The sequence below is a fragment of the Balaenoptera physalus genome, assembly GCF_965194825.1.
Source record: "Balaenoptera physalus genome assembly, chromosome: 8".
In the NCBI taxonomy this organism is placed as follows: domain Eukaryota; kingdom Metazoa; phylum Chordata; class Mammalia; order Artiodactyla; family Balaenopteridae; genus Balaenoptera; species Balaenoptera physalus.
In genome coordinates this window covers 118125005-118196456 of record NC_138887.1, presented here as the reverse complement: position 1 = coordinate 118196456, position 71452 = coordinate 118125005, and the positions used below count along the sequence as shown (strand labels likewise).

At 42.5% G+C, this 71452-nt stretch overlaps 3 protein-coding genes and 1 pseudogene across 12 annotated transcripts in view; 3 read left to right on the top strand and 1 right to left on the bottom strand.

Moving 5' to 3' along the window:
• The window catches only part of LOC309666174 (GTPase IMAP family member 4-like), a 20929-nt gene extending 14090 nt beyond the window's left edge, over positions 1-6839 (top strand). For 4 of the 5 annotated variants that reach the window (XM_082473365.1, XM_082473364.1, XM_082473366.1 and 1 more), the window contains 2 exons: positions 2572-2625; positions 5093-6839. In XM_082473365.1, the coding sequence (XP_082329491.1) occupies positions 2586-2625; positions 5093-6018 (966 nt within the window). In that variant the 5' untranslated portion in view covers positions 2572-2585 and the 3' untranslated portion in view covers positions 6019-6839. Of the gene's footprint in view, positions 1-1391; positions 1491-2571; positions 2626-5092 lie in introns of all 5 variants that reach the window. The other variant, XM_082473362.1, reaches the window with a different exon arrangement.
• Positions 6840-17625: 10786 nt separating this feature from the next.
• Positions 17626-24699, bottom strand: LOC309666171 (GTPase IMAP family member 6-like). Its single transcript, XM_082473356.1, has 3 exons — positions 24426-24699; positions 22261-22348; positions 17626-19909 (listed from the first exon to the last, which is right to left on the bottom strand). Exons 1-3 carry the CDS (start codon positions 24585-24587, stop codon positions 19164-19166), a joined length of 996 nt encoding a protein of 331 aa, XP_082329482.1. The 5' UTR covers positions 24588-24699; the 3' UTR covers positions 17626-19163.
• A 7054-nt stretch (positions 24700-31753) lies between these two features.
• Positions 31754-34111, top strand: LOC309665831 (GTPase IMAP family member 7 pseudogene; annotated as a pseudogene). Its single transcript has 2 exons — positions 31754-31763; positions 33272-34111. The product of its transcript is annotated as a GTPase IMAP family member 7 pseudogene (transcript).
• A 15214-nt stretch (positions 34112-49325) lies between these two features.
• Positions 49326-56686, top strand: LOC309666169 (GTPase IMAP family member 2-like). Of its 5 annotated transcripts, none has more exons than XM_082473353.1 (3): positions 49326-49920; positions 50805-50840; positions 51869-56686. In XM_082473353.1, the coding sequence occupies exons 2-3, from the start codon at positions 50813-50815 to the stop codon at positions 52840-52842; spliced, it is 1002 nt and encodes a 333-aa protein (XP_082329479.1). In that variant the 5' UTR covers positions 49326-49920; positions 50805-50812; the 3' UTR covers positions 52843-56686. The 5 variants fall into 5 exon arrangements, 3 of the variants coding, with proteins under 3 accessions (XP_082329479.1, XP_082329477.1, XP_082329478.1); XM_082473351.1 differs by having other exon boundaries at positions 51866-56686; XR_014266942.1 differs by having other exon boundaries at positions 49326-51194; positions 51866-51950.
• Positions 56687-71452: the final 14766 nt, after the last annotated feature.

Sequence of the window (71452 nt, the reverse complement as noted above, 5' to 3'; positions counted from 1 at the left end):
TTAGAATTAGAATTAGAAGACAGAATTAGCTGTGTGGGGAGCTGGTGGTGAAAAGAGCACTAGGAGATGTAAGAGGCGCAGGTCAGCAGCCCCGTGTCACAAAGCCAGCACGCAGTCAGGATCAGAGACTCTGTTACCCAGTTAACGATCTGCTCAGAGCTGCCCCTTTGAACCTGCCTCCTCAGGAACAGTCCCGTCGTGGGCTTCACCCAGAGATGGGGAAGGGGAACTTTTAGGAGATAGGAGGAGGGAGATGCCAACCCATGTTACTGTCTACAGTTCAGGAGAAGCTGGGGATCAATGGATGCTTCTTTCTTAGGCAGTAGGAGGAGAACTCAGCCATCCAGTGTCAGTATGGAGAGAAGTTCAGTCCTCTGGTTTTACATCAGAATTAGGAGAAAGAGAACAGCATTAAAGAATGCTGAAGAGAAAGTCCACAGACTGAATGGAAACACCGTTCTTAAGAATGGTGTTTAAGAAACACCCCAAACCTTTTATTTTCCTGTTTCTGGTATCTTACTCCTTCTCCTAAAATCAATCACCAAAATCATCTTTGTGACCAACGCTGATTTTTAAAACTTCTGTGATTTCTCCTCCCAGTTTACAAGAAGCTGTTTTCTACTCCTTATTCCTAATCCACTTTCAAAAGAAGTGCCTGTCTTTCTAACAGTGTTTGAAATTTGTATTTGTTGGCTTCCTATCAGATACCCTTTCTTTAACAACTAGCATTTCAGCCTGTCCTACTTAAAATCTGATCTGCTAAGAGTTCTTCAAATGGCTTTCTCCATTGCCCAACGTTAGTAGGTAGCAATGAAAGAAAACCTTTAAAACGTATTACCGTGTTTCAAGGATGCTAGGTGTTGTTAATAAGGAAAGGATAGGGGACTTCCCTGGTGGCACAGTGGTTAAGAATCTTCCTGCCAATGCAGGGGACACAGGTTCAATCCCTGGTCCGAGAAGATCCCACAGGCCATGGGGCAACTAAATCCGTGTGCCACCACTACAAAGCCTGAGCTCTAGAGCCCATGAGCCACAACTACTGAGCCCACGTGCCACAACTACTGAAGCACACGTGCCTAGAGCCTGTGCTCTGCAACAAGCGAAGCCCCTGCAATGAGAAGCCCGCACACTGCAGTGAAGAGTAGCCCCCACTCGCCGCAACTAGAGAAAGCCCGCGCACAGCAATGAAGACCCAATGCAGCCAAAAAATAAATTAATTAATTAAAAAAAAAATAAGGAAATGATCATCTTTTTCACAAGACAGATTGGGCTGGACATAAAGCTCAATCAGAGAGGAGGCAAGAATCAGGGAGATTTTTTAAAATCAATTCATTTATTTAATAAATATTTATTGAGATCCATGCTTTGTCCAATATTGTGCTTGTCCCTAGGGAATAACGTGGCACACAAGACACAGACGGTTCACCATCACAAAGCTTACAGTCTACGAGGAGACAGTAAAAAAATCAGACGCACAACTTCCTATTGTGGTACGTATTCTATAGAAACCCTTCGAGTGTGGCTAGCACAAACTCCACACCAGAGCTAACTTGTTGGTTGGTGATGGGGGTGGAGAAGCCCTCTCTGGAGAAATAACAGAATACTGAAGCCTCAGGGCTGAGAAGAAATGAGTTGGGCATTGGAAGGGTGTGGGAGTGCTCCAGGGAGGGGGAAATATTCCCCAAGGGTCTAGGAGCTGGAGGGAGCTTAGAGGATTCAGGGGACATTGAGGAGGCCAGTATGGTTCAAGCCTTTTGAAAGAGAGAGAGAGAGTAATTGAGCATGGAGGGCCTTTTGGACCATTCCAAGGGTTTTCAACTATTTGAACAATAAAAAGCAAAAGGAATCCATTAAAGAATTTAAACAAGGGAAAAAAGTCAAATTTCAGTTTTAAAAAGGCATCTGATTATTGAGTGGAGAAGGGATTGAAGATGCAATATCAGTTGGGAGCCTATTACATTGCAATCAAATGACAGTGGGTTGGATGAACATGGAGATGGGGAGAAATGGAGAATTTTGCATTTTTTGGAAGTAAAATCAACAGGATTTGGTGCCAGACTGATGAGCAAGTGAGGAAAGAAGCGTTGTGGAGGACCCCAAGATTCTGCGTGAGCCATTTGGTGGTGCCCTTTACTGAAATGGGAACCAGGGGGGGATGGAGGTCAAGGGTTCCATTTTGTCTGAGTTCTCTGTGAGATGCCCATAAAATTGCCAACTGGAGAAGTTGAATGGGATTTAAAAGTTTGGACCTCTGAGAAGGGTCTAGGCTGCAGGCTACATATAAATGGCATTCAAAGCAATCATTCACTGAATAGAGTGGGGAAGGGCACCCAGAACCAGTGCCAAGGAAGACCCTGAAGCACTTACATTTGTGTAAAGAAAAATGAACAATCCGAAAATGAGACTGAAAACAGAGAATGGAGAAGTATTGGGAAATAGAGGAAGAGAAACTGAGTAGCAAGCAAGTTTATGAAAAAAAAAGAAACTGTTGGTTACATGAGGATAACATTTCCAGTTTCCAGTTACTCTCCACTTCCCTGAAATGACATAGTTATTTTTCTTTATTTCCAGGAATTCAAAGTACAATGGCGGCCCATTACCCCAGCAACTCCAGGACCAGCCACGGTGAGAGGCTGCTCGGGGCTAGGCAGGCCAGGTTTGGGGGAGGAGGGCCGGGGCTCTCCTGTCCTGTCAGTCAGTCCCCATCTGCGCAAGAGCAAAACATTTTCAACCACATTTCTTATTTTCCCTTCATTTACTCTGCTCTCTCATTTCTCTCGACCCTCTACGGCTTCTCCTTGTGATGTAGCTTAACAGCTAACAGGAAGAGAATTAGAATCTCCTGATTGATATGGGCTTGATGAGGTTTCTTGTGTGCTACTTCCTACAGCGTGGACACACCAGAACAGCGGGTTGTAGCCTCTCTGGTTGTTTCTCTGCCCCTCTCTTCAGCCCAAGAGAGGATTGGGAAGGAGGAACATGGGCATAATTAATTCCTCATTCAGGTCCCTAATTTCCCTGTTGCTGGTGGCCTCACTATAACCAACAAATTCAACAGACTGATCACTCCGTTCCTCACATAACCCTCCCTCTACTCCCTTATCCATAGAAATTGATTCTATCGTTCGAGCTTTTGCTGGTTAAGCAAACCACCACACAATTTAGGAGCCTAAAACAACAACCGTTTAGTTGGCTCTTGGTTTTGTGGGTTAGTTGGGCAGTCTTTGGGTCTGGATCAACTTGGCTAATCTCAGCCAGACTCACTCATGCATGTGTGGTAGGCTGGTGGTTCAGGATGCAACTGGATAATCTCGGCTAGCCTCATAGACATGTCTGGCAGTCAGCAAGCTCTTGGGCAGACCAGGGGGACAGGGATAACCGGCCCTTGTGTCTCTCATCCAGTAGGCTAGTCCAGGGCAGTTGTAAGGTTCCGAAAAGCAGAAAGAGAAGGCAAACTACAATAAGTCAGCACTTCTGGAGTCTCTGCTTGATCATGTTTTCACGACCTTACTGTCCAAAGCAAGTCACATGGCCCAGTCAGATTCAAGGGTTGGAGAAACGGACTCAGCAGCTTGATGAGAGTAGCTGCAAATCCACATTCCCAAGAGGCATGAGTACAGAGAGGGAATAATTCATGGCTGTGTTTGCCATCTATCATAGATTGCCATCCATTTGCTGTCAACATTGGCCAATTCTTGCAGTGTTGGCACTGGCCTTTGGTGCCTTTTTATCTCGCCAGCCATGATTTTCCTACTCCCTGTCTCTAAGGTCAACCAATGCCCTCAGAATATCCTATAGTTGGCATCTTCCTTTGTGATGCTAACTAAATAATAGTCTGAACTCCCATCCACATTTTTCCTTAGGTAATCTTAGCCATCCTGTATCCAGTGTTCTCAGCTTCGGGAAATTTACTTCTTTCACCCCAGGATTCTGGTTATCAAATGTGAGAAACTCTGCCTTAGGGATCCAGAGATGAGCAAAAGCTTCACCATAAAGTGTGTGCGAGATGGGGATGAACTACAGATTTTGTGGAAGCCAGAGTGGGAGGTTCTGCAATTTCCCTCTTCTGTTTGATTGCTATTTTTAAAAGATTATTCCACTTTACAGAATAGACTGAAAGGGCCAAAGCGGAAGTAGAGAGACCAGTTAGGAGACTACTGAAGCATGGATGGGGATATAACTTGGGCTAGTATGATGATCTTCAAAATAGAGAGAAGCGAACAGATTTGGAGCCAAGAGAACCAGCTGATGGGTTGGATATGGAAAGAAGGGGAGAGAGAGGAGTCAAGGGTGACGCCTAGATTTTTAGCCTGAGAAACTAAAACATCAACCGTTTAGTTGGCTCTTGGCTTTGGGGATGATAGCCCTGAAAACTAATTGGGGTTTGTAACAGTGTCTATGAGGTTGTAAGTGGGATAATGTATGCATTGTCTCAAAGCAGAAATAGGTAGTTATAACACAGGATTCCTCATGCAGGAATCAGTCTTACATTCAAGGGCCGGCTGGCAGGGTCTGTCTTCTCGGGACAACAGCCTCTCAAACGTGATTGCCAGTTGTCTTCCCACCGGTCCCGGGTCTATGCCTAACAAATCGGGCAGACTTTGACCTTATAGGCACATTAAAGAGATACGCAGAGACTCGCTGAATACAAACACAGGAAGAGAGCTATTAGATGATTTGGTTTGTAACTTAAGGTTTCAGTTGCTGTGCTCTGCTGCTCTGATATTAACTTTGAACTTTCCTGGGAAGTAAAATATGCAACGTCAATTTTGTGTTACTTCCTATGTTATCTTATGAGGACCAGCTACCAGTAGCAGCTCAGAGTTCTCTTCTTAAGCATTTTGTTTCCTCCTCTGTGGTCTACTTACCTACGCAAGGTCACAGTAAGAAGCGCAAGGGGATGCTGAAAATTACCTGGGTGGTCCTCAAATACTGCAAGAGGAGCACGAGCCCAGAGGGCTCTCTAGAGACATCCCTTGAGTGCAGAGGACCCTAGCAGGCAACAGAGCAAGGCACCGGTGGGCGGGGGACTTGCAGGGGAGACAGTTGACGTTCCTTCTAACGCTACGACTTTTATTTCCTGTTGTGCCAGGGCTTGGAAACCAAGAGCCCAGAGAGTCACAACTGAGACTCGTCTTAGTGGGTAAGACTGGGGCAGGAAAAAGTGCAACAGGAAACAGCATCCTCGGAAAGAAAATGTTTCCTTCTGGCTTTTCCGCAGTATCCATCACCAGGTCCTGTAAGAAAGGAAACAGCACCTGGAAGGGGAGGGAAGTTGTCGTGGTGGATACACCTGGCATCTTTGACACAGAGGTACAGGATGCTGACACTAGCAAGGAGATTGCTCGCTGCATGGCCCTGACCTCGCCAGGGCCTCATGCTCTGCTCCTCGTCATCCCGCTGGGCCGTTACACGCCGGAAGACCACAGAGCCACGGAAAAGATCCTGAAAATGTTTGGAGAGAGAGCTAGGAGACACATGATCCTCTTATTCACCCGGAAAGATGACTTGGAAGGCATCGATTTCCGTGACTACTTAAAGGAAGCTCCAAAAGGCATTCAAGAGCTGATGGGCATGTTCGGAGATCGCTACTGTGTGTTCAACAACAGGGCGGCAGGAGCTGCGCAGGAGGACCAGAGGGAGCAGCTGCTGGTCCTGGTCCAGCGCGTGGTCGCAGAGTGCAAAGGCAGATGCTTCACGAACAACATGTACCAAAAGGCTGAGGAGGAGATTCAGAAACAAATCCGAGTGATGCAAGAAAATTACAGAGCAGAGCTAGAGAGACAGAAAGCGCAGATAAGACAGGAGTATGAAGAGAAAATCAGAATGCTGGAGGATGAACTAGAACAGCAAAAGCAAGTGATGCACATGAGGAGGGAATTGGCAGAAAGGGAGGCTCTCTGTGCTACAAGGCAGCAAAATGCCAGAGACGAAGTTGAGAATCAGAGCGGGATAGTTGAATTCATCTTAGGCTTGTTGAAGATTGTTTCCTTTGTTTTCTCTCTGTTTGAGGATTAGACATTAAGATTAAACTTCAGGAAAATGTGTCTATACTTCCTGCATATGTTCAGCTGGCCCTGCCCCATGTAAGTCAGAGCATTCTCATCTTTCTGTCTCTCAGACTCTCAGGACTCAGGAGAGTAAAGTTCACTGTTGGCAATTGGTATATGTTTGACTGATTTAACAGGGAGGGACAAGTTCTCAATCTGTGAAACTCCAAAGCACAATGTATTGATGCTCCCTAACTGGTGAATTCTTTCTCAGAGACACAGAGAGAAGGAATGCAGGAGACCAAAGAAGATGACCCCGAGCTTTCTCTGTTTATCCCTAGTAAATGTTTCTCCTCTAGATTCTTTCTAGATTGGTAGGTAATCTCCCCCTGTGGCTTCCTCTCACTTATTTTACCCTCAGGACCACAGTGCTCATCTTAACCTTATAGTTTATGAGAAAGATCAATTCTTTGCATTAGTTAAGTTTATAGATGGAGATGTTTATAGAATTCTTTGTAGATGATTGGAAATTTGTTTACTTACAATTTTACGGAAGGACTCAAATTGTTCCTTATCTTCTGCCCTTTGACGAACAAAGAGTTGTCTGGAAGACAGATCTTTCAGAACTCAACTATGTGAAATGCGAGAAAGAGTGAAAGATAGAGATTCAACAGATAAGAGAACAATGTTTGTTTGGTATATTCAGATGTATCTGTAGAAACTCTTTGACCAACACCAACCAATTTGCTGAATAACAAGTTCTCTCCTTTTCTTGTGAAACTAACTGCTATCCCACCCAATTGAATTGTTTGCTTATTGTCATTGTAATAAAACTGTTCTGTTCTCTCATATTTGTACAAAATGGAATCTGTTTTTTTTTGTTTTTGCTTTTGTTTTTTGGAAAATACTACCACTACTTCTTCTAAGAGCACAGGGATGAATTATAGTCTTTTGTAAAAGTTCAAGATGATTTTGGAGGTAGTCTTGGTCTACCCTCTAGACTTCTCCCCTTCTCCTTTTCCCTGGAAGGTTTGAGCCACATTCTCAACACCTCTGACAGTCAAAGACTACATTGCCCTTGGATTCATTCATTATGTGTTGACAGAAATTACACGTGACCTACGTTTCTGAGACCTTTGTGGCTTTCCTGCTGCAACAATTCTTTTTAATACATGGATAAAAATAGCTAAGTCCCTATCCCTTTTATACTATTCTACTGAGTACTCTTCACCTAATAATTTCTAGCCTTCCCCAAAGCACTTTTCCATGTTCTACCAACGTGTTCTGGTGGTCATATGTGACCTATGCCAACTCTCCTTGTTCTGTCACCTTAAAATCGTCTTCTCCATGCCCTAACCCATTTTGCTCAAACTAGGGCATATGTCTCCCCATGATTTCCCCCAAACACAAAGGAGTTTAGACTGTACATTTAATAAAAGTTAACAAAGGCTCAAGGATATGAGAAGCCCCGTGCAAAGAAGCACATGACTCCTTTAGAGGTAATCACTCTGAGTAGAGAGATTTGGTTTCACTCTGCAGAAGGTGGGCGATCTCTGTCTCTACTGTTTTCATCATTGGCGATATGAATTTAACGTGCTATTGTATTACAATCTTCTATTAACAAATATTTAACCAAAGAACCATATACACCTCCCAAGAAAAAGTAAATACGGAATTAATACAAAGAAAATTCTAACGCCAGTGGTTATTTTCTGTGTAAATGCATTCAATTATTCTTACCCTTGCCTCCGGGTTAATGCTGTAGATGAGACAAAGAAAATGGTTTTGCTCTTGAGTAGCAGTTAGGAAATGAGAAGCCCATGTGACATATCCTGAGAGCAGTTTTGCCTCTTTGCCTCCCAGGGCAGAAGGCAGACAGATTAATGATACTATGCATTGTGATTAATACAACAGAAGAATGAAGCATGTTCTCTTCTCTCACAACTTTTGGGAGTTCATACCTATTCATCTATTTATTATCATTCATTGGTTGTTTGTACTTGGTGGCAGGTTTTATAGGAGACACTGAGAATCTAGAGATAAGTAAAACAAAGTCCCTTTTGAGACTGGCTTCATTCACTTAGCATAATGATTTTGAGAATCATTCAAGTTGTGTGTACCCAGAGCTTGTTCTCCTTTATTGCTGACAAGTATTCCATCTTATGGATGTACCACAGTGTATCACTTCTCCTTGACTTATTCTTAGGCCCCTCATTGATTGCTCTTGTCAAATTGCATTTGCTAAAACCTCCACTATAATGTTGATTGGTAGTGGGTGGGTATGCTTGCTTTCTTCCTGGATATGCCTTCAGTGTTTCCCAATTAGGTAAGTGAGATAGCTGCTGAACTACAGGAGTACATGTATTTGTGTGTGTGCGTGTGCGCGCATGTGTGTGTGTAATCATGTTAAGCAAGTATCCCCCAATCACTATTTTCTTGAGGGTTTTTATCGTGAATGGCTGTTGAATTTCATTGAAGGCTTTTAAAAAATCATCCATGAGAATTTTCATGGTGAATGATATGAATAGATTTCCCAATATTGAACCAATTTTTCATTTCTGTTTTCTATCCCTCTTGGCCATAATGTATCACATTCTTAATGTGGTGTTGGCACCTATTTGCTAATATTTTATTTAGTATTTTTGTGTTGAAGTCACAAGAGATATTGCTCTACAGTTTTATCTTTTTGTACCATCATTATCAGACTTAAGTATCTATGTTATGTTTGTTTTCAAAAAGCAATTAGGAAATGTCTCTTCATTTTCGATGCTCTGCAACAATTTAAAGAGCACTGAAACTATCTGGACTTTGAAGGTTTGCAAGAATTTCCATGCAAAACAATCTGTCCCTGGTGCTTACTTTGTGGTGTGGTTCCTTAATAGCTTTCTCTAATTCTTCCATGTACATTGGTCTGTTTATTTTCTCTTTCTAAGGACTTCCCTTGTGGTCCAGTGGTTGAGATTTCACCTTCCGATGCAAAGGGTGCAGGTTTGATCCCTGGTTGAGGAGCAAAGATCCCACATGCCTTGGGGCCAAAAAACCAAAACATAAAGCAAAAGCAATATTGTAACAAATTCAGTAAAGACTTTTAAAATGGTCCACATCAAAAAACCTTTTAAAAATATTTTAAAAAATAAATTTTGTCTCTCTAATGGAGATAAGTTTGGTAATCTCCATTGCCCTAGGAAATTATCCATTTCTTCTAGGTTTTCAAATTTATTTGCAAAAAGGTTTTAAATTTTAAACTTGTCTTCAATTTCAATGGTTGTTCCTCTTGTCAATTTGGAAGTTTTATTTGTGCCCTTTCCTCTTTTTCTCCTGAACAAGTTAATGAGTAGTTTGTTAATTTTAAATTTTTTCAATAAACCAAGATTTTGATTTATTAATTAGGTGTATTTTCTTCTCCACTACATTAATTTTTGTCTTTCATACTTGTACTTTCTTTTGGTTTACCTTATTGTACTTTTTCTAGTTTTTTGGAAGTGAGAATTTAATTCATTTTCTTCTTTTTTTTGTTGAAGAAGGTTTTGGTGCAATGCTTTTAACTCTGATCACTTCTTTCAGTGAAGCCTATAGCTTCTGACATTTAGTATTTTCATTAGTATGATCTGTAAGAAATTCTAAAGCCTCAGTTTGTATTTTTCTTCTCAACAAGAGTTGTTTCATACAAGGTGTTTCCATTTCCCGATGGAAGGACTTTTTTCCAAATGTAATTTCTGGTTTTATCTCATCGTGATCAGAAAGTGTTGTTTTTAATATTTCTACTTCATGGAACTCACTGAGGTTTGCTAACATATATTAATATATGATCAATATTTGTGAATGTTCCATGTGCATTTGAAAAAGGGTGTATTCTCCGTTATTACGCAAAAAGAATGTATTTTCTATAAATCCAAGAGAGCTACTTTCTTCATTATGTTTATTCTTCTGTTTACTTATTTTTTGTCTACTTGATTTGTCTTTTCTGACAAGTTTATATTAAAGTCGTATTATTAGGGCCTGTTAATCCATATCGCCTTGCATTTTCTGTAGTTTTTGCTTCATATACACAATGGCTATGTTATGTAGTGCCTACATTTTCTTAAGCATTATATCTCTGATATAGGATTTGTGAGAAAAGATAATGAGATATGGAAATTATAACTCTATTTTTAATTCCTCTTGAGATAATAGTTGCCTTTGCAGAAAAAATGCTTTGAACAAGCTTGTGGAAATGAGTCCTCTGAGAATATAAGTCAGTCGCTTCTTGTGGAACAATTTGAAATTCACTGGAAACAGTCTACGAGGCAAAATTAAACATATACTACATTTAGGACACAAATAGAAAATGTACATGTTTAATTTGTCTATAATTTTATACTCTTTCCTAGATCCCATCCATTACTTCTAGGGAAAATATATAACTAAATGTTGACTCTTGTCTAAAAAGCAGTCCAATCGGATCTGCTAAAGAGCCACTTTAGACGGTGTTCAGTCTCCATTTAGGTGACTTAGAGACTCCCTGCAACCATCGTATTTCTTTCCTTCAGTGGGGGATGGGTTTATTCCATGACATTGTGATCTGCGGAGAAAGATGGGGTCTCCAAGTCTCAGTCCCTGTCTCCTCTACTTGTTGGGTGACATCCCATGTCTGTCAAGCCTCTGAAGCCCTGCTGGTCCCCAACAAGAAAGTCCACAAGCTGGTGTAAAGTCACCCAGTGAATTAATTTCTCACTCCAGGCAGTGCCCTTTGAGGGTCTCCTGGCTGACTTCACCACAGCCCCTGATGGTCTAAAATCTCTGTGGCTGGTCCGACAGTGACGCTCATTCAGCCCTGGAATATAAGCTGGAGGGTATGTCTGGTTGCATGGAAGAGAACTTCACCAAAGTAGCTTAACAAAGGGTTCAGTTGTGATACAACAAGGAGTTTATGGCTGGTAAGTCCAGAGCCCATGGAACTACCCAAAGAACTTGATTTTTTTCTCCACCATTACTTGCAAGTAACTTTTGTCCTCAAAGTGGTAAGACGGCTGCTTCACCTTCAGCCTCATGTCTGAATTGCAGGTGGAAAGAACACAGACACAAGAAGGAAGACAGAATGGCACTTGTATTACAAAAGCAAAGGCAACCCAGAAATGTCCACAGGGCTTCTGCTACTACCTCTTGGTCATATGGTTACCCCAGCTGCAAGAAACACTGTGCAATTCAGTATCTCACATGGGTACGTCGCAGTTATAAGCAAAATTGTAGTTTTGTTAGTGAACAGGAGGGGCAAAATGCTAGTAAGCAGACGACTAGCAGCACGTGCCAGATGCAGCTGGGGCGAGTTTGCTCTACACCTGGCTCTAGAGCGACCTCACTCCCACCCCCATGGTGAATTCCTTTGCCAATTCCCAACCACACTTTCCTATAATCCTAAACTCTTGTTCATTCTACACACAAACCAAGGAAAGGACAAGAAAGTACAACCTCAGAACTTGAGTCTGGTTCCAAAAGGACAGAGGTTTGTAACATACTAAATATCCTGCAGATAAACTTTGGATAAATTATGAAGAATTAAGTGCTAGAAAGTACTGGGGAGCAGCCAAACCAGATAGAAACGGAAAGTGTTTCCATCCTTGAGACGAGGACCACATAGGGTGACGTCCATGTTTAAAAGGCTTTTCTCAGAGGGTGTTCCCCAGATCCTAGCTCAAGAAGCGACCAGAAGTTAACTAGCCAATATACTTCTTGTTTCCTGAACTTGGAGACACAACAGTGAGGACACGTGTCTGACTGCTTGATTCCTCTGCCTTCCTGCTTCCTTCCCCTGTAAGAAGCGGAGCTGTCCTCATCTCTTACCAGCCGGACTTCTACCGTGTAACGTGCTATCACTTAGTGCCTGAACCTTTTTATGCAAATTGGAGGCATGATAGAATATAGACCATCCATTCTAGAGAAAACACCCAGGTTGACAAGGTGGTCGTCTTTCAACAAAACTGTATTAATATTTTCTAAAATATTAAAATCTGATTATTCAGGTTTTTTCTGTATTTTGTGGAGCATTAGCATGCATCAGAGTTGCCTGGAAGACTTGTTAACGTACAAAGTTTCTGAGTCAGTAGACCTGAGAATCTGCATTCCTAACAAGTTCCCTGGCATTGCCGATCCCGCTGGTCCAGGACCATACTTTGAGAGTGATTACACTGGAGCAAATATCCTGTGCTTGAAAAACAAAGGGAAAGTCACTTCAATGATGTTCAAGGCATTTCCCCTGCTCCAAATGTTACCAGCTAGAACCAGGGAGCCAGAGACCCTTCTCCCCTCCAGGATTCTGCAGGAAAACTATCCACACAAAGAACTGAATCAAAGAAAACTAAGCACCGTGGTGTTGCCAGAATCCTAGGACTCCCTAGTAACGATGAAGTGGAGACCAGAGCAGGGACGAAAAACCAAAGTTAGGAGTCTTCCTTCTTTTCCCTGAAATGGAAGAGAGCTAGTTTCACATAATGGGGCCACCTGACAACCAAAGAGTCATAGTCTGAGAAGGTGAAACCCGAAAAGTAAGACTCCTCTGGACCACCAGAAAGAGGACATTTTTGGTCTGCTTATAGGATGAAACAAGGAACCAAAAGTGTTGGTCATATCTGATCACAGCAGGTCAAAAGGGAGAGAGGGCCATTTGTTTCCTGTTTTTGAAAAGTAAAACTCATAGCAGGAAGTGGTCTAATGGGTCTAATGGCTCTCCTAACATTTTAACATCCCCAAACAGATCAATCCCTCTGCCTTTCGTGAGAGGGAGGTCATTTATGAAGTGTCACTCCGGAGTTTCTCCCTCCTGGGTTCTGGAGGGACTAGCACTTCCTCTTTCCAAGCTAGAGGGAGGGCAGTCGACTTGATGTAATAATGCCCACTGCTGCCTGTGGGACCCTCCCCCTGAGTTTCAAAATCGCTAGGAAAGACGCCAAAGCGCATAAAATGCTTAGTATACGTGGTTATTGTGGAAACCAGCTAAAGAAGTGAATTCTGAGTCTTCATGAAATTGGGTCAAATAGAGAACAGTGGTACACGACTGAGAAAGTACAGGGAAGCATAAAGAAGTGAGCTCAGGAAATTCCCAGAAAGAACAAGAAAGATTTTGGACTCTCCATGCTGTGGAAATGTAGCTTGAGCCAAGTTTCACCAACTCTCCAAGGGGGAGGGTGAAAAAATATTTAGTGAGGGCCTCATGTGTGCCAGCAAGTTGGTGCACAGGAGTGAACAGGAAGAGTCAGCTGCCACCCACTACTGAGGCAGTACGTGTTGAAATGAAAATTCAAGATAATATTTTAATACTTGTCCCAGGCATACCAAGCATCAAATAGGTGTAACTCCTATTTGATGTCGTGGATGAGACAGGAAAGTTTTCCATAAGGTCAGATATAAGGTGACTCCTTCCATCTGAATTATTCAGCTGTGCTGAATGCTGTAAACGTGGCACCATTGATTCTTCCTGGGTTCTCTGCATCTCAGGGAAGGAGCCTGGGCCAACATTCCTTATCACCCCTTTCCCTACAGGTCCGGGTCAGAGTCTGCCAATGAGAAGCACTCCCACAAGATTTGGAACTTGCTGGAGAAGGAGTACCATGGCAACCATTGCAAATAGACTATGGGGAGACAGAGGTGTGTTTCACAGCTCATGGCTGCTGAAAATCACCCAGTTCAGCACACCACCTCGCTCCCCAGGCCTGGGCAAGCCTTTCATTCCTTGGATTCAAAGTTCATCCAACTTTTAGCATTGACACATATACACTACCAAATGTAAAATAGATAGCTAGTGGGAAGCTGCTGCATAGCACAGGGAGATCAGCTCGGTGCTTTGTGACAACCGAGAGGGGTGGAATAGGGAGGGTGGGAAGGAATCTCAAGAGGGTGGGGATATGGGGATATATGTACACATGTAGCTGATTCACCTTGTTGTACAGCAGAAACTAACCCAACATTGTAAAACAGTTATACTCCAATAAAGATGAAAAAAAGAAAAAGAAAAAGAAAGATATGGATGAAAGCCATACACTCACCAATCTAATGTATCTAAAGGCAACTTAAATTTTTTTTTTTTTTTTTTTACCATTTTAGAAGGAAAAACAAAGAGTTCATCCTACTTTTAATACCTAGATTGGCTTCAGTTTTCCTAATCGAATACTCTGCATACGTGGAGAGAGATGAAATGTTACTGGAAACAGTCGAGGCAAAATAAAGGCAGGATCCAGAAGCAGAGAAGAGCATGGTCCAGGAATTCTGGGGCACAGAGCACGAGCGTGAGACTGGAGATTATTGCATGTGCTTCCATCATGAGGAATTTGTGCCAAGTATCTATTAAAATTCTCCTCTGAAAGGTTTGAAAGATTTAAAAATATCTATACCCCTAATTTGATTTTTTTTTTTTTTTTTGCCCTGAGTTTACATCTTTTCCTACATGTGGGACGACTTTAAGACATACTCAAAGTATCATTCGGATCATGTCTTAAGCCACACTTCTCATATGGCTCTAAAAAAAGAGACTTGCAATTTTTCAAACCTTAAATCAATTCATCTTTAATATTATTTTAAAAGTCTTGCCTTCTCTGGGTAATTGTTTGGAGCCTTGATGGAAGGTCTTTCGTGTTTTGCATACTTTAGAATTTTTAGTCTTTTCTTTAAAAATTTGCAATAACACTTTCCATAACCAAAGTAATAAGTTTTTTTCACCATCTCTCCAATTAAAAGTGTTTTTCTTTTTCATGCAGTAATCCAAACTGTTTTATACCTGGCCCAAGTTACAAGCTCAGAGCCTATTAAAAGTTCTCTAGAGTTTTTTTGTTGGACATTTAATTCTGGCTTCAGTTACTAGTTTTGTCAAGTCTCTTTTTGATGGTTGAGAGGAAACATTTTATCAAATCCTGTATGTGTTTGCTGAAAAGGTCTCCAACAGCTTTTTTTTTTTTTTTGGTTTTGCTACACCGCAGCAAATTGCAATTGCCATTGTGAATGTTATAACACATCTTCCAGTCTCTTTTTCTCTCTCCTGTTCCAGTTTTATTACCTGCTTAGTCATCTCCATTCATTCTGCATCAATATCATGCCTTCATTTTAAAGTTTAAATATTGTCCATATTTCTTTTTAAATTAAAAGATTTAACTTAACCCTATTATAAATAAAATAATAAACCGTATTTAAATTTAATGACCAACTACAATGTAGATAGGTATCACTATAACTCATGCTGTCTACACAAAGTATTTAAATAAAAGTATTACGTCACTGCATTAGGAAGATCGTTCAAAGGGAATCAATATTCTGACATTATCTAGATCAATGATGTACATATGTTCTCATACTAGAAACAATAAACGTGGCCAAAATTTACATTGCAATACAGCAATAATATGTGCTACAACAGTTAGAGTGAAGTGTATTTCTACCCAAACAACAAAGCTGTGTTTCATGGTAAAATATTTTACAGTGCTTCAGTGTTTAAATTAAAACAAATTATCATGAAATAAAAGTTAAAATTCAATTTCTCAGTTACACCAGCTACATTTCAAGTGCTCAATAACCACATATGGCTGGTGGCTACCATATTGGATATTGCAATTTCTAGAAAAATACTCAAATATTTGGAAATTAAACACATACTGTTAAATAATCCATGAGTGAAAAAAGCTATCACAAAGAATATGCAAAATATTATAAACTGAGTGATAGTGAAAACAGAATACACAAAAATGTGTGAGATGTAGATAAACATGTGTAGAGGGAAATTTTATAGCTTTCTATCCTTATGTTAGAAAAGAAGAATTTTTAATAGTTTCCAGGATATTGTCGATAGTATGTTGTAGGGACTCTGGATATTATTGTGCTCTTCTGAAGAGTGCTGTGTCTGCTCTAGCAGGCACTTAAATTACTGGCACATCCCTTTGAACCTGGGAAGGCTTGGCTGTCGACGTCATTAGCAAGGGGCTATTCCAATTTTGCTCTTTTAGGGCAAGTCCCTTAGTCCTGATGTGATTTTACTCCCGTTGGTATTTCAGTGGAATACTTGGTGGACCGGAATCTCAAATTTTGTCTTTGCTGCTGAGGGCAACTGCTGAAATCACTAACTAGCTCTTTCAGCCTTCCAAAAAGTTTCCCCTGGACCCTTTAGAGACGGCCGTCCATGGGTCAGGCAAAGATCTGAAGGGAGTTCATACGAAGACTTTCTAACGTTCCCACCCAACCCCCTGTGTGCCTCCTTTGGGCAGTTCTCCATCAACTTCTACCCTCTCTGGCTGCCCCCAAACTCAGTCCTCTTCCTCTCAGGTCACTGTGAATTTCTGCTTGAGCCATATCCCTGGGTCAGCAGGATGCGAAAGTGCTCTCGGGGGAAAGCCACATAAAAGTGGTAGCTGCATGGCCCCTTATGGTAAGTGTCAAGTTCCTTATAGTGTCTCCCTGTCTTTGGTCACTTCTCAGTATCTTCTAACAGTTGTTTAGAAATTCTCTTATTTTGAATTTTCTACATCGTGTATGAATGTCCTTATGGGAGGATTGGGAGCTGGAAACCTTCCCTGGGATTTTTAGCTGCTGCTTTGATCCCCCCAAGGAGAAAGCAGCCTATGCGCTCACTGGGCACTTCGGATTCTCCAGATCTGTGTTTTTCAGGCTTTGCTCCAGTGTAGAGATATTTTTTGAGAATCATGAATTCCAAAGTTCACTATTTTCACAGCCTTGGCCAAGACAACCCTCTCTGCTCCCCCGCCCCCTCCCTCACCCACACCACTTCTTTCCTATTGGTACACAGACCATGGAGTTTCCAGAACATACCGACACATGCTTTCCCCGTTCTCTGATGCTGAGGGAGTGATGGCATGAAGCAACATCTATCCCTCCTTCTGAAAAGTCGTGGGAGGTATTTTCCCTGATTTTTAGTAATAAAGGAGAGAAAACCCCGTATTCGATATAATTTTAAACAATTCCTTTAGAATTTTTAATGAATGACATGTTTTGAGTGACGCGCCATTTAGAGTCACTGGATGGGTGTCATTTGGTCAAGTGCTTGTTTTTTACATTATGAAATCAATCAAGCCAGCAGAGTTCAAACAAAAGTAACTAAATTAAAGAAATTTATCTTCTTCTCCTAAAGGAAACGCAAATGATTTTAGCTTTGACTTCAATAGTTCTGAAGTCATGAGTCTATTCACTTAGAAACAAGATGGCCTTAATTCACTTACCCTGGGGGCATTTACCAATTCTCCCAATTTTTTAATGTTTTAGGTTTTTAATGTAACTTAAAGATTTTCTTTTAACATTGTGTAAATTTAAGGTGTGCAGGGTGTTACTTTGGTACATTTATATATTGTAGCATGACTGCTGTTGTAACAATATTCATCACATCATGTACTTAGAGTACCATGTTACTGTCTACATTCATTATACTGGACCTTAGATCTTTATGGCTTATTTAGTGCTTGTTACACGTTTGTACCCTTAAATACCACCAGTCTTATCCCCTGTGCCCCTACCTCCTGGTAACCACCGTTCTACTCTTTCTTTAAACAGGTTTGACATTTTAGATTCCACATATAAGTGATATATATTACACAGTACTTGTCTTTCTCTGACTTATCTTACTTCCAATCCTCCCAAATTTAATACATAAAAGTAAGACAATTCCAACTGGAATCCCAACAAGATTCTTTTATGAAAATTAAACACAGCGATTTTAATTTTCACACAGAAGAATAAATGCCTGAAAATAACAAAGGAAATACAAAAATGGAGACTGGGGAGGAAATCGGTGTGTCACATATAATCAAAGCCACTCTAATCAAATCCATGTTTTATTCATGCAGGAGTAGAAAAGTCAGAAGACAAGAACAGAATCGAAAATCCTGACAGAGATCTTAGGGAATATGAAAATTTAACATATGATAAATGTTGCATTCCAGTTCAGCGGGACACGGATCACCTACTTAATAAATGGTCTGGCACAAAGGCTATCTTAAGCATACACCAAAACAAGTCTCTGTTCTGCCTCGAGACACTTGTCTGAATCTTTTAGCAAAAGAAATGCTTAAGCTTTCTTAGGAGTCCGCTGTGCCTGGAGAAGATGACAGCCGCGTGTTGCAGGGCTCTCCCCATCAGCCCGGCAGGCTGCTCCCTAGGACGTTTTACATCATTCACCTGCTTCCTTTCTTTGCAGCTTCCCTTTCTTCTCTGCCTCCCCCCATTCTATGCACCAAAATACCTTGCTGGGGACCCACCTACACACCAAGACACACCCCAACCACACTTTCTCCCCACTCTCAAGGGAGAAGGGAAGCGGCTGCAGGTGAAGCAGAGGCGGGGCTGAACATCGCCTCTGTCCTCTACGGCCGGACGGCAGGCATCACGAGGGGCAGCAACAGGTGTGTGACCTCCCTAGTCCGAGTCTGCCTCAGGGAAGTGCTCCTCTCTGCCCAGGCCCGCTCGGCACCTCCGGGGGCCTCCACGTCCTACAGCCAGGTCTAGGCTCCACTTCCTGACCAGACCTGCCCCCTGGATACCCCTGCCCCGCTGTGCCCATCATCCCACCAAGAGGTTCCCACGGGGCTCCTTGGCTGGATTGGGTGGCCTCTTTCAAGAGTGACTAAAAGGGCTGCGCCTTCTCCCCCTCCCGCTTCTACTTGGCTTTCTACTCCCCAGCCCAGTGTCTGCCCTGCCCCACACGGCACAGGGCCTCAAAAGTCATCATGCCTGCCCCCTTAGCGGGCAAGGACACAGCCCAAGAGATGCAGAGGCACCTGGTCGACATCCCACACTCATCTGCTACATCGACGTTTAAGCGGCGACTCCAGTGGCCAGGATGCTGTGGGAGTTACACGGACGAATGAGGCTCGGGCCTGCCCGCAGGAAGCTGTGCTTCTATCGGTGTTCTACTGCAGACTCGGAACGCCAAGGAGACGTGAGGATGGAGGGGCACGGAGGAGGGAGGGCCCGCGGGTTCTGGAAGGTGTGATGAAGGACCTGGCAACTCAGGAGCCCGCGCACCGCTCGCCGCCCCAGACCCTGCCCTGGACACTGGGAGGGGCGGTGACCTGTGGGACGGAGAGAGCCAGTGAGGGGCTGGAAGCCAGACTCCGGGGCCGAGGGAGGCCGGCAGGAAGCAGCTGTGGCTGCGTGAGATGCAGCGCGAGTCAGGTGGGCGGCCTCTCCCGGCGCTGGCCGTGAGTGCGCTCAGATGCCTTCGGGACGCGCCGCAGTCCCTGCCGGCTCGGCTCCTCGCTGAGCCCTTCCCTGGCCCTGGGGGCCCCGGCCCTCCCGCCCTCGCTGGCGCAGAACGTGCCGCTGGGGGGGGCGGTAAGCCTGGCGGCTGTAGTAACGGCCTTCGTGCTCCCACAGGACGCCTTCGATGTGTCGCATGAGCTCCTGCAGCTGCGCCTCCTGCTCCGGCCCCTGCGCCTTGTTGTTGAAGCCGCAGTGTCGCCGCTCGCAGAGGACGTCCAGCTTGGCGAGCTCCCGGTTGTCGGTGTCTCGCAGGTACTCCTCCAGCGAGCCGCCGTCCAGGTCCTCCTTGCGCGTGAACACCAGGATGGTGCGGGCCAGGATGGCGGCCCCGAAGAGCTCCTGGAGGCGCCCGACCGCCTCCCGATCCTCCTCGGTGAAGCGGCCCAGCGGCGTCACCAGGAGCACCGCGTGCGGCCCCGGCGACGAGAAGGCGATGGCTTCGCAGCCGCCCCGAGCGCGCCCTGGCGGCGCCGCCCCCGGGGACAGGAGGCCGGGGGTGTCGATGACCTCGAGCTCCTTCCCCGCCCACGCTCGGCGCCCCCGCTGGAAGGCCTTGGTCACGGGCCTAGCGCTGACCTTGGACTCGAACGCTCTCCGGCCGAGGATGCTGTTTCCTGTTGCGCTTTTCCCGCTTCCGGGTTTTCCCACCAGGATGAGCCTCAGCCTCTGCGGGGTCCCTTCATCCTCCCGCAGCCCTGGAAGCATCCAGAGAGGGTGGGGGGCCGGGGTTAGAGCCCATCACCCACTTCAGGCTCACCAGGGGCAGAATGATCGGTGGGGTGGGGGTGGGGGCGCCAGGAGAAGGAAAGACCGGCGTCAGCATCTGAGACGTGCCCTAGGCTCGCGTTCTTTCCTTCCCTCTCTCTTTTTGTAACTTTTAGAAAAAAATTATGGTAGAATATACATAACAGGAAATTTACCATTTTAACCATTTTTAGGTGTAGCATTAAGTACCTTCATATGGTTGTGCAATCATCACCACTGTGCAGCTCAAGAATTTTCCATCTTCCCAGACTGAAACCTGTCCCCGTTAAACGCTAACGCCCCGTTCCTCCCTCCCCCTAACGCCTGATAACCACTATTCTTTCTGTCTCTATGGGTTTGACTATTCTAGGGACCTCATATAAGTGGAATCAGGCAATATTTGCCCTATTGTGTCTGGCTTATTTCACTCAGCATAATGTTTTCAAGGTTCATCGACGTTGTAGCTTGTGTCAGAATTTCTCTCCTTTTTAAGGCTGAATAATATTCCACTGTGGGTGTAGACCACATTGTGTTTATTCATATATATATATATATATATATATATATATATACATATAGACTTTGGGGTTGTTTCCACCTTTTTGCTATTGTGAATAATGCTGCTATGAACCTTAGCGCACATATGTTCAATATCTGTTTCAATTCTTTGGGCTATATTCCCAGAAGTGGAATTGCTGGATCATATGGTAGAAAGCTACATTTTATATTTAGGTTTTGAAACTTCTTCTCAGGGTCACCTATGTGGGAATCATCCCGTCATGAATTGGGACCCTGAGCTTCCTCGAGTACCTCTGATTGGAGACCCTTCTCAGGAAGAGTGGTGAAATTGAAAGCACACAGCCTCTGTGTCGGTCCTCTCCCTGACGGGATTGACCACGTCACATTACCTTTAGTTTTCCCAGCGAGGAGTGTTGTGAGGGTGGGTTGTTTTCAGCCCGACCCCCAGCTCCACAGCACAGCTGCACCCTGGGGTCACAATCTTAAGCTACATCCTTGGAGCTGGGGCTGTACATTCTCACCCAGCAGAACGTCAGAGCCATCAGCTGAGAGAAGCTGTGTCATGCCAATCTAATACTTGGAAACCCAATGTCCAGATTTTTTAGAAATGACCGGAGCTGGAGGGCAGGAAGGCAATTCCCTTCTCCTGGCCTTGCAGGTCCCAGGAGCCAGAGCACATAGAGAAGAGCCAAACCTCAGCCGGTTTCCAAGTCTGCTCCACATTGAAGACATCGATGTGTCTCAGTGACAGAGCTCCGGCCTCCTGAAAGTAGGATTGGCACCACCTTCTTCCAAATCTCCCAGCAATGCGTTTCTGCTGCCTTTCTCCCTTGGCTGGCTGACCCACTGACCAGTTCTGACTGGATGATATTGGCTCCCTCCAGCTTCCCTCAGGTGGCTTGAAAGGAATTTGAGTGGATGGGTGGGAGTTTCACAGAAGCAGGGAGGGTGCAGTGTTCATCTCCACCCTCCAATGCAAAGCTGGAGGGAGACAAGGGTGTCCCGTCTGGGCAAGCCTGGAGGCGCCCACGCCATTCGACTTTAAAGCCAGATTTTTAAAGTAATGCTTAATCTCGATTGCTGCAAAAAAAGGGGGAAATCAGGTGTCGGCACTTGTAATTTTCCTATGCAGCTTATTAATATGGCTTTCTCTCAATGGCTCAGGTCACTGAAGTTCATAAAGTAAAAAACATCAGTCGTGTTGAAATGCATGATGAATCACAAATCAATTCTTCTGGCCAGGAAAGTGGATGGATTTCCCACATTCCTATATTCCTAAATTCTGTTCCCTCAGGCTAGATGGCGAAGTTGAGCCCATGAAAGTTAAGCCCCTGACCCTGATGCAACCGCTTTTGTGGGGAGGGAGCCCCTTGGGAAGACGGAGCCCGGTCCTGGGGGCACCTGAGTGCATCCTGCTTGTTCACTAGTACTTTGCGGCCCTCGTGACCCTGAGAGCTCTCACACTTGAGCCAGCAAGATGCCCACACGGAGGCCTGGGGCGAGTCATTTTTCACACCCACTCAGCACATCCTTCCTGAGACTCAGTGAAGGGGCAGTTGGTGCTGTCCCTCACCCCTTCGGCCCACTGAGCCCATCAGGGACCTTTCGCTCCTATCTGGCCAGGTTGAAGAGAGGCCCAACCCAAACGCCCTTCGATGGCCGCCGGGTGGGCAAATCTCTGACAGGTGGAACTCCTGCTGCCTCTCCCAGCGTACCCCCTGCACCTCACAGGTCCCCCGACCATGTCTCTCTCAAGTTTAGGTCTGCTGGAAAGATGTTTTACCTCCTGACCCATCTTGTGTAGGATCCTGAGACAGGCCTTCCTCGCAATTCTCCGGGAAAATGAGTTCATCATATTCTTCTTCCTCCGACTAGAAAAAAATAATCATATGTCTTACTGATTTTTCCACCGAGTTTTAAGAGGCACCTGACTTTTGCCTTTCTCTTGCCGAAAGGAAGTTGTTTGCATTGGTTTTGGGGGGAGAGAAGGAGTTGGGGGGGGAGTCTAAGATACCCTCTACATCCTTTAGGGCCCCTGTTTCCTCCTTTCTCCCCCTGCACTGTGGTCTCCATTTTGGGGTGATTCTGTGATGGAGAGAAAAGATTAGGGATGCATCCTGACAGATACTGCCCTGGGAGCAGTGGCCAGCGTGCCCGGGGGACGTGAGCAGGCAGTTGCTGGAGGGGCTGGTGAGGGGCTCTTGGGGCCAGAATGATCTGTGGGGAGAGCGTGGCAGCAAGGGCCGCAGAGGCCAAGAGCTGGGCGGTGAGGAGGACGGCGGACTCGGACAGGCTCCCTCTCCACCTGGGGCCCCGTCCCGGTCCTGCTGGGGGCCCGGGGGCCTCGGCGCTCCTCCCCAGGCCAGCAACTAGGTGGTCGCACTGCCTGGGCCTCAGCGTCCCTGGAGGTGTGAATGCTGGGCCACAACTACATGTTCGTGACATCTCTTCCCTGTAGAAGATTCCAACACATTTTTTGACCTTCTGTAGAGCGATTCCTAGTCCTCTTTGCGAAGGAGGGCCGTGTCACCCACCCAGGAACTCCCGTCATCCTGAGGAGAGAGCAGCGTATCCTGCCTTCCATCCGTGCCACCCTGCAGACCAACACGGTTCCCTGTTTCAGGAGCCCATCGTGTTGTATCTGCTTGGTACTCTCTGTGGGATGGGGAGGGAACCGTGTGGCCCCATGACTTTTTCTGGAATGTGTAGGCCACTCAGAGACAATCACAGTCAGATGGCACTCTCCAGATGGAGGCTCTGAGTTGAAGGGGATGGTAGCCCCGGGGGATTGTCCATAGATACAGCTTTCCCGTCACCACAGCATCCCCGGGGGGCTAAGGCTCTCTGCTCACCTGGCCCACCACCTCAGTCCTCGCCAGACCCCAGGGGCTGGCCGGGGAACTGCGGGGCTGTGGCCGCAGGACTGGGGGTTCAGTGATGTCAGCTCTAACGTGCCAGCTGAGAGCGGACCCAGCCCCGGAGGTTTGGTGACCTTCTGGGGAGAGTGACCAGGCCAGGTGAGCATGTTCGCCCAGGCCTGTTCAGCCGCGTTCTCGTGAGGACGCAGGCTTCTACCACTCAAGGGGCCCCGGCTTTGCAAAGTGGAGATCCCTCAATCTCTTTGTCCTTGGTGCTCTTACATCATTGGTAGAGACGGAGGCAGCACTTCACCCAGGAAACCTCCTTCCTCCTCTAGAGAGAAGGGTGGTGAGAAGAAGATACAGGCTGGGCCGGGACCAGGGCAGGTGGGTGAGGCAGACCCTGCGCTCCACCCTCGCGCCCAGACAGCGCGTCTGCCCGGCCCCTGGCCGCCTCAGCCTACACCCTGCCCGACAGGGCATCACACGTGTGCCACGTGCCACAGGGTTTGTCTCCAACACGGAGCAGATACGTCACCTTTGTGAGGTTTCTCAGGAAAACAGTGAAACTCACAGAAGCGTCTTGCCCAGGAGCAAGCAGTGAGTTCCAGGCAGAGCACAAAGGGTTCAAGGTCCTCCTGACTTCTTAGCCCCGGCTCCTCTTGTTGTACCTCAGACACGCGTGCACACACACACACAAACACACACACACACTACTTACACACATACACTCACAAAAGTACGAACACACACAAACATAGCACACAGATACCTACACAACACACATGAACATATATATTCACAAACACAACACACAAGCACATACATACACAAACATGAACATGAGACACACACAGCACTCACACACATATGCTCACAAATGTGTAAACATACCTACAACACACACACACATAACACACACAGAAAACCCGCATACACTCACCTACACCCAAAGAGACATACACAACACACACATACACACACACACACACACTACCCACACCATCCCCACTACACACTCTCAAACATGACACACACACAAACACAAATACACATCACACACAGACAGTGCCCACACACTCGGACTTACCGCCCCGCTGCCCCCTGGGCAGAAGGAATGGCCGTGTCCTGTGTCTCCCGGGGTCGCAGGCACTCGTGTATTCTTTGTTTCCCCTTTTAGAGCTGCCACATTGCAGGCTGAATGGAGAAGGTAAAAGAAAGTGTCCCAGGCATATGAATAGATAGAGAACATAGCTTATAGTTTTTCAGCAAAATGTGATCTGAAAGCTCAGCTCAAGAACTGCCCTTGAAAGCGCAGCCGTGAGCTGTGAGCTGAGGGAAGAGGAAGTGGTAGGAACAACAAGGCCGGGCCCTCCTGACTCAGAAAACTCTGCCGCTGCCCTTCCTCTGCAGCCGTGATAACAGCCACAGGAAAAACAACAGCCACAGGAAAAACAAGAACACGCGTATTGTTATTATTTTTATTCTGAACTAGCACAGCTAGAACCCAGAGGCCTAAAGCAAAGCAGCAGATCTCTCAGAAAATGTTGCGCCGGGGGAATTACTTTTTACTGATTTCCTCCCTTTTTTGAGAATTCCCCACTTCCTGCAGGCATCCTCTGCCTTCCGGGTCGTGGCGGATATTCACTGTCTCTCTTCCTCCCCCAGGCTCCTCCTTCAGCCCTTCACTGGCTGTCCAGGGCCTCCAGCTTGCTGACCCTACATCTTGGGACTCATCAGCTCCATAATCCCGTGGACCACAGGAGCCACACGAGCCAATTCTTTATAATAAGTCTCTCTACATGCGTGTGTGTACACACACACACACACACACACACATTCTGTGTCTGAAAATTCCAAAATCTGTGTCACATCTGAGTCTGGTTCTAATGTTTGCTTTGTGTGTTTTCTCCTGCCTTTCAGCACGCGCTGTAATGTTGTTGAAAGCCAGACATGATATGTCAGATATTAGGAACTGAGGTGAATAGGCCTATGGTGTGAGATTTGATGTTGATCTGGCTACGAGCTGTGTTTAATGTTTGTTGTAGCTGTAGGTGCTAGAGGCTTCAGTTTCCTCTAGTGCCCTTGTTTTGTCTCCCCCATTGTCTGTGGGTTTCCCTAAAACCACTTCCTAAATAGAGCTTGTGCCTTGCTGTTCTCTCAGCTTTCATTCACTGTTTTCATACTGGAGTCCTGCTGATGTGGGGTAGGGAGTGAAGGAGCGGAAGCATCCTGTTGGGATTGAATCTCGCTCTTACAGTGGGTCTGTGTTCCTGGGCTGTGAGCATCACAATTTTTTTTTTTTAAGCTTTTCCTCCTCTTCTCCCCCTTTAGGTGATTCAGGCCAAGGATGGTCCCTTCCCACCTTTCCCACTTCATTTTATCACAGGATTTTTCTTTCCTTCTATGCTCTGGCCGTGAAGAACTTTTTCTAGTTACCTGAATACTTCATTCCCACCTTTCTTTCCTGGAACTACTGTAAAGAGCTGGAACCAAAAGCTTTCTCAGGGAGTGTATTCTATTGACAAAAAGATTTTGATAAAGATTTTGGAGGTTTAATGGTGGTTTGGAGGATTAAAATGTTCACTAACACTATTTTAAACTTTTTCTAGTATATATACTGAAACCATAAGAGACAAAGTAGCTGTATGTATAAAAAATGTAAAGGTGGATGTGAAATTATCATTATTTGTAGATGCTATGATTATATATGTGGGAAGAATCAAGAGAATAAACTGATAAACTACTATAAACAATAGGAGAATTTAGTAAATTGATGGATGCAAAATTAAATAAAAACCATAAAAACTGTCTAACATACAAACAATAGCCAATTAGGTATAACTTATGACCTTTAAAACAACAACAACAAAATAAAAAGCCTGAGAATAAACTTTAAAATTGTGTAAAAAAATCTAATAAAGAAAACTTTGAGAAATTTCTGAGGGTATGAAGCAAACAGAAATCTCCCACGTTTAGTGAAAATGTATATTAGTAGAACCACTTTGGAAAACTCTGTGGAGTATCTCAGAAACCTGAATATCACATACACGTAGTCAACCTTCACCATTCTACCCCAAGGTGCGTATCCAACAGTAAAGTGTGTGTGTGCCAACAAAAGGTAATGTCTACAATATTTATAGCAGGATACATAGAATAGCAAAAACTGGAAACAGTGTAAATGCCCTCAACACAAAAAAGAAAGAAAGAAAGGAATATGGTAACTACGTGAAGTGGTGGATATGTTAATTAGTTTGATTGTGGTGACTGTTTCACAATGTATATATCAAATCATCAAGTTGTATACCTTCAATACATATAATTATAATTTGTCAATTTGTCATACTATATGATCCAGCAATTCTACTTCTGGGCATTGATCCAAAAAGTTGAAATCAGGATCTTGAAGCAATATTAGCACTTCCATGTTTATTGCAGCACTCTTCCCAATAGCCAAGATGTGGAAACAACCTGAATGTCCATCAACAGATGAGTGTGTAAAAAAATGTGGTATCTACCTACAGTGGAATATTATTCAGCCTTAGAAAAGAGGAAAATCATATGCCATATGAGACACTATGGATGAAATGTGAGGACATTATGCTAAGTGGAGTGAGCCAGTCACAGAAAGACAAATACTGTATGATTCCATGTATATACAAAATAGTCAAAGTCATAGACTCAGTGAGTGGAATGGTGGTTGCCAGAGGCTGGGGGATGGGTAATGTATTGCACACTTACAATTTTGTTAGGAGTGGCTGACCTTGTCTTAATAGTGCACTCTCTCAGACTCACAGACTTAGAGAACAAACTTATGGTTACCGGGGGGAAGGGTGGGGGGAAAGGGATATTCAGGGAGTTTGGGATCAACATGTCCACACTGCTGTATTTAAAATGGATAACCAACAAGGACCTACTGTATAGCACAGGGAACTCTGCTCAATGTTCTGTGGCAGCCTGGATGGGAGGGAAGTTAGGGGGAGAATGGATACATGTATATAGACGGCTGAGTCCCTTTACTGTGCACCTGCAACTATCACAACATTGTTAATCGGCTATACTCCAATATAAAATAAAAAGTTAAAAAAAATAGTGCACTTTTTAGTCAGTGGCTGTTGTGATAGTTTTACCTGGAAACCTGTCATGTTCCTTTAATAGGTAGTTAGTGTCCCCAAGGCAGACCTTCAGACCTGGAAGGCAATTTACAGACCATTCCATTAAATCTACTCTAACTCCCTTTACTCACTGAAAAGAATCAAATTCCAGAGAACTGGTGACTCTCCAAAAGATTCAAATTCCAGAGAACTGGTGGCTCTCCAGGGCTCGTAGAGGTGGACAAGGAAAGATTAGAACCTTGCCCACTGAACTCTCATCTGGATTCATCCCACACTTCACAAGAAGGAGGCTGTGTCCCTCCAGGTGCAAGGTATGGGGTGCAGGAGGCGGTGCTATAGGGAGAGGATTAGCTACTCGGAAGAAAGAATATAACCTGTAAATCCAGCTGAATCTCTAAGTTGCAATGTGTCTCTCAGTCACTCAGTTATGTTTCTTTCCCGGGTTTCCCTATATTTCAATGCACTTTGTAGCACTACCTTTTTATTGAGTGGCTGCCATGCTCTAGGCAACATAAGAGATCTTTATAGAGATTTCTATCCTACGAAAGCCTCATGGCAAGCCTGCAAGATTGGTTTTATTGTCCCTTTTCATAGCAGAGGGAACTGAACCTCAGGGAGCTGAAGGAATTTTCTAGAAGTGGTGGGTCTGGACTCACAGTGTAAGTTGGTTCTTTTCTGAAGCACATGCCTTTTTCACTTCGCAGCCTTTCTTTCACCTGGAGGTCCTCTAGGTCTTCCGAGAACCACTGGAGAAACATTTTTAAATGTTTTTTTTTTTTCCCCTGACCATGACTCCCACCTTTGGCTTCCCAAGATGGAAGAGAGAGAAAAACGATCTGTGAAATGTGAACCCTCCTCCTTGCCTTCCCTAATGACAGGCTTGCTAACAGGTCACCATTTGGGAAAGAGTGTGGACTATTTTCCCCTGATCCGCCTCTGACCTGATGTAAAGTATAGAACGATGGGTCCGAGAAGGAACAAGAAGAGGCCGTAGTGCGCAGTGGTTAAGAGTGAGCACGGTAGTCAGACAGTCTTTGACTCAAATCCTTGTTCAGCCCAGTACCTTTTAGCACCATGACCTTGGGCAAGTTTCTCAGTACTTTTGAACCACAGTTTCCTTACCTATAACATTAGAATAATAATACTACCTTCACCCTAGAGTATTTATAAGGAGTAAATATTCCTATGAAACATGCATATCAGAGTGTCCGGAATATAGTATATACTCAGTAGTGGTTGCAAAGGCATACATACATCTTAAACCTTTTGCTATAGAACATTTCAGACATTTACAGAAGAATAGTATAATAAACACCCATATATCCATCACCAAGCTTTGACAAATATCAACTCCTGACCGTTCATGTTTCCTGTATACCCCAACCTACTTCCCATCCCAACCCTGGATTATTTTGAAGCAAATACTAGACATTGTATCATTTTACCTATAAATATTTTAGTATGCATATCTGAAACAGAAAGATGATTTTTAAAAAACATAACCACAGTATCAAAGGTACTATAAATCTTCAATTTTATCAAATATCCTCTCATTAGAGTTTAGATTTCAAGGATTATCTCATAATTTATTTACAGTTTAGTTTGTTTGAATCAGGTTGGAAAAAAAAAAAGGTCCTATAAGATGATCCCAGGTCATTTCATGCCTTTCCTGCCTCAGACTTTGAATCAGTCATTTCTCCAAGAATCCCTGGTTTCTTTGAGTAGAAACTGGTCCTGAAGACTATAATCTGGTTGGTCTAAGTAGCCCATCACAGGCATTCTTCATTTCTGTTACATCGCTTTTGATCTCAAGCATTATACTTTTGGTTCTTTCTTTGGATTTCCATGTCTCTGCTTACATGGCTCACCTGTTCTTACATTAGAGCCCGCGCATATTCATCTTAGTTGTTTTAAATTCCTGGTTTAATAATACCAAGATTCCTGTGTGGACAAAACAATCTTGCCTGCCTTTTCAGTAAACATGAATGTTTCCCACCATCAAGCCATCAGCATTGCAGCCCCCTGACAGTGGGCCCTGAGGGGAATTCAGAATAGAGGAAAGCAGGATACTGGCCCTAGATAGCTAAGATGCATATCAAAGGAATGGTTTCAGTGAGCCCAGACTCTTGCATCTTCCCAGACATAGAATGGCACTACATCATTAACTTGAGATGTCTGGTTTTTGTGTGACTAGCAGTAACCTTTTGATGTTTGACTACATATTTGTTTTGTTTTGTTTTCAACAAAAACTCCTATATCTCCTGGCTCCTCCACTACCTCTTTGGAACAGTTTCTCAGAACTATCTGACAGGCTGTCTCCCGAGCTATAGTCCTCAGTAATTCCTCAAATGAAACAGAATTCTCAACTTTTAGGTTGTGCATTTTTGTTCGGTCGACACCTACCATGTCTGGTTCTGATGCTTGCTCTGTCTCTTCAAATTATGTTTTTTGCTCTTTAGTATGCCTTGTAATTTTTCTTGTTAGCTGGACATGAACAAGAACTGCTGTAAAGAAGCCTTTAGTAATGGGGTGATGGGCTGGGGGAGGAGAAGTATTCTATAGTCCTATGATTGTATCTCAGTTCTAGTGAGCCTTTGCCTCTGGACTGTGAACCTCACCAGTGTTTTTCAGTCTTTTTCTCCCCACTTGGGTGGGACAGTAGGGTTCCAGTGGTCTGGAGGTGGGTATTTCCCTTTTCCTACATGAGAGGCTTAGCGCTGACTGTAGTTGTAGATTTTTCTTCCTCCAGGTTAGGTAGGCTCCGATAAAACCCCTGCAGGTTAGGCTCTGGTTAACTGGTTTCCCTTGAGGGCAAGCCTTGTTGAGGAGAAAAAGATGCTCTGCTCTATTTTAAGATGGTTCCTTTGCCCCTCCCCCTGCAGGAAGCAACAGGGGATTTTTCTTCCCGATATTTACTGTGAGAACCTGGTGGAGCAATTAGAAGTGAAACTCACAAAAGTGTGGAGACGCCCCCCATGACTGGGTCCCCCTGGAGCTTTAACTCCACGCTGACCATCGAGCAATCTGTCAATCACAGCAGGGCTCCCTGCCCAGCACTGCTGCCCGTGGCGAGTCTCTGCTCTGCAAAGCCAGGACTCCCTGCATTTGCCTGTCTGTTCTCCAGTCTTGGGGGCAGCACTTTGCCCTGTGTCCTCAAAGGGATCTCTTAAGGATTTAAGAAGAGTTGCTTTTTCACTCTGTTCAGCTTATCACTTATTCTTAGGATGGAGTAGTGACTTCCAAGCTCCTGACATGTAACTGGAATCTGGAAGTCAAATTTATCAAATGGATTCCATATTGCATCTGTATTTTGTTGTTGTTGTTGTTTTAAACTACAAAGAATTAACTTATTTTCCTGGTAATTGTGAAATCGCTGAGTAAACATAATAAGGAACCAAATATATTAGTCCAGTGACAAAGCTTGAAGTGAAAAGAGAAAATTGTTACAAAGTAACCTGTACTTGGAGTCCTAAGGCCTTATTACTACCTTTTAATGCAATACATTAAAAATAATTCTAAGTTGCACTCAATATATTGGATATGCAGGTACAAATCTTATCATTTTTGATAATGATTTAATTTGCCTTAGTTAATTATTTCTAGCTGATAAATATGAGCAGAGGCAAAATGCTTTATACTGATCTGTTTAGAATATTTTATTATTACATTGATCATTGAAAAAAACTGATTGCTATGAACGTGTTTACAGAGCAGATATGCATCTGTATTTTGAGTTCAATTTAGAAAAGTTTTCCTCACTCTCAGGTTTTGAAAGAATTTGTCTGCTGTAATAGTTCATAGTTTAATATTTTAACAAATATCTGATGCATTTGGAATACTTCCTGGGTTGGTATGAGGAATGAATCCAATTTTAACACTTTTTCAAATGATTATTCAGTTATTTCAATACTTCTCATTATAATGTCCATCTGCTCTCCCCTGATATGGGATGTTGCCTTTATTATACACTAAATTTTCTTATGCAAATGAGTGTTTCTCTAGATTTTCTGATTTTCCCACTGGTCTTTCTATTCATGCATCAATACTCTAAGGGGCTTTACAATATTGTGTACTATCTGGCCTTCCCTGTTGTTCTTTTTCTAATTCTCATTCCTGTAATTACTTTTTCTTCTCTTTGCATTGACTGATTTCTCAAATACCACGGGAAAGTGAGTTGAAGATGGTTTTAGTTTTAGTGAGAAAGTATTTCCCCATTAAGTAAGTTGCTGGCTTTCAGGATGAGTAGAGAAATAGATAAGAAAATATGTGTCAATTCATATTTTACAGAATGTTTTTACTGAGAATGGCTATTGGTGAGTTATGTTAATAATTTTCCTCTTAATGAACATCCCCCCTCTCTCTAGTTTTCTAGAGTAAATCCCACTTGGTTATACTGTAACCCTTTTTAAAATGCTTCAGATTCTGTTTTTGCTAATATTTTATTAGGATTTTATATTGATATTCATAAATGTGATTCATCTGTAGTTTTCTGGTAGAATCTTTGTCAGATTTGCAGCTCAAAGTTACATTTACTTCTTAGAAAGAATTTGAAGGTTTACCTTATTTCCCTATATTCTGGGATAATTTAAGTAAAATTGGGATTCTCTGATCGCTGCAGGTTTAATAGAATTCTCCTGTGAAGCCATCTGGGACTGATGATGTTTTGTGGGGAGCACTTCGACTGCTTTCTCTGTCCATTCTTCCATGATCACTGGTCTACTTCAACTTTATGTCTCTAATGGAGTCAATATTTATAAGCTCTATTTACCTACAATAGATGTACGTAATTTAAAATTTAGACATTAGCCAATCTATTTTCTCAGCCGATGCAGGATTATCGTCTAAAATATCAAGCCAGATAACCATCAACCCACTTGAAACACTTTATGTTACTATAGATCATAAGGGACCCATTATTGGTTCTAAACATTAGAGTATTTTTAGAATAAGAACATCAAATTTATCTTCCTTTCTCTGTGCAGTGTAAGAATATCAGATTAATTTAGCTCTGTGTGGCATACACAAATTTCAGGACAGTTTTCACATGTCTCACCAAACGGTTGTTTTCCTTCCGTGTTGAGAGTCCCTGTAGTGGGACTGTTTTGCTGGCTCCGCCATCCACACTTTCTTTCTGTTTGTGTCCAGATTGTTAGTGCTTTTTTTTAAAAATATTTATTTATTTGTTTGTTTTATTTTTGGCTGTGTCAGGCCTTCGTTGTGGCACGAGGGATCTTCGCTGCGGCGTGCGGGCTTCTCTCTAGTTGTGGAGAGCGCATGGGATCAGTAGTTGTGGCACGCAGGCTTAGTTGCCCCTCGGCATGTGGGATCTTTGTTCCCAGACCAGGGATCGAACCCGTGTCCCCTGCATTGGAAGGCGGATTCTTAACAACTGGACAACCAGGGAAGTCCCTGTTAGTGCTCTTTAATGAGCATTCTTGCATAGGATAAGTTGCTAACTGCTTCCACCAGGATCCCTCAAATTCGATCTTAAACAAACTTGGACCTGTTCTACAACAAACTGTATATTATTTTATTAAATGGAGAAAAGCAGTTTAAAAACAACCCAGATTTTAACATGGCAAACGCTGGTTTCATCACAGCAACACAAGAGGGGGATGTAACGGGAACTCAAATAGTAAGTAGAAGATATCAGGGAGAGTATCCTACGTAAAATACAACTTCCCCTGACTTAGAAAACTTGGAATGATTTATATATACAGGAGAGTAAGAAATAAGGAAGGGTTGGGAATGGTTTCAACTTTATCTAAATACATTTTTTCGTTCCTTTGTGAACCATAGCTGAGTTGCCTACACTCCACAGCCTCTGATGTGGACACAGCTGATGTGGACACAGCCTCTGATGTGGACGTGGCACAATCCCAGGACAACGCTCTGAGGGTCCTGCTTGTCGGGAAGACTGGAAGTGGGAAAAGTGCGACGGCAAACACCATCTTCGGGGGAAAAATTGTTCGACTCTAGGATTTCTGCCAAAGCTGTTACCAAAACTTGTCAGAAAGCATCCCGGAAATGGAAGGGGAGAGACCTTCTCGGTGTTGACACCCCAGGGATCTTCGACAACGAAGAGAGCCTGAGCACCATGTGCAAGGAAATCAGCTGCTGTGTCCTCGCCTCCTGCCCCGGCCCTCACGCCACCGTCTTGTTCGTGCAGCTGGGCCGCTACAAGGAGGAAGAGCAGAAAACCGTGGCGTTGATCAAGGCTGTGTTTGGGGAACCAGCCATGAAGCACATGATCATCTTGTTCACTCGCAAAGATGAACTGGAGGACCACAGCCTAAGCGACTTTGTGCAGGGTGCAGATGTAAACCTGCGAAGCATCCTCGAGGAGTGTGGAGACCGCTGCTGCGCCTTCAGTAACAGGAGTACAGACCAGGCTGAGAAGGAAGCTCAGGTGCGGGAGCTGGTGGAGCTGATAGAGAAGATGGTGCAGAACAACCAGGGGGCTTACTTTTCCGACGCCATATACAAGGACACGGAGGAAAGCCTGAGAAGGCGGGAGGAAGTCTTAAAGAAAATCTACGCTGATCAGTTAGAAATAGAAATCCAAAAAGTGAAAGAGAAGTGTGCTCGGGCATGCAAGAATAGTATGCAGGAGAAAGAGAGAAAAATTAAATTACTAAAGATGGCATACGAAGAAAACTAAGAAATGTTAGGGAGGAGGCCCAAAACAATATTTTTAGCCATACACATCATGGAGATATGAATTTGCTTTTAAAAGTATTTCATTTGTTCAAGAAATAACTATTTTTTCGCAATTTACTATGGTTAGTGAAGCATCTCTCCAGCTCACTCCCGACCACTCTCCATGTCTGCCCCTCCCCACAAACACCAACAAATTTAAGAAATTACAAAATTGCTAAGTTTGAACCCTTGTTCACTGGGCATGGTTTTAAGACTCAAATGGAAGGAATTTGAAGGCCAAAATGCATCCTGTATTCAGTGTTGACACTACCTGTGAAGCACATTACACGGGCCCCTTGTGAGCATTTTGTAACTGTCAGTAAATTATCCAGTTACCCCAGCAGCATTGTTCTCTGGTTTCTGAGACATGAGTTGATAAATGTTTGTTGTTTCAAGCCACTAAGTTTTGGGGTAATTTGTTACACAGCAGTGGATAACTAGTACAAGATGTATGTTTGTGTATGCATATATACAAAATAAGTCTTTAAATACTGGCCACTGCACTTGCCGCTGGGGAAAGGAACTTCAGATTCTGGGGATCAGGGTGGGAGGAAACTTACTTTTTACTATAGATCCTTTGATCTATTTCAGTATATTGTTCATTCAACAAATGAACAAAGAGACAAATAACAACATTTGTAATATCCTCCAATAAACAATAATTCCAAAGGCCCATTTCAAAAAACAATTGCCCAAGTCTCTTATTTTTCTCCGCTTTCCTTTTCTAGGTGCCAACTTAAAATTCTCCTGCCTATAAATTCAAATAGCTCTGTGTCAGAAACTTTCCAGTGTCCCCTGCAGATCCACTCTCTTCCCTTTTCGGTCCTTCTTTGGCCCTGCCGGGGACCACATCAGTGGACTCCATTGTTCTCTGTCTCTCTCTCAGGCCCCACCAGTGGGGCGGGCAGCAGAGGATCTGTGGGAGCTAGAGAACTAGATGAGGGAATTTGGCTCCTGGTTCCCTCTCTGCCTGGCCCGATCTGAGCAGCTGCCACCTCCAACCAAAAGTCCAGCCACAGGTATCAGGGGCTCTCAGATCTGACCAGTAAAATATACCTGTGTAGGAGTCTTGTCATGCCAAGCCTGTGGTGTGTCTGCAGCAAAACTTTTGACTGCTTTCTGGGATCACAGCTTGACCTGGGAATGAATTTTAGGTTTCAAAAATGCCCCAGTCTGGTGATTAGGGTCAATGGTAAAGCTGTAAGAGGTAGCCATAAAATAAACAGACTGATTCTCTTTTGGCATCCCTCACTCTAAGGTGCGTGCTACCGGAAGAGTTCCAGATGTATTGTGAGAAGGGGAAAGAGGGTTAGGTCGCATGCCTTAGCTCAAAGGGGACAGATTTGAGTGTTGGTAATAATCTGACAAAACAAAACAAAACTGTGTTAAAATAAAGTAATTGTTGAATATGGATGCATAGTCTCTGGTATGTTTCTTAACACATTGGTCTTGTTTAGAGTAGGTCTATATTCCTAAAACATTTTAAAGGAATCAAATATTTAAAGGATACAGTTTGGGAAATAGCAAGAAAGTATTTCTTCCCATGGGATTAATAATGCCATTGTTTTCTTTGTTACCTGAAATTCTATAGTTTATTTATTTATCTTTTTTTATTATCCATTCATCTATATTTTCAAATTTATTGGCATAAATTTATTCATTGAATTCTCTTAAAATTTTTAAAATCTCCTTTGAATATATAGTTACATTCTTTTTTTTAATGCTTAGTATTTTTATTGTGTTCACTCTCTTTTTGATTTTGATCCGTATTAGCAGAACTTTATTAGTCAGTCCAAAGAATCAGCTTTAGTTTTTAAATTTTGATATGCTCATTTGTGCTCTTTTATATCTCAATAATTTCTGTTCCTTTCTTTATTATCTCCTTTCTTCTCTGTTCTTTGGTTTTACTCTGCTCTCCTTTTTAATTTTTTTGCTTTTTATTTTCAAGTATACATATGTAAGATTATGAATTTCCCTCTAAATACTGCTGTAGCTTAATCCAAAAGTTTTTATTTTTTTGTTGTTATTCAGTTCTCAATATAGTTTCATTCATTAGGGGAATTACAAACTACTCTGCTCTGATTTCTGATAAAACATGAATTCCCTGAATTCAGATGTATCTTTAAAATTTCAGTGAGAAGTTTATAAATTGGAAGAAGACCTAAATGTAGTTCAAGGACATATGCAGTGTGGGAAGGGGTGGAGGCCCTGGTTTAGTCACACAACACTGACTTGAACTTCACAGCTCTTCTAATTGAGGTGCTTTCCCTTCAGCCCCTCCTGCAGGGCCAGGGCAGGGTGATGTGCAGAAAGGAAGGGAAGGGGGATTCAAGTCTCAGATTCTCAGAGCCGCCAGCAGGGCCCTGCTCCCTGAAGAACTATCAGCTGCCTTTTCACCTCGCCCGCCCGTCCCCTATAATCCAGGCCAGCTTCCTGCTGTTCTCCTCCCCTAGCCCTTGAGTTCTGTTCCATGCATTCTGGGTCCTTACGTGTGTTGCCGCTTTACTTTATCCTGTGTTTATGCCCTGTACATGAGACTCATCCACCCCCTAGACTGAGGTCTTCTCTTACAAACACCACTGCACAGAGCTGAACACACAGAAGGTGCCTGGTGAAGAGCTGTATAAGGAATGCGATAAAATGGGATGAAATAGAAAGGGGAGGGATAGGGTGACATGGACAGAGCCGGTCCTGTCTGTGAGCAGAGGCATGACTTTACACTGACTACTGTAGGAAGCACCTTGCTCATGAGGACTCTTTTGTGTTGACATCATGGCCTCAGTGTCCCTTGTGAGATATGAACTTGCCGACAAAGAGTAGCCACGGGCAAAAAGTTGTAAGGTGAGAAATGCTGGTCTTGAGCGTGGATCCTGTTCTCTGGGCTGCCCCCACTGCACCCACGCCCCATCCCTCCCACCTTACAGTCTAACCAGGACCCCTTGCCCGCCACACAGTCCCCCGGGCCTCCTCTCCTCTCACGGCGCCAGGTCCCCAGGACTTCCTGAACTGAGGTTCCAATAATGTATTAAGGTCCGTTCTTGGCCTCAACATCCAAGTTTTTCTGATCAAAGCCTCAGGACATCCAGACCAGGCTCCCTCTCTCTTCCAGAGCCATCTCGTTCTAGAAAGGCTACCTCAGGTGCCCTAACAATGGTTTCCACGCCCTCTCTCTTTGGGAACCAGGACACCAAAAGAGAGCTTGTGAGCTCTGGGTTTTCAGGGGTGAAGATTGGGAGATGAGGTGTTGCCATCAGGAAAAGAAGTGCAGAAAGGAGGATGAGAAGATAAGCCAGATGTTCTAGAGAGTTCTCCCACGGCTGGTCCTGGTCACAAGCCAAGGTATGGGAGTTCTCATCACAGAGCCGTGGAACACATTCTACAATGTCCCATTCCATGATCAGTGGTATTCTATCTATTTCCTAAAAATTTCTTCTAATTTGGATTGCTTTCTCCAGGCTTTGGGATCCCCAAATTACCATGTTGCAGAAGATGGTGATGAAGGCAAAGAATATCAACAGTGTCACCATCATCATCTTTACCACTTTTCTAGTTATCCTTCTCCATGAAGCAATTCATATTTTGGAAAATTCTCTTACCTCCATTGTTTTAATTGTTCTTCCACGATCCCTGTGATACGGTCTAATTAGATATTACAATTTCTGTTAAAATATTAGGAACCTGAGGTTCGAAGGATGTATTAAGGTCACACAGTTGGTTATGGAGTCGATGTCTAGTCCAGGCTTCTATTTTACATATGTTCTCCTTAACTGTCCAGAAAACAACTAGTATTCTAAATAATATTGGCAACAAGGCATTATGGGCAGGAACCAAAGTGATATTGACAAGCTAGAATCCTGCCCTAAAACCAGCTGAATAATTATTTTAAAAATTCTTAAATGATAGCTCTTCCAAAAATAAATTTAGAAGAACAGACTGGAGGTGTTGAAAAAACAGGATATTTTCACTGTATATTAACCTGGAAATTTTCTGTGAGCTAACACTGAAGACGAACCAATGATGCAAAAAATCTTTCATCAAAAATAAGCCCCTTAGAGAAATGGAAATAAGAACACAAATAAACAAATGGGACCTAATGAAACTTAAAAGCTTTTGCACAGCAAAGGAAACCATAAACAAGACCAAAAGACAACCATCAGAATGGGAGAAAATATTTGCAAATGAAGCAACTGACAAAGGATTAATCTCCAAGATTTACAAGCAGCTCATGCAGCTCAATAACAAAAAAACGAACAACCCAATCCAAAAATGGGCCGAAGACCTAAATAGACATTTCTCCAAAGAAGATATACAGATGGCCTACAGACACATGAAAGAATGCTCAACATCATTAATCATTAGAGAAATGCAAATCAAAACTACAATGAGATATCATCTCACTCCGGTCAGAATGGCCATCATCAAAAAATCTAGAAACAATAAATGCTGGAGAGGGTGTGGAGGAAAGGGAACACTCTTGCACTGTTGGTGGGAATGTAAATTGATACAGCCACTATGGAGAACAGTATGGAGGTTCCTTAAAAAACTACAAATAGAACTACCATACGACCCAGCAATCCCACTACTGGGCATATACCCTGAGAAAACCATAGGTCAAAAAGAGTCATGTACCAAAATGTTCATTGCAGCTCTATTTACAATAGCCAGGACATGGAAGCAATCTAAATGTCCATCGACAGATGAATGGATAAAGAAGATGTGGCACATATATACAATGGAATATTACTCAGCCATAAAAAGAAATGAAATGGAGGTATTTGTAATGAGGTGGATGGAGTTAGAGTCTGTCATACAGAGTGAAGTAAGTCAGAAAGAGAAAAACAAATACAGTATGCTAACACATATATACGGAATCTAAGGGGAAAAAAAAAAAAAAAGAGGAAAAAAAAAAAAAAAAAAAAAAAGGCCATGAAGAACCTAGTGGCAAGACGGGAATAAAGACACAGACCTACTAGAGAATGGACTTGAGGATATGGGGAGGGGGTGGGGTGAGATGTGACAGGGTAAGAGAGTGTCATGGACATATATACACTACCAAATGTAAAATAGATAACTAGTGGGAAGCAGCCGCATAGCACAGGGAGATCAGCTCGGTGCTTTGTGACCATCTAGAGGGATGGGATGGGGAGGGTGGGAGGGAGGGAGATGCAAGAGGGAAGAGAAATGGGAACATATTGTATATGTATAACTGATTCACTTTGTTATAAAGCAGAAGCTAACACACCATTGTAAGGCAATTATACTTCAATAAAGATGTTAAAAAAAAAAAAAAAAAAAGAAATGGAAATAAGTAAATATATCAATCAGGTATATATTATATCTAAGATGTGTGCATACATATGTGTTTATATGCACACATCTTAGATATAGATATAACATGTGAATTTTAAAGTTTGGGAGAAATTACACCAATATGTTATTAACTCTAGGTCATATTATAACTAGGATGTGGATGCTATAGGTTATTGATTCTTTTCTTCATAGTTTTTTGTATTGTCTGAATATTTTAAAATAAAAATGTATAAATGTTAAAAAAAAAAAAAAAAAAAAAAAAAAAAATAAGCCCCTTTAACCCAGACTTTATTATCAGAAGTCCAGATCCGACAGGAAATAATACTGCCAACTGTTTGTGTTGAGCAGACAACACATAGAAACACATAGCCAATTCAGGGACTAGATCTTGGATGGTATTGACAATTTGGAGTATTCAGGGGAGTGTAGCAAAGAATATTTTTAAAGTGTATAAAATAACTATACAGAAAATAATGAAGGACCTGAATAAGAGTTTCAAGAAGAAGATACTTGGCAAGTAGGCATATCTGAAGAAATTTGCTGGCTATGGATGTGTAAAGCAGAAAACAGACAAAACGGCACATATTTCAGGATTTCTCCACCAAAAGGAGAATCTAAATAAGGTGTTCAAAAATGGAAGAGGGTACCATCAGCAAGAGAAGGTTACAGTTGAACAGAGACCTTGTAAAGTTTGATGATTTTAACCATGTGTAAAACGAGGTTAGGTCTTGCGTAAGAGAGTAATGTAAATGAATGTTAATGTGTTTCTCATTTTATAGTTGATAATTCTGATTTCAGTCTAACAACAAGTCATCTATAGCATTAAGACAATATAGGATTATTGCAGGATTTGAGAGCCAAACTTTTTGATCTGCCCCCTTCACCCTCAAAAGTAACTCTTCTGCAAATATGCTCCAGTGCTTACATTTTTAACTCTTAGGAATCACTTGCTTAGGGTTTTATTAATTATGACTCCACAAACCCCTGGTTTAGCACATGTGAAATATTTACTAATACAAGATACATGGTTGTAGGGAACGGAGCACGGGGTGTGAGGGGGAGAAAGGAATGCTTGAGAAATGAATGCACACGAGGAGGTCAGGTTTGGATCTCTGTTCCGAGTGATAGGAGAGCCATCTCACCCACATGACCCTAAGGAGACCTTATGAAGGCATTACCCTCTCCAGTCAAACTTGACATGCAGGCTTGAAGGTTGAGTGGTGAGGTGCTGAATGGGGAAAATTGCACCCCATAGCCCCACCTGGCTATGAAGGATTCTGTTGTCTGGTCTTCCGGGGATATTTGCCCATTTTTGCACTGTGTTATTTCATGAGGCTCAAGTGAGAAATGGAAAGGACCATTAACATTTTTAAATGGTTAAACAAGGACAAGAATAAAAACAAACACATACCAAAGAAATGGTTATTGCCCAAAGTGCCAGTAAGCAATATCACCCAGAAACAAGGCTGACAGATTCCATCACTAACTCCTAACTTGAACAGCTGATGGTGAACATTTACCAAACTATGCCCACCTGTTCAGGGATCGCTTGTCTCTGAACCAGCCCTGCAGAGTGACAACTGCATTCCGACCGGCTCTCTGAGGATCGAGTCAGCTTTGATGGGTTTGTGAGCTGGGGACCGTGCTCCTCAGTGAGCCGGGGTCTCAGGCTCCCTGGATATGGTCAGAAGTATTGGGGAGCTTTAATGTCACAGTAGGAAGAGGCCTTAGATCATTGGCCCCAACCCTAATTTTAACCATAAACAAGTGATGTTCAGAGGCCTTATGAGTCTTGCCCATAAACCACAGTGGCAGCCTGACGCCCACAGTCTTCATCTTCTGCCCTCAACCCGTGTTCTTTCCACTCTACTTGTGTATTAACAGGAGGCACAAGTACTGAGGTGACAGTGGGAAAGTCCAACACTGAGGGGGCTCAGAGGGGAAAACCAGCAACGCTGAGCTGATGGGAAAGCCCTAAAGCAACTCACAGGCATAATGAGTACTGTGGTGACACTCAGAGAGGGAAGATCTAATGTATTAGTAGGAAGAGGGGGAGACGATTTTAGGGAAAGTCTAGAAAAAAGCCCTTATATATCTTAATGCAGTAGAACAAGGGCTTTTGGAGTTAATACACTCCCCTTTGTTAACCCCAGTATAGTTCTCCAGGTAGGAATTCAAGTTCCTGTCATTGTGTGAGTGTGTCTCACTGCCAGTGGGTCATGTTTATAGGAAAGGGGGCCTTGCAACCATCTCTAACCACCCTAGCTTAACAGTCTGCCTGCTCCCTGAAATGTCTTCCATCTCTTGGAAAAGGAAATCATGGCCCAGTGTCCAGAATAAATTTACCTCTGAAGCAAATTCCTCCACAGAGGTGATAATCCTCAGAAAGGGTAAGACCTGAAAGCAGAAGAGGCTGGGAACAGGCTGGGGGCTGAGCACCACAGTAGGTGTGTTTGTGTATGTATGTATGTGTGTGTGTGTGTACTTCGGTTGCAGCAGTCTCTAAGGAGCAGCCTGGGAAGAGTCTAGAATGGCCTTTCCAGAAAAGTTAGTGCCTCTGCTCTACTCTTTGTGACCCTCAGACTCATCAATTCTGGAATCTGTCAAGACCAGAAACCAGGATTGAAGGGAAGTGTGTTCTCCTAAGATTGGGTACTTCAGACTCCCTGATGTAGTGGGGCAAGGAACTGCGGTCAAGAGTGTTAAAAAAGACATTGTGAACCTAAATGTCCATCAACAGATGAATGGATAAAGAAGATGTGGTACATATATACAATGGAATTCCACGTAGCCATAAAATAAAGAATGAAATAATGCCATTTGCAGCAACATGGATGGACCCAGAGATTATCATACTAAGTGAGGTAAACCAGACAGAGAAAGACAAATATCATACGATATCATGTATATGTAGAATCTAAAAGAAAATACAAATAAGCTTATTTACAAAACAGATTCAGACTCACAGACATGGAAAACAAACATGGTTACCAAAGGGGAAAGGGGGGAGGGATAAATTGGGAATTTGGAATGAACAGATAGACACTACTATATATAAAAAAGATAACCAAGAAGGACCTACTGTATAGCACAGGAGACTATATTCAGTAGCTTGTAATAACCCATAACAGAAAAGAATCTGAAAAAAGAATATATATGTATGTATATAACTGAATCACTTTGCTGTACACCTGAAACTAAGACAACATTGTAAATCAACTATACTTCAGTTAAAAAAAAAAAAGACATTGTGCGAGAAAGAAGGGAGGAAGTGAAAGAGACTGATACTGGGTAACACAGGATTGGGCGGAGTAAGAAAAAAAGAGGAAGGGAGAGGAAAATGGGAGTTCACGTAGATAGATGGTAACTTCCCTCTTGTCCCAGTTTCACTTCCTTAATTTAATCTCCATGTACCAAATCAAGATTATGCAACTCAGCTTTCTCATGTGTCTGTTGCTCAAGAGACCCCCCCACTATAGGTCACAGTTCATACTTCTTGGCCTGGAATTGACAGATTTACATCAGGCTGCAAACTTTATTCGCAGCCCCATCTCTTTCTATTTTGCTACCTTATAAAGGACACAGCGATAGGTTTGGGGTCCTGAAAGTTCCGTTCCCCGCTCCGGCCCCAAACACATTCTCTAAGCAACATTGTTCAAGTTATTCAATTTTCTGAATCTTATTTTTACTTCTTTAGATATGGAGATAATAATCTTTACTTCCCAGTGTGGCTGTTAAGTATTAAATGAGAAGAAGATATGAAACGCAGTGTTCAGCCAGAAGTAATTACATGGTAGCGTAGTTCATGCCACCACGTAGCGTAGTTCACCTGTGCACTTTTTCCCACCCATGCAATGCTTACTTCTACCTTCAAACCATCGTTCATGCCATTTCCTCCCACCTGTCTGTCCCCAAAGCTCTCCATGTACCCCATCCTCCCATCCTTCAGAGAAAACCTCCTACGCGGCAACTGGAGATCACTGATCATCCTCCTCCCCTGTCAATCAGACACTCCCTCCTTGGCCGCCTCTTCTCCACAGGTGTCAGTCCTTGTCTTCTCATCAATACATGAGGACACCTGTAGAGATGAAGCCACGTTGGTGTCTTCATTTTTCCCTTACATCATCCTCTGACGCACGACAGGCACATCAGAGACATCTGAGTCTACTTACTGTTTATGTATATGGCCACCTACTCTGATCCCCAGAGTCACGGAAACTACCCCGATGAGCTACTTTGCAGACTTACTGTGTACTGGGCCAGCGCTGCTCAAAGTGTGGGCCACGGACCAGCAACAGCAGCATGACCTGGAAACTCGTTAGAAATGCAAAGACCTGGGCTCCCTCCCAAACTTACCGAACCAGAAACTCCGGGAGTCCAGCAATCTGTGTTTTTACGAACACTCCAAGTGAGTCTGATGCAAGGTAAAATCCCAGAACCACTGGGCTAAGGCATATTCTGTAGAAGGTCTTTCACCTCGGATTAAATCAGCTAATGGGAGACCATAAACGGGATAGACAAAGCACATCTGAAATGTAAAGGTTTTGGGTGAGAAAGTCAGCATTGGACCCTCTCATCTGAGATGAACCTAAAAGAAAGAAAACGTAGAAGTGCTTTGGGCAATCAGGAAATGTCCTAGATGTCCTATGTAGGGAGAAAGCCAGAAAGTTAAGGTGCCTCAGAGATAAAGCCCCTACTTCTGTTTATAGTTGGGTAGAGGGCACATGATGGTAACCCAACTTCAACAACACAAATGATGACAGTGCCCTAGGGCAGCACTCCTCAAAGTGAGGTCCTTGGGCCAGTAGCATTAGTATCACCTGGGAACTTGCTAGAACTCCCACTTTTCAGGCTCCACCCAAATTCTACTAATTCAGAAACTCCAGGGATGTTGCCTAGCCCTATGTGTTTTCCCAAGTTCTTCAGGCGATTCTGATGCAGGCTAAGGCTTGGAAACCACGGTGTTAGGTGCTGGGGCTACATGCTTTACATATATTTTTCCATTTAATGCTGACAATCCTATCAGTAGTTTAAGTTTTTTCCCATTTGAAGATGAAGGAAATTAGGGTCAGATTTGCCTAAGGACACATAGCTGATTAATGTCCCAACAGGAATTGAAACGGTCAGATTCCAAAATCCCATTGAGTATACGGAGGATGTCTTTTGGTCATCGGTGGTCACTGATGGGCCCTGGGTAACTAAAAATGACGGAGCAGTTTGGGGGGACAGGTGGAAGACAGGAAGTTAGAACTAGAGCAAATAGAACAATCTCTACAATTTCAGTGGATAATATTCAAATCCAGGACCTGGTAGCAAGTTAGATCTGAGGTGTCCATCTCTTTTAAAATATCCTGCACAGCTGAGAGCAATGGGTCATAGGCTACACTAACCGAACCTTCCAGCCTATACCTGGTGTTTGAGGACTTGAAGCTTTAACTCTTCGCTTGAACTACTTCAAGCCCCTTTGACATCCTTCTAAGTCTCTCCCTGTGTGTTGTTTTCTTTGCCTAAGCACCCTCCTGGTGCAAGAGTTTTACTCAGAAGAGAGCAGTGACAGTTCAAGGATAGTGGGCTGCAGCTGATGTTTGGCGGAGGGGATTTCAGTCCCTTCAGATCATACCAGATAAATAGGCTTTCTGCCCTCTGGCAGGGTGGAGCTTGCCTCAGGAGCAGCTCGGGGTCTTGTGGTTTCCTTTCACAGACAGAATCGCAAACAGTTATTTTTCACTCTTGGTTAAAAAGAAACACCCAGACACCAAGTTCTTCTCAAGACATAGTTGAACTTAGAACGAGAAGTGAAAAATGAAAGTCTTATGCAGGAAGTGGTTGGAAAGGAAATGAAGGGCTGACAGGGTGCTGAGCACTGGGGAGGGTGTTAGGAAATAGATTGGGGCAGAGAGTTCAGTGGGCTCACCTCAAGGCTCACAGCCACGGTCCTTCTCCAGCTCACTTGAACCACAATAGTTCTGTTTCCGTGCACTGAGGGGGTGGGGTGGGTGGGGAGGCAGAGGATGTGAGAGAGGACTTTGAGGAGGACCCCAAAAAAGATACCCAAATGCAGATGGTGTAAAGCAGGGTAGGGGACAAGGCCTTCGAATCCATTCTTCACATAACTCACAATCGGGGCCATGGCACTATGACCCCAAGTCAATCTCAGAGTGAGTTTCCATCGTTTTGCAAGAAAACATTCAGGATCCAGACTTGACAAATGCCTGCCTCAATCTCCAGCCTCATTTCTACACAATCTGACTTCCTGCCTCTAGGTTCTAGCCATCCTTGCCTTCCTTAATACCTGAGAGTTCCATGCTGTCACTTGCCTTGGAATATGCTGCTACTTATTCCTGGAAACACCTCCAGTCCCTTTCCTCACTCACTCTTCAAGTTCAGCTCAAACAATTTTACTTTTTCTCAGAAGTCTTTCCCGGCTACCCCCCTCCCATTAGATTAGTTTATCCTTTATACATACCCAATGGCACCCTGGCATTTTCCTTCATAACATTCACTATGCTATAGTCTTTGTTCAACGTCAGGCTTGCCGAAGAAAGGAAGAGGTGATGGTGAAAGGTAGTGATGGTAAAAATCTTGTTTTCTTAAAAGATAGAACCAGAATTCTTCTGGAGTGCAAGTATCTATTCGAGAAAAACACCATGGTTGATACGTTTGGAAGGAAAATGAGACCCCAAACCAGATACAGCTAGGACCAGGGAAATCAACGGAAAAAGAATTTCTTTGTTTTAGAAATGAATAAGATCATTCATGAAGAAATGCAAAAATTCTAAATTAACTGTTATCAAATAGAAGCCAGCAATAACTTAGATGAGAAAGATTAGTCCCAAATATGCAAAGAAGGTTCAATATCAGGAAATATTTTCATATAATTTAATGTATTATAAAGCTGTGGAGCAACATAATCCAATTATCACCTTAGTGTTGGAAGGTAATTTGGTAAAATTCAGCATCTAGTAACTGCTTACTTTTTAAAAATAATAAAAATTTCCATCTCAAGCTCAAAGCCCACACCTTATTTAACTGGAAGCATTGAGGTATTGCCACAAAAGTGAGAAACAAGTTACGGAGGCCTACTATATTGGGATTGTTGAACATTCTTCTGGATACTAGCCACAATAAACTAACAGTGGACAAAATTGGATGGTTTTTTTCAAAACTCCAAGAGGAAGAGGTAAAAATGATCATTTTCGGCCACATAAAGAACTTCTACAAATCAATGTCAGAATGATTAGCAACAGAATTTAAACATGAGTAACATATGAGAAATAATAAAAAAAGACATAGTTCTTTAACATACGAAAAATAACTCGACCACATTCATGTTGAGTAATGCATATAAAAAAATCACATGAATACAAGTTTTCATTGATCAGATTGGCAGAGAAAATTATAAACAAGGATATAGGGAAATTAACAAAATGCTGGTGTAACTAGTTTGGTTAAAATTTTTATTGTGGACAATTCATTAATATCTATCAAAATTACAAATGCATCTACCAATTGTCTAGCAATTCCAACAATTAAACAATTAAAAACATAGCTAAGCAACATGGGCAGGAGACAGGATACTGTCAGGAAGCAGCTGAGATAGGACCGCAGTTCACTCTACATCCTCTTTCCCAGCCTCACATGCAATGTGATCATTTTTACTAGTATGCACAGTCGGATTTGCTGTAATGGATTTGCAATTCAGATAATGAATTTGGGGTAAAGCTGTTTATAGCAAATGTTCAAATTGTGGGAGTTTGGACTGTGAGGGATACCTATCAGTACCTGCAACTGAGTCTAGGATAAACCCAGACACCCACGGTAATCAAAGGGAAATGAAAAACTATTTTTAGAAATACTGAAAAAAGTAAATTGTCTGGCTATAAAATGAATTCTTTAAAATTTATTTTATTCCTCCATACAAAATAGAAGCCCTTTAGAAAACAGGGTGAAAGGGGAAATTATGACAGAATAGCAACACAAAAACTTAAGTTCTAAGGAATAAACTTGGTAAGAAACATGTGTGCTCTACATAAAGGGAGACATAATATTCTAGTGAAAGACATAGAAACTGCCAGACATTTTCCCACAATGTTGTAACACTTTACACTCTCACCAACAATGCAGATTTCTGATTGTTCCACATCCTCCTCTGCTATCTTTATTTTTTATTTTTAAAATGTTTATTTTTTTCCTCCAGCTTTATTGAGATACAGTTGACAATAAAACTGTAGAAATTTGAAGTGTACAACTTCATGATTTGACATAGGTACATTTTGTGAAATGATGATCACAATCGGGTTAATTGCCACATCTATCATCTCCCATAGTTACCTTATTTGTGTATGAGGTGAGAATGGTTAAGATCTGCTGTCTTAGCAAATTTCAAATAGACACGGCAGCATTATAGTCACCATGCTGTACGTTAAATCCCCACAACTTATTTATCTCATAACTGAAGGCTTTTACCCTTTGACCAGCATCTTCCCAAACCTCTAACACCTAGTAATCAATCACCATTATACTCTCCTTTTCCATGAGTTCCACTTTTTCTTTTTAGATTCCACTTATAAGTGAGTTTATAGAGCATTTGTCTTTCTCTCAGTTAATTCACGTAGCATATGCCTTAAGTTTCATCCATGTCTTTGCAAATAACAGGATTTCCTTCTTTCTCATGGCTGAAAAATATCCCATTACATACAGCTTAGACATATTTATCCATTCATCCATTAATGGACACAGATTTTTTCCCCATATCTTGACTAGTGAATAATGCTGCAGTGAACATGGGAGTGCAGGTATCACCTCAAGATTCTGATTTTGTTTTCTTTGGATGCATACCCAGAAGACGGATTGCTGGACCATGCAGTAGTTCTATTTTTAATTTTTTTAGGAATCTCCATACTGTTCTCCATAGTAGCTATACCGATTTACATTCCCACCACCATGTGAATTCTCCACATCCTCACAAACACTTCTCTCCTGTCTTTGTGATGATAGCCATCCTAACAGGTGTGGGGTGATATCTCATCGTGGTTTTGATTTGCATTCCCCTGATAATTAGTGATGTTGAGCACCTTTTCATGTACTTGTTGGCTATTTGTATGTCTTCTTAGAAACGATATCTATTCAGGTGCTTGGCCCATTTTTTAATTGAGTTATTTGTCAGGATACTTATCCAATAACTTTCTTTTATAAACCAAAAATATTTTGGGTATTCAAAAGAGCAATATTTTAAGCTTTTGTTCTAAAAAAATGTTTTTATATAAGTACTTTAGTGAATTTTACATGTGATTTAGAAAATTGATGGGTTTTGAATTTGATATTGCATTATATCTGTTTTCATATAAAACAATAAGAAATAGGTCCCTGTTAGTATTTTGACACAGAATGGTTTGTTTTTAGGAAGAGATTACTGATATTAAGTAGAAGACTGCATAGCAAAGGATGTGGAAGAATGCAAAACAGTGATAATAGTTAGTGTGTGACAAAGCAGTGGTGTCCACCCGTGTCCCGGGACTCCACTGCGTTTCCCAACCTCTCTTATAATGAGGTCGGGACCTGTGATTTTTTCTCATCAGTGGTTGGGAGAGAAAGCAAAGTGCATCACTACTAATCTGAGATATTTAAAGGCTATCTAAGTCCCACATTTTCTCTGCCCCTGCTGTGGTGAACGTCATATAAATAAGGGAATAAAAGCATTTGAGTGATTTCAGCTTTAACCCCTTGGGTCATTCTTCCTGAATGTAGAGACTCAGATTATTATTGTAGACACTGCCTAGATCATTGCTTCCCAAGGGTGCCTCCCTGACATTGCAGAGCTGGGCAGGAAGGAAAAGCAGGGAAACCATGAGTGAGTTATTTCCAAATGCGCTGATGGACATGACTGTTACAGTCAGACAGACATGGGCTTCTCCCGGGTTCCCCTTTCTGTACCCTCCCCGCTCTGCATAGTGCCCTGTCCTGTGCCCCTCACACCCACGCTCTTTCTGCCCCCCAGCCCAGCGGCACTTGCCTTTAGGACAGTCACTGCTGCGGTGTGGATGAGGTGTCATTCCTCCTGGGGGGAGTTGAGGGGTGTTCATTCAGGCAAACCTGTAACTGCGGGGACGCAGCCCGGGTGGGAAGCAAGCAAATCTACCAGCATCCCTGGCGCCCCTTTTTTTCCTGTCCAGTTTAAATGATTCAAACATTGGTTTTTTCACTATTGAGAAAAAACAGTCCACGTGACAACAAATTATTCATTAAATTTTGCCATTTTAACTATTTTTAAAAAGAGAATCACAGGCATGTGCTGGGGCTCACTTGCAGTGGGGAAACTCAGTGGAGATTCAAGAGAGGAAGAAGCAGACTAGGTTTCCAGTTTTCTGGGTTTTTTTTTTTTTTTTTTTTTTCTCTTCAAGCTGAACGGGCAAGTCACAGATTTCACTGGGGAGGCTTCTGTTTCTTTCAACAATAACTCAGGTAAGCCCACACTCAAGAAAGTTCTGCAGTGTTGATTTCTAGCTCCCAGGCTAAAGAAAAAAATTTTAAACAAATTTGCCCTATTTTCAGGGAAACAATTTAGAGTGATGGCATTTGGCTTAAGTGAAGCCAGTTTACAGGACCTGTAAACTTCATGGAATTTAGATTACCCATTACTGGCAAAGAGAGCTTCCTCTGCATAGAGCCAATAAAAAGTGCTAACTGGGAAGAATTAGGTCATTAACTCATGCATTTTCTCTGCCTTGTCGCTTGGTACAGGCTGCCAGTTTTAAGTTACTTCTCTCTGTATAGGAAAAGGAACTAAATGGCAAGGCTTCTTCATGGAAAGAGGAAAATTCAAGTAATTAACGGATCAAATGAAGTGTATTTCTGGTTTAAAGGACAGTGTACTTTTCTGGAGTCGTGTTCTTAATTCATTGAGCCTCTCAGCAAGGACTCAGCGTGGAGGGAGGGGTTGGGTGAGGTGGGGAAGGAGCGAAGGAAAGAGCAGTCTGAACCTGGGACCCAAGGCAGACCTAGAAAGGAGGCAGAAGGAAGGGAAGGTGTGTGGCCACGGAAAGCAAGAGTGGGCAGGGAGGTCCTGCAGGGAGGAGGGAAAGTAGAGGAGAGGTGGGCATGGAGATAAGAAGAAGTAGGTGGGGCGACAAGCGAAACCCATTTTCTGACTCACTGGGTTGACTCTGAGCAAGTGACTAAATTTCTCTGTAAAATAGAGATGGTACTTCTTTCCACCCACCTCCTCAGCTTTTTGTAGACAAATGAGGCATGGTTGTGAACGTGCTCTAGAAATATAAGGTTCTCTCATGAGTCGTAGCTCAAAAATGATAGTTTTTTAATTGGTCTCTGGTCTCTCTGTCCCTCAGGAACTGCCATGGGCCAAAAGGAATGCAGTCACTCTGGTAAGAAAGTGACTTCCTGTGTGTGCCTGTTTTACCCATTCTGTGCTTATTTTGCATAAAAGTCATGCTATCCTCTTGAAGCAAAGTATAAGCGAGCAGCAGTTTCTTCACTGGAGAGAATCATTTCACAATGCTCATTTCAGTATTTTCCTGGTCCAACCATTTCACTGGTGGTCGGGACCACACTTCTGCCCAGCCACGGTCAGAGGAGCCATCTCTGGCCCTGGAACAGTCAGGTTACTTTCCCCACCTGGAGATGGAACCCACAGTCTTGGCTACACGTCTCTCATCTCCAGAAAATTTGCCTTTTACAGGGCCAGAACTGGGTGATATAGGCAAGCTTTGAATGACAAGGTATGTTTTTAATTCTAACTCATCCTCCAAATATGTTTTTCTAGGAGCCAACATGGCAATGCCCTGCAGACCTAGAGAAATCTAGAGTTTTAAAAATCATTATTTTATTTGATAATAGAGTTAGCTTCTATTTCATAAATACCATACATTGTGAGAGTGTCTTTTCCCAGACTTTTCCTTATCATTAAAAATATTCCATTGGCATGATCAGTGTGGTAATAACAAAGCAAGCTTGCTCTATTTTTTTTCACCTTTGCTTTTTTTTAATTGAAATATAGCTGATTTACAATGCTGTGTTACTTTCAGTTTTACAACAAAATGATTCAGTTATACACACACACGCACACACACGCACATACATATGAATAGGTTTTTAGATTCTTTTCCATTGTAGGTTATTACAAGATATTGAGTATAGTTCCCTGTGCTGTACAGTAGGTCCTTGTCGGTTATCTATTTTATATATAGTAGTGTGTATATTTTAATCCCAAACTCCTAATTTATCACTCCCCTGCCCGTTTCCCTTTTGGTAGCTGTAAGTTTGTTTTCTATGGCTGTGAATCTATACCTGTTTTGTAAATGAGTTCATTTGTATCATTTTTTTTAGATTCCACATATAAGCGATATCATATGGTATTTGTCTTTTTTCTTCTAAGTAAACTTGCTCTTAGCAGGACCATATACAAAGAGCCAACAAGCTCAACATGCCAGAGGATCGGAGCTGAGAGTCATTCTGGTGGGCAAAACCGGAACCGGCAAAAGTGCTGCAGGGAACTGCATCCTGGGGACGCAAGCATTTGAGTCCAGGCTGAGTGCCCAGCCCTTGACGAAGACCTGCAGTAAAAGTCGGGGAAGCTGGGGAGACAGAGAGATGGTTGTTATTGACACACCAGACATGTTTTCTGGGAAGGACCCCTCTGATTCCCTGTACAAAGAGGTACACAGGTGCTACTTACTCTCCGCACCAGGACCCCACGTGCTGCTCCTGGTGACACAGCTGGGCCGATTCACCACCGAGGACCAGCGGGCTGTGCAGAGGGTGAAGGAGATCTTTGGAGAGGATGCCATGAGGCACACAATTGTCCTCTTCACCCGCAAGGAAGACCTCAAGGGAGGCTCCCTGATGGATTACATCCATGGCTCAGATAACAAAGCCCTAAGCGAGCTGGTGGCTGCGTGTGGGGGGCGAGTGTGTGCCTTTAATAACCGTGCTAAGGGGAGCAGTCGGGATGACCAAGTGAAGGAGCTAATGGCCTTGACTGAGAGCCTAGTGATGGCGAAAAGGGGTGACCACTACAGCAATAGGTTGTACAGCCTAGTAACAGGGTCTGAATGTGGAACTGTGCAGTCAGAGGAGAGATTACAGGATTTCAAAGAGAGCTTTATAAAGTACATGGAAATTCAGAGACGTTCAACCATGGTCAAAGCCCTAATCCTAATAGTGATGTGTATTTTATTGTGTATTCAGGTGTTTGTCAGATTGCTAACTCTGTTATTTTGTGTATGGCACGGAATGTGCAATTTCTTTTACTGCTTACTGTTTAGCATGTGCAATTTATTCTGTAGCTTACTGTTAATTATACCCCAAAATTTAATGATAATTTTTAGAAAGACCGTTAGACTGGAATGCAAGACTCCTATATTATAGTTACAATCAGTGGTTCTTTACCCACTGTCATTTAGTGGGTGAATCACACACTGTGCCTCCCCTGTAAAATACAGTGCCTGACAGCACTAAACGTTTGAGATTCTGTGAAGTGCTTAAGTCTTAACATCATTCTATTTGTTAGGGAACCAAATGATTTTAAAAGTTACTGTTTGTTTTGAAATATACCTTTTGAAAGTTGTAAACATAAAATTCCTCTCATTTGCAAATCTCTAAAGTCAGTTTTATGTTCCTAAAAACTCCTGTTCTTCATTATACTATTACTATTTCTACTGAATATAACAAAAATAACAATAAAATTTCTACTGGGTGCAGTAAAATAACAAGTAAGCTGTAAAGTTCCTGAGATCACATGTCTTTAAGTCTGTGCTATGGTTTTACCCTCAGAAGATGGTAAGTGAACACGTGTCTCATTTGTGTAACACAACCAACGCATGCTCAACAATCACACACGGACACACTCACACATCAGTAGTCTGTTTTATGTGCATCAAATTTGCTTAACATTGAAAGAGGCTCAGCCAGATTTTATCCCTGGTACCCATTCCCAGTTAGCATTGAAACACACACAGAGGCTTACGCTTCACACAAGATGATGGACTGAATATTTTTGGGCATCATCCTGTTAAATGCAACTAGAATTTTTTAAAATAAACACAAGCTTTATGACTGATGAGCTCACTAGAAAATTAGGAAAACTCCAAGAAGGAAGCAGACAATACACATGAAAAGGATGTGGAGCTAAAAGGGGAGTTGAGAGCCATGAGGACAGGCAAACCCAGAAGGCAGGGTTGACCTACAGACAAACGCCTGCATCAATCCCGAGATGAAGAAACTCAGCCTTGGGTTGTTGGTAAAGTTAGAGAGCTGATTCTGAGGTCTCCGATCCCCAGACCCAAACCTATATTAAACCTTCCCTAATATTATAAATTCTAATGTTATAAATTAATATTTAAAGTCTTTTTTAACCAAATGTGCTGTTTTTTTATTTCCTCTTATGCTCATTTTTGTATGCTGTGCTTTTCAAGGAATTTTTCCATTATACTTAAGTAGTTGAATTTATTTGCAGAAACATAAAATATTTTATCATCCCTTTAATATGTACAAGAACTAAATTATTGGGTTGGCCAAAAAGTTCGTTTGGGAATCCAAAAGAACTTTTTGGCCAACCCAATACTTGTTCCTCTTCGAATTCTGATATTGGCAATTTATGATTATTTCTTTTTGTTTGATCAGCCTGGCTAGAAGTTTAATTTTATAAATTTTACAAAAATCTAACTTTGATTTTCTCCTTTATATTTTCTCTGTTCCATTTCATTGCGCGGTTTTAAAAATGTCTTTTGCCCAGAATTTTTTAATTTCAAAGAAGTTCAACTCATCAATTTTTTCTTTCATAAATCATGCTTTTAGTGTTTTATCTAAAAAGTCATCACCAAACCCAAGATCTCCTAGATTTTCTCCAGTGTTATCTTCTAGGAATTTTATAGCTTTACATTTTACATTTATATCCATGATCTCTTTTGAATTGATTCTTGTGAAAGGTATAAGGTCTGTGACTAGATTCGTTTTTTTTTTTTTTTTTTTTGCATGTGGATGTCCAGCATCATTTATTGAAAAGTCTGTGCTTTTTCAACCTAAGTGTCCACTGACAGATGAATGGATAAAGAAGATGTGGCACATATATACAATGGAATATTACTCAGCCACAAAAAGAAACGAAATTGAGTTATTTGTAGTGAGGTGGATGGACCTAGAGTCTGTCATACAGAGTGAAGTAAGTCAGAAAGAGAAACACGAATACCGTATGCTAACACATATATATGGAATCTAAAAAAAAAAAAATGGTCATGAAGAACCTAGGGGCAAGACGGGAATAAAGACACAGACCTACTAGAGAATGGACTTGAGGATACAGGGAGGGGGAAGGGTAAGCTGGGACAAAGTGAAAGAGTGTCATGGACATATATACACTACCAAATGTAAAATAGATAGCTAGTGGGAAGCAGCCGCATAGCACAGGGAGATCAGCTCGGTGCTTTGTCTTTTCGTTTTGTTTATGGTTTCCTTTCCTGTGCAAAAGCTTTTAAGTTTAATTAGGTCCCATTTATTTATTTTGTTTTTATTTTCATTACTCTAGGAGGTGGGTCAAAAAGGATGTTGCTGTGATTTATGTCAAAGAGTGTTCTGCCTATGTTTTCTTCTAAGAGTTTTATAGTGTCTGGCCTTACATTTAGGTCTTTAAGCCATTTTGAGTTTACTTTTGTGTATGGTGTTAAGAAGTGTTCTAATTTCATTCTTTTACATGTAGCTGTCCAGTTTTCCCAGCATCTGTTATTGAAGAGGCTGTCTTTTCTCCATTGCATATTCTTACCTCCTTTGTCAAAGATAAGGTAACCGTAGGTGCAGGGGTTTACCTCTGGGCTTTCTGTCCTGTTCCATTGATCTATATTTCTGTTTTTGTGCCAGTACCATACTGTCTTTATTACTGTACTTTTGTAGTATAGTCTGAAGTCAGGGAGCCTGATTCCTCTAGCTTCGTTTTTCTTTCTCAAAATTGCTTTGGCTATTTGGGGTCTTTTGTGTTTCCATAAAAATTGTAAAATTTTTTGTTCTAGTTCTGTGAAAAATGCCATTGGTAATTTGATAGGGGTTGCATTGAATCTGTAGATTGCTTTGTTGCCCCATATTTTCATTGTTCCTCTTTTTTTCATTTTTGTGTGTTGATTTTTTTCAAAATTATTCCATTTCCTCTCCTCTTTTGCCCTTTTGTTTTTTAAGTGGTTGCTCTAGAAACTAAAGTATTTATCCCTAACATATTATCCTCTACCTTGAATTAAGAGTGGACCACTTCAAAGAAGATATTAATAAAAGAACCTTATGAAAGTGTACTTGCATCTAATCTCTACCCTTCCTTTGTGATATTGTCATTTTTTGCTTCTTCATATGTTAGAAACTCACAATAGGTTATTAATATTTTGCTTTAGTCAATTTCATTTTTAAGAAACTAAGCAATAATCATACAGTGATGTGTATAAAATTGATGACTGATTTAAAAAAGAAAAAAGAAAAAAAGAAACAGTAAAAAACAAAAATAAATAAATAAATATAGACAGTTGTTATTTGTCAAAGATAGATGAAAGTAAAAAGAACTTTGTCTTGCAAGGCAAAATGAAGTCACGAGCACAAGTTTATTTTCACTTCGATTTTGATATCCCAGCTTATAACTGGGACTGTACACTGAATTTTAGAATAAAAAACAAATTAAAAAAATAAAAAAATTAAAAAAAAGAAACTAAGCAATAATCAAAATAGCAGTCTTTTCATATTTCCCACATATTTAAATTTTCCAGAAAACTTTATTCTCTCCTGTTGATCCAAGTTTCTATCTGGTATCTTTCTCCTTCAGCCTGAAGAATTGTGGGACAAATTCTTTTTGCTTTTCTATCTTAAAATGTCTTTTTTCAATCTTCATATTTGGAGGGTAGTTTTGCCGGGCTGATCTTTCATTTTCCTTCAGCATTTTAAATATATTGATATTCCAATGTTTTCTGGTTTGCATTATTTCTGATAGGAAATTATTATTCTTATATTGTTTCCCTGTGTGTAATGTGTCTTTTTTTCCTCCCCTAGTTAATTTTAAATTATTCTCTCTCTCTCTTTCTTTTTTTTTTTTGGTTTTTGTTTTTAGCAGTTTGACTGTAAAGTGCCTGGATTTTGGTTTTCTTTGTATTTCCCACATAAAGTTAAAATTTTTGGATTTATGGGTTGAAGTTTTTCACCAAAATTTAAAAATTTTGGTCATTATATATTCAAATATTTTTTCCTACCAGTTATTATATATTCAAATATTTTTTCCTACCAGTTCAGTCTTTTCTTCTCCTTCTTGGATTCTAATTACATTAGACTGTTTGATACTATCCCAGTGATCACTAGTGCTGTGTTTGTTTATTTTTTATATTTTCCTTTTATGCTTTAGTCTCAATAAATTCTCATGGCCTGTCTTCAAGTTCATAGGTCCTTTCTTCAATGTTCAATATGTTATGAGGTCCAGCCAATAAATGTTTTGTTTTCCAAATATTTTATGTTCTATTTCCAGAATTAATGCTTTTGATTTTATATGTCTCTCATGAAATTCTTCAACTCTTAACCCATTATATTTATTTTTCTATAACTTCTTTAACACTTTTATGATAGCTATTTTAAAGTCCTAAGTTCCAATGAATGAGTCATCTGTGGTTCTGCTTCTAATGTTTAATCTTTTGATTATGAGCTGTATTTTCCTGACTCTTCATATGTCACATAAATTTATATTGCAGACAATAAAACTGAAGTCTAAAGCTTATGTTTCCCCAGGTTTGGTTTATTTTATGGATAGTGCAAGTTCATTTATCTGTCTAGTGATTACACTGATCACATCATTGGCTCCAATGCTTGAGTTGAAATGAGAATGAGCCACCATTAAATCAATTAAGTTCACTTCAGATTCATACTACACATAACAATCTCTTATCTAAGCAACATTTTATCTAATCAACATTTGAACTGAGAAAGGTGTAAGGCTCTAATTTGAAATGGCTTTACCTCACTAGCAGGGCCTAATGGGATAGAATAATTTCTCATTATTTTCTTGACCCTTCCCCATTGCTGCTTTCTTAGGAAAAAATATTGTGATGAGAACAGGAGGAGTTTTCCAGATAGACAATTTAGCATTGCCTTTAGGATCATACAGATTCCGACCTATTTAGATAACCCACATTGTTGTCAAATGATCATCTGACTTCTCCTCCAATCTGCAAAATCTGTCTGTGACAAGCCAATACCTCCAAATGTTTATATCCACACCAAGTACTTACCCCAGGTATAGAAGGCTCCCCAGCTCTCTCCTCATCTATAAAGGGCTCTTTTATATCTAGAATTCAGTTCCTGAGTGCTTCCTTGCTTCCACCATCCTTTGACATAGAGAAGTATATTTTCATTCTGTCCAATTCTTGTTGTCAGTGTGGAAGCTGAGGGCTTTTGAATCTTTCTCCAGCTTAACCAGAAGCAAAAAATCCCACATTTTAATGGATTCTTTTTCTTTTTCATATTTTCTGCAGCTTGTCTTTAATAACAACACACTTTTCAGCTAGCATTCCACTTTTCAAACATTTGTACTGTTTTCCTCTTAATGGTTCCAGAACTGTAAGGTCTCTGGTGTTCTATTCTCAGTCCTTTTTTCTTCATATCCTACACATTTTCTCTGAGTGTTTTTTGCCCATTCATTTGTTTTCTGGCACGCTGGTATTGCTTCAAATATACCCCCTCCCAGTCCTTTCTCCTGGTCTTTTATTAACTGAAACTCATCCTAAGTTCTTGCACAAGTCTCAGTTTGTGTTAACATTTGCATCTCTCTCACTTGGAACTTTTATTTTCTATCTTGGACTCCAGTGTCCCATTGTACATAACATTGGAATATGAAACACACAGCGTTTTACTTCTGATTTGGCTTATAAACTTCCATCTCCTTTTATGTTATGCTATCAAACTAGGAAGCTTGCCCTGGTGCTTGTCCTATGAAACTGAATCCTGGATGACACCTACTTCACTGGTACTTCTAACAAGTAAAGCTTGGTGGCCACAACCTCTCTCTCTCCCACAAAAAGAAAGTAGGATCTACATGACACTAAAATAGTCCTTCTAAATGCTGGTGCATAGTGGGGCCAATGTCTTTCAGATAGTCAATATTTGATTGAAGATATATTTCCCTATAATCTCCTCTCCTGAGATGATATTTGGATAGTTCTTATTCCTTTCTAGCCCTGGGGATGCTGATAGTTGAGATCTTGCCATATCTAGAAAAGGCAGGGAGACATCAGGGATGAAGAATGATCCCAGAAAATTTGAACTTCTTATTATTCTGTTCTGAAGGTCTGTTCAGGAAGGATGTTTTTCTTCTGTGTCATTTTTACTGGATTTATAAGGATAGAGAAGAAAACGATATACATGCAAGTCTGAAAGGAGAAGAAGGAAGAATGGAAATAGGGAGGAGAGGAAGCAGGAGCCCTGGATGGTTCTGAGACCCAGTAGTCTCAGGGCTTTGGCCTTGGATAGGTTTCCACAACCGATGGCAAATTGGTGAATAACAGGGGACCAAGCCCAGAGACAATGGCAAATAACCAAAAGCTAATCAGAATGCAGAGGAAAATGGAGACAGACAGCTACTTTGGAGTAGGAAGGCGATCCCAGAAAGCACTAGTAGGGCTGTGGGAATGTGAGACAGGGAAGGGAAAGGAGCCGCCCCAGGTTGTGTTCATGAGCCTGTTACCACTGTAGACAATGGTGAGGGAGTTCCCACCACAGACAACTGGGTCTCCATCCTGCCGGGGACCACAGCAGTTGGTCCAGAATATACCTCAGAGTTATCCCACTTGGTGGGCAGTGCACAATTTAGTAAGCAAGGAAACTGGGGTATTTATCCCCTAACTTCTCACTGTCACAGATTGAGGTCTGCTCCTGGGGACCTTAGCTCTCTGATGACTTCAGGCTGCTCCGTGCACTAGCCAAGCATCCTCTCGTAACCAGGTAAATCCTCAGGCAGAGAGTCACAACTGGTTGAAGGAAGACACCACATGCGTGCATGAGAACCCTGAATGGCAAGGAGATGTCAAAGAGGCACTGAAAGCATCTTCATGAAAGGTACATGTTGGGTGTCAAAGACTTAGTCAAGACTGGTCTATGTGGCCTGGACTAGGGTGCAGCCAGTGAGGAGCCATGTGCACCTCAGTCCTAAGGAAGTCCTCACTCCCAGGGCCCTTCACCTGTAGGGTTGGCACTTGAGAGACCTTGGCAGTGAGTGCCTCCTTCAACTTTGTGCCCTGGACACCAAACTTGCCTCACACTAGTCCTGGCCCTGCTGATCTAGTGGGAGAATGAGAGACTCCTGGCTTCAACGATGCTGAATGGAAACAACGGGAGCGTCAGTCATTCGAGAGATTCTGTACCTGAAATAAAGAATGGAAAATAGTGGAAGTTGGGTCTCTTTCCTACCTGAAAAAATGGGCTGGAAAGAAAGAGATGAAAAAGCAGGCCCCAGTCAGTAGAATAGGGCTCAGGACAGCCCTCCTTCCCACACACAGGGACAGTCAACTCCAGAAAGTTTGAGTTAGGTTGGTGACCTGACCAGTCCTAGGGCCAGTCCTTTTGTAGCCTGTTCACCACACCATTGGCTCTTTTGCTGACCTCACTCTCACGGCCCTCTTGAGAGAAGACAGAATAACTAGAATTGCTGATACCAACACAGATGACCAGACTAAGCCTCCTCATAAGGCTAATTTAGGAATTGTGTAAAGCTATCCATCCTCAACATACCGGCTAGCTTCAAGTCCTTCAGTAGCTGAGACTTCCTTTCTCAGATAAAACTCTGCTTCTGGATTTTTCTGACAGACTGGACGCCAGAGGAGCACTGGGCACATGGGTGTCCAGTCAATGGACAGCTGTTGAGAAAAGCTACCATGTTCTTTGTTCTGGGGCAGGAGGCTCTCTGGACTTATTTGATATGGGGAAAAAATGCTACAGGGTAAAAAGTCATTGAAGATTAGATCACTAAACAGTTCTAGAAGGAGAGTCAGGCCTCGGGGTCCTATAACACCCTTCCCTTCCTCAGGTATGACAAGATATTTGGTATCGAGGGGCCCTGCTGGAGACACACACCACATTAGTCACAACAGGAGGGAGGTTTTGTAAGAGAAATGCTTTAAGCCCACAATGAATGTTCCTGTCTCTTTAAGTCGTCACCACCACCTAACCCTCCCTCTGCGCTTTCCAGAGCTCTGAGTCTCAAAGGTCTGAGACTTCCTCTGTGCACACTGGGAGAAAACAGCCTGCCGAACTCACAACCGAAGGGAAAGCAGAGATCAGGGCTTTCTCAGATCACCTGTCAGAGTCTGTCACCAGGAAGGGCGAGCCCCGGCAGGGGACAGGAGCTGCGACCAAGCAGAAGGAACATGGCTCTGAGAGCATTTACTGTCTGAGCACCTGGGTTCCAGCAGGCACCATGCGGGTAAGTAAGAGCCGGAGCCATTAAGATGGGGCGTCCAGATCTGTAAAGATGTCACAAGTTTCCAGTAGAGGAAGTTCAAAAGAAGGTTTATGAGCCTCTTCTCCAGTCTGGAGGACACACATTCCTGTCTCCTTCCACACTCCCTCCATACAGTAAGAGAAGTGTGTGCTGGAACCACATCTAGGAATAAAATACATTTTAAAAGGCATTCAACATTGCCCAAATGGCATTTTCAGCACAGGCAGAAGATATTTCTGTGGCCCCCAAAGCAGTCTAACTTCAGAGCAAGTTACAATGTGGTGAGTCAGGATACCATCAGAATTCACCCCCCAGATTCTCCCTCTCCCCTCTGTCCACAGGAGGGGACCCTCAAGGAATTTAAGAGGTCCAGAACTAGGTCTTCAACCCCTCTCCCTGCATGACCCCTTACATGTCTGCTCCCTAATTCAGGTCTCTCCCACGCCAGCTGCAGGGACACCTCAATTTCATCATCTGTACAGTGAAGGGGTCTGAATAAATAGCTCGTTTCCAAACTCTGATTTGTGGACTGATTACATCAGATACATCAGGTTCATAAATCGGAATTTCTGAGCGTGGTCCCTCCAGAATGGACATTTTTAAAGAACACTCAAGTAATTCTGAAAAACAGCAAGTCTGAGAGGCACTGAACTACACGAACTTTGAATTTTCAGAGTATTCCGAATACAGGACTCTACATGTTTTACGTAGTTCAATAACTAAGAACCATTTGTCATCCCAGATTTCAGTGGGAGCTCACCTCCTTCCTGAAAATTATCTTAAATGATTTTAACCCCCATTTCAAACTATATGGAAAGTCCAGTCACCTACTCAAGAGTTCTGTGGATTCCCTGTAACTCACTTCCTCATTTCCAGCTTTGACGAGGACATCTTGCTTTAGCTAAATTCTTCTTCTTGGCTCTGAACCTTGCGGCTTTTTCTTCATATCTGCTCTGGTGTCAATTATAGGAGTTTGTTGATTTCTAGACACAAAATAACTAATCACATTTGTGATTTACCCCTGGGGTAAACTTTACAGAAAGCTTTGGGAGGGGTGTAACCGGGGGCAGCGGCAGGAGAGTTACTGCAGAAACACCGACCCCTTTGGTTTGAGTTCTAGGCAAACCTGCCATCTGAGTCCTTTGGCCAGAGACAGGTTATTCAGCCAACCTCTCCCTTTGCTTTTGCTTCGTTGTTGGTGTCAGTAGGGGGTGAACACAGTTACCTGTAGGAACCAGGTGGGCGACATGAAGAGGTAGAATTTGAAATGGACGTTGAAGCACAGGACAGGACTCCGGCAGAAATGTGTGGTGGGATGAATGGTCCTAGGAATGAACGCACGAGGTGGGTTGGCAAAGGCCCTGAAATCTGCTGTCTGTGGAGGGGCTGCCTGGGGAGGGGATTAGGTGGAAATGAGGCTGGAGTAGACGGAGGAGAGACTGTGCTCTCGTGCTCAGGCGTTCGTGTGATCAGGCAAACTTGAACACAGAATGTTTAATTTTATTAAATAATGTTTGAGTGGGTAAGATCACTTTACCTTGAGAAGCCTCAGGTTTGAGGCAAGAACATAAAGAGCTGGGGGGGAGCATCCCCATCTCACCATATGTAGACATATTAGGACGAGCCAAGTCATGCGGTTCTCTGAGAACAGGAGCTCTCCAGACCAGTTTGGGAAATAACGTTTGTCTTCCGATTTCCAAAAACAAAATTCCAATTTTCTTCTTGTTTGTTTCCCAGGCCAACAACCCTAAGGTAGGTCCTAAGTCAGCGAGCAAACTTTCTTGTTCTCAGGGTTTTCCAAAGCCCCCCACCCCACCCCCAGCTGCTGAATCTCCAGGGAAAACTTATTTTCTACCGCTTATGTCACTAACATAAAATTACCTGGAAAAATTAATATCTAAAGCTTACTCATTGACATAGAGTATTATCATCTCCCCTCTGCTCTGCGCATTTCAAGGTCCTGAAAAGACAAAACAAGCTCACCAAGTGTTCTCACAGTATCATCCCAACCCCAGACCAGGCTATTCCACTGTCTTACCTAAATTCTGATGCTCAGAGAGGGCAGGAACTATGACTTTTTCACTGTGGTGTCACCAGCTCTTTGGACTTTGCCTGACACATTGGAGGTAGTTATACTTATTTGATGAATGAATGATTGAAAGAGTTCCAAATGGTGTTTGGGACTCTTTCAGTTAATCATGAGAGGACAGAAGACAGCAAGAGATGAAGAAAACGCCTATGGTAAGAACACGCCTCCCAACGCGTGTTTGCCCCCAGGTATGAGCTCCGGGTAGTAAGGGGGACGGGCTATCTCAACACTGAACAGGGAGAAGCCCCAGAGGTTTCTCGATGCTGGGATGAAACAGCAAAGAGCCCTGGGCCTGGCATTTGACCTAGATCTCTGCCCCTGACCTGCTGTGAGATATTGAGTTCTTTGACTAACCTGCACCTCCGTCCCCAAGGTAAAATGAATAAACCTCCTCTGATCGCCACAGAAGGGGATGTAGAGGGAATCCAACTGTGCACTAGAGGGAACGTGCTCCACCAGGTAGAAGGTGTTAGGGAGCAAGGGTGGAGGGTTAACCAGGTATCTTACTAGGCAGCAGGTTTAAGAGAGAGGAGAGGAAGAGGAGGGCAAGAGGGAGGGAAGAAGAGATGGTCTCATCTTATCCTCCCAACAGCCCTATGAGGACAGCGCTACATTATTGATCCCATTTGTGCAGAAGAGGTTTAGCACTTAGGTTAAGCAGCTTCCCAGGGTTACAAGGCTGGCAGGGGTTGGGCTGTGATTCACACCCAGGGTGTGGGACACCAGGCAGCCCTCACGGCCAGGCCCACGGCCCCTCCTGCCTTTCTTCAGTGGCAGGGTATCTGGGAATGTATGGCAGAGGCCACTGAAGTTGTCAAAAACGGTCCAGCTCTGCACAGTGTGGATGACAAATAATTTACAGCCTTTTATTTGAAGAGGAAAGTAATCTACTGAGAGTCAAGTGATTTTCTAAGGGTAAAACGTGGCAAATCAGAATTGGAACTTATTTTTCCTTACTGTCCTATAGGAAGAGTTTCCTTAACCGGATACAGAGTCAAAATACCAAAATTTCTCAAAAACTGTCTAAGTGAATATATATATATATTCATATCAAACACATATATCTCCTCTCACCTTTTCTTTTATCTCTTCACGCTTAAAAATTCCTTGATCGTGTACTGATGAAGTTTCTTTCATATTTCCATGCCCTGCTGCCTGGATCTGCTGCATTTTATCTAAAGAGGTTCATGTTTGCCTTACTTACGAGAGTTGTTTTTGGCCATGATGAGTTTTTCAAGCAGAAGATTTAAACAATGCATACCCTCTTACATAGTCTTGTACAGTATTCAGTATTGTACAATATTCAATATTCTTTTACAATATTCAATATTCAACTGCCTGGCTGGGCAGATGCCACTACTCTTTCCAGAGAATACCCAATGGATTGAATTCCCTAGAAGAGGAATTCCTGTAAGTCCTTGGGGAAGCCAGAGCTAGGCTATGACCCAAGACTCATTTTTTTTTGAAGCTTTTTTTAAATTTATTTTTTAAAATTTTTATTGGAGTGTAGTTGCTTTACAATGTTGTGTTACTTTCTGCTCTACAGCAAAGTGAATCAGTTATACGTATACATATATCCCCTCTTTTTGTAGATTTCCTTCCCATTTAGGTCACCACAGAACATTGAGTAGAGTTCCCTGTGTTATGCAGTAGGTTCTTATTAGTTATCTATTTTATACATAGTAGTGTATATATGTCAATCCCAATCTCCCAGTTCATCCCACCCACCCCCGTCCCCCCTTGGTATCCGTATGTTTGGTCTCTACACCTGTGTCTCTATTTCTGCTTTGCAAATAAGTTCATCTGTACCATTTGTCTAGATTCCACATATAAGCGATATTATACGATATTTGCTTTTTTCTCTTTCTGACTTACTTCACTCTGTATGACAGTCTCTAGGTCTATCCACATCTCTGCAAATGGCACTATTTTGTTCCTTTTTATGGCTGAGTAATATTACATTGTATATATGTACCACATCTTCTTTACCCATATTCCTCTGTCTATGGACATTTAGGTTGCTTCCATGTCCTAGCTATTGTAAATAGTGCTGCAATGAATATTGGGGTGCATGCATTTTATCGTTTTGAATTATGGTTTTCTCCGGGTACATGCCCAGTAGTGGGATTCTTCGGTCATATGGTAGTTCTATTTTTAGTTTTTTGCGGAACCTTCATACCGTTCTCCATAGTGGCTGTATCAATTTACATTCCCACCAACAGTGCAAGAGGGTTCCCTTTTCTCCACACCCTCTCCAGCATTTATTGTTTGTAGATTTTTTGATGATGGCCACTCTGACCAGTGTGAGGTGATACCTCATTGTAGTTTTGATTTGCATTTCTCTAATAATTAGTGACGTTGAGCATCTTTTCATGTGCTTATTAGCCATCTGTATGTCTTCTTTGGAGAAATGTCCACTTAGGTCTTCCACCCATTTTTTGATTGGGTTGTTTGTTTTTTTGGTACTGAGCTGCAGGAGCTGTTTGTGTATTTTGGAGATTAATCCCTTGTCGGTGGCTTCGTTTGCAAATATTTTCTCCCATTCTGAGAGTTGTCTTTTCGTTTTGTTTATGGGTTCCTTTGCTGGGCAAAAGCTTTTAAGTTTAATTAGGCCCCATTTGTTTATTTTTGTTTTTATTTTCATTACTCTAAAAGGTGGGTCAAAAAATATCTTGCTGCGATTTATGCCAAAGAGTGTTCTGCCTGTGTTTTCCTCTAAGAGTTTTATAGTGTCCAGCCTTACATTTAGGCCTGTGATCCATTTTGAGTTTATTTTTGTGTATGGTGTTAGGTCTTTTTTTTTTTTTTTGGTGCTCTGGGAGCCTTCATCTGATAGTGGCAATGTTTGCCTTTTCTGATACAACTGGATTTGCGCTTGTTTATTCCAGCAATAAAATATTTTGAGATTTTTTCTAAATTTGTCTTTTACCTCTTTTTTTTTTTAAGTAGTTGTCTTCCAAAATGATGTAGTGTTTTGTTTTAATTATTATTTGGCGTCTTAATTATTTTTATACCTTACATTCAATCTCATTCTTGGCCCAATTCTTGTTTATTTTATATTTCCTTTCACCCATTATACCATTAATTTTAGGCACTCCTTTTTACTTTGGAAATAGTGTTAAATCGTGTATATCCCCTGATTTACTACATCTGAAAACACCTAAGATCTATTCTTCCACATGCTAGCGAAATAGCTCATGGATACGCTGAAGAGAACTGCTTACCACTCCTCAAATATCACACACACACCCCCAAGAAGAGACACCCAACCCCAAGAAACACAAGACAAGGGTAGTCACTCTCTGACTCCCAGCCCTGGGGAGTTTCTGGAAAGGACGAAGGCTCCATTCTAACCTGTTCCACATCTGGGCTCCAGCTTTTCACGAAGGTAGAGAAGTCCTCCTTCCTGAAAAGCCAGTGATTCTTTCTTGCGCCAAAGAAAATAACTAATTTTCTCAGTAGGTCTCTTTGTAGGTGCTTTCACAGGGAGACTCAGATCAGCGGGGTCTGCGTTAGAGTGAGAGGTACTGGGACTCAACAAGAGAGATGAAACGTTGATCTTCCGGGAATGGTGGCCGGAGAGCAGCGCACGCCCGCGGAGGCAACGGGGCCCTTTAGCAACGGGGGAACAGGGGGGATTGGGGCCCGTGTTCTTCTCTTTCACGCTCCAAACATCACTTCTTTCCACACGTCTTAAAGAGGAAGCGGCAGGGGGCGGGGCGCCCGCGGGCTCCGACAGGAAGCATCCCATTAGGGGGGCAGCACGCTCCGAGCTCGCTGCTCTCCGGTTTCCGCGGCAGCAGGTTCGCCCCATCCGGAGGGGGTGTCCCCAGCTGCGGGGACAGGGGGCGCACTCCGTTAGCCCCATTTTCCTTCTTGCCCTGCAGCCGTGCCCTGGAACCTTCGGCCGCGCGCTCGCGCCGACCCGCCGGCACCCAGGCCGCAGCGCCGCGCCTGGTAAGGGGAACCCGGCGGGGGTCCCAGCGTCCTGGGTGGAGACCCGGGGTGGGGGTGGGGGGGTCCTGGAGCCCGCGGTTGAGTTAGGGCTACTGATTTCTCGTGGGATCTGACACCGGTTACCAGACTTCTGGGCTCTCCCATCAGTGAAACGGGGCGCCGGTGGTGAGCGTTATGGGCAACCGCGGATTCCTAGTGGGAGGGAAGCGGCTTCGGGAACCGCTCACCCCGCGTTCACGGCCCATCGCTTTCCACAGCGCGGAGGCCTTTTCCGTCTAGTTGCCAACTTCTTAGCTCTTCTGACTTTCATAAGCTTCACGGGGTTTCATAAAGCTTCACTAAGACTCTCATCCCATTTGACAGATGAGAAAACTGAAACTCACCAGGTGCCCCAACTAGGAGGGGCGTACGTCTCAGTTTTAGCTCTTAACTTCCCCCGTACCAGCCACACCCCCATCCCTGACAAGCACCATGCCCCCGAGAGGCCTGGGTACCGGGAATCTATTCCTAGGGCTCCACAGGACAAGTACGGTATCATTATGTTCCCACCCTCACTGAGCCACGTGCTCCAAACAAAACCTCTCAGTGAAATTGTTCTATTGGTCTTCTGAAAACCAGCCCATTCGCCCCCAAATACCCCACACTTTTCCTACGACAGGATGTCGAACTCGACCCTATGGCAGACAGATTCCAGTGTGTGCAGGAACCAACCCTTTGTCTGCTAAACCTGCTGTGAGAGCCGCGTGATGAAATCACAATGCTAAACTCTGAAACAAGTGATACCAGGAAGAAACAGAGGGAGGGGGCAGATGGGCGAAGGAGAATATGAATAAGGCAGACAGAAAATATTTTTATCTTTCCTAAAACAGCGTGAGAGAGCCTGCTTTCCAAGGGTTTGATAAAGTAAGGTACCGTCAAGATAAAATCAGGTTCGTATAATGTAAAAATCAGGAGGTACATTAGGCTCATTTGTCCAACCTCCTACCTAAGCTAGATCCTCCTGCTGTTCCTGCCAGATACTCTTATAATCTCTGCTCGCATACTGCCCGCGACTCTCTCATGATTCCTGATCGCGCCTGGGGGAAGATTAGAAGGGTTTTCCTTGTGGAGAAGAAATCTGCCTCCACTCCTGATTCTCCCACTTCTGTCTACTATGTGATTGACACGTGTCTCATTCCTTCCGGTTTAGGATGCTTCCCGATCTTTTCCTAGGCTTGATTCTGTCCTTTTAATATTCTAGGACTCATTTTAGCATCTCCATCAATATCCTTTCTGACTAGCCTCTGCACACTTTGTTATTTGTTAATATCTGTCCAAAACAATCTACTCCTCGGTGGGACGTGTCTCCCCCGGCAGCCTGACCCACTCAGAAGACAGTTCAGGAGGACCGTGCGCGCCTCTGCTAATGTAACCTGAACTTTGATTGGCTTTTGTGACAGCCACAGAGCTCCGTTTGGGTCACACTGATCATCAAGTCATGGGAACACAGCAGATTGCTTTAAACTGAAATACTTCCATTCCGAGCAACTTCTGCCCCCTGCGATTTTATCTTTGAATAATCTTTTTTTTTTTTTTTTTTGAAAATGTGCACTCAAGATTTTGCAATACAGTTCTCTTTGTTAATTTTAGGGTAAGCTTCCAGCCTGTCTGCCTCAGTTTATGTCCTGACATGGATGGCAGCATGGTATATGGTGTTCCAAGAGGTTCATTGACTTTATAATCACTTTTCCACCCTGATAAATCTAGGAGAATACACAGGCAAAATGAGCCATTTTTTGGTCTTAGCTCCATGGCAGTTGTGTGATCGTGGGCAGGTCAGTTGAGGCTCAGTTTCCTAATATTTTAATAGAAACTTTAATACCTATTTTGATCACATCATAGGGAATTTAGGAGAACAATTAAAAGAATGGACATGAAAGAAACTTGAACATTACAAATGGCTGCACAGAGGATTATCACCATGGTGAAGTTCACCATCAACATTGTCACCACTGTCGTCATCGTCTTTACCACATCGATATATTGATTCCAATATACAGAAACTGTCATCTGAAGTAGAAAAGATGTCAGAGAATTTGAGCAGTTTTAGCAAAAGTTGGAGTATTATTTACCAGAGGCAAGGACCAGAGCATGTGGGAGAATGTGGTGAGGAAAATGCTCTTCTCTGGGCTTAAGGAAAAGAAAGTGGTGCAGAAGGAAAAGGAAAGGAAGGAAGGAAGTTGCCTTAATAAATTCTGATAATGTGACAAGGGATGGTTTCCCTAGTGACGGCCATTTCTATTCTTCCCTACTGAGTGAATAGAAAAATGTGAAAAAGGTAGAAAGAACAGAATCAACCTGAATAGCAAATAAACTATGAAAACCGTTTTGAATTCAATGTTAATCAATACAATGCACCTTTAAACCAATTAAAGACATCCTAATATGTGCCCAGCAGGGTGACCAGACATTAAAGATCTAACATCACCAAGCGTAAATGAAGATTTGGGGGCTTCTCACCCATGGCTGCTGCCAGTATGACTCAGCACCAGCTTCCTGGAGTCATATTTGGCAGTGTCTTGTCAGGCGGAAACTATGTATCCCAGAGGAATCGTCCATGTGCACAAGGAGACGTGGGGGGGGATTCTCCTGCAGCATTGTTTGTAGTAGCAAGCACATATTTTGGCACACCAAATGTTTGTTAATAAAGAGTTGGATAAAGTGCTACATAAATAATGTCACTGACATAAAAGATTAAAATACCAAAAAGTACTATATATTACCTGTACATACATGTGTATCTCAGAACATTGGTTGCCTCTGAAGGGAAGAGGGAGAATGAGACGGGTTGGGGGGAGTCAAAAAATAAATAAATGGAACTATATGCGTAATGTTTTAACCTTTTCAATCAAACCGAACAGCAGCAGTAAAAATGCCAAAATACTTAGATCTGTTCATTGCAAATAGTGGGCATTTGTTTCATTACTCTGTGTATTTCTCCCCTTAAAATGTTTGTTTCATAACTGCATAATCTTTAAAACTGAATAAATAAAATACAGTCTCAGAGATCATCTTAATTATAGTGGCATATTGCATGCTTGCCTTTTCTAATGCATGCTTACCTTTTCTAGCACCAAGAAGAATGACACGATATTATGCCTCATCTGAATGAAACATTTATCCCCATAGTTTAGCCAGTTTCTGGTTATATCTACCGGAATTTTTTTTAAGTGGTTATTGGGAGACCCACAAAGAAAGACACTTGGTTTAAAACTGAGCAGGAAATGAACTTATCTTGAATTTGTCCTGAATGTTGACTCTGTCCCTCAGTCATGGCACCAGCTTCTCTCCACCAGCTGCTCAGAGGGGAGGGAGGATGGTGGCCGTGCTCCGCCCTCTTTCCCTTCATCCTCTCATGTCCATCCTCAAAGGAGCCGTGGATCCCCCAATTCCACACTCCCATTGGAAGGTACATTGTACTTTGCTCTTTGCTACTGGGATATCCATCTGATACAAAGAGTTTCTGGGACTGGAAATGGCCAGTACTTCAAACAAACCAATGTCATTTACAGCAAGGCAATTTTTATTCTCTAGTCTAGGAAGTTTGCTTACTTTGATTCCAATAATAATAGTAACAATAAAACAATTTTTAAAGTCCTGCTTCTCATTCAATAAGAGAAGACTTTCTTTATTTCATGCCTTTTCAAGTAGAGGGGAGATAATCAACTGATTTGTTTTCAAACATTTCATGCTTTCCTATAGGATGAGGAAAAAGCAAGAGTTCATTGAGTTAATATAACCTAGCATCACCTGGGTTGCTTAAGGTTATAAATGGATATTGGAAAGTAAAATAGAAGTTAGAAAATTAGCAATGGAAACAGCTCATCTAAGGATAATTATTCTCGGCTGTCTGAATTGGAGGTGTTCTTAGGCCTTACCAAGTCCCATATGGACACTTGCTTTTTATTCCTTTCCTTTTTTTATTCCAGAAGAGAATGGAAGGGCTTCAGAGGAGCAGATACGGGACTATGGCTGAAGGTAAGAAAGCCTCCAAATTCTCAAGAGCTCTAGGCATCAGGGAAGAGTCACTGTTTTCTCTCCTCCTCTCCCTCACCTCAAACACAGTGACAGAAAAGAAACCCAGTTATTTTCAACTGCAGAAGAAAAAGGCAGCTATCATGTTCTTTATCTTCCCTACCATCATCACACCCACACACACCCGAGTGTGAAGCTCTCCCCTGTGCCGTGATGTATGGGAAATGAGGAAATGAAACTTCAAGTCAGAAGTCAGGGGACTTGGAAACGAATTGTGAAAATGATATCCTTCCCTGCCTGCACTCAACTGAAAAGAGGAAAAGTTCCCCATAGAGATTTAGTAATCATGTTTGCAAAAAAAAAAAAAAAAATCCAGAATACTTAAGAAAAGGAAGAACCAACACAGAGTAAAAGGAATAACAATAACAGATTCTAGGAGCCTAAAATGAACTTAATTCATTTGAGCTCATAAGAAC

Excerpts from the sequence above, each read along its gene's own strand:
- LOC309666169 (XM_082473351.1), top strand. The coding sequence starts at position 50,813 with ATGGGCCAAAAGGAATGCAGTCACTCTG. Across the intron at positions 50,841-51,865 it reads AAAGGAATGCAGTCACTCTG|CAGGACCATATACAAAGAGC; the intron begins GTAAGAAAGTGA and ends ACTTGCTCTTAG.
- LOC309666171 (XM_082473356.1), bottom strand. The coding sequence starts at position 24,587 with ATGTTCTCTATCTATTCATATGCCTGGGACACTTTCTTTTACCTTCTC. Across the intron at positions 22,349-24,425 it reads GCCCAGGGGGCAGCGGGGCG|TCGGAGGAAGAAGAATATGA; the intron begins GTAAGTCCGAGT and ends ATTTTTTTCTAG. Across the intron at positions 19,910-22,260 it reads TACACAAGATGGGTCAGGAG|GGCTGCGGGAGGATGAAGGG; the intron begins GTAAAACATCTT and ends GGATGCTTCCAG.